Below are 60948 nucleotides of genomic sequence, written 5' to 3' on the forward strand. Positions count from 1 at the left end.
GAATGTTAAAGGGTCATATACATTTTATTTCATGCTGTGTTTGTATCAGTGTATTCAGTTAGAAAAGCTTACTGTAAAAAGTTACATTTGCACAGTTGTTTACAATGGAAGGCTACTATTTAATGCCATTTAATGTTATGTTTAATTTAATTTTATATTTAAATGATTCAGGCAAACAAAAGAGTGACCAAATACTTTTTGTATACTACAGGCACCTTTCTACAATGTTCAGGTTTTGTTTGCACTTTATTTTTATCAACCTACTTGGGAAAATCATCACAAAATAAAAGAAAAAATTGTTTTCAACAGCTTCTGTCATCTGCAAAAAATTTTGGGGGAAAAAAATCGATTTAAATCGTGAATCGGATTTTTTGTAAAAAAATCGGAGATTTTTTTTTTAGGCCATATCGCCCAGCCCTACCCTCTTGTTGCTGAACTAAAAAGTCTGAGCTGGCCTGCTTGACACTCGGTTACTTAGGAGCTGTTGTGGATCTTAAAGTGAAAAGACCGAAGAGAATACCATCTGCTAGATTTTCTCCCTAACGGAAAACTGTCAGGTTGCAGTTGATGTTGACGAGTGCTATACGCTTGTCAAATGCTGATGAAATATAACTGAATCCATGATGAATCTAAGACGGCAAGCTCTCCAGCTCCTGGTTGTTTCACACTGTTGGAAAATTATTATTATACCAGGAAAAAAGGCTTTGGGGATTTATTTCCCCTGTCGCAGTGTGCATTCTGATAAGCACGTCTTATAAATCTTTCCTTATTTGATGTATATTCTGCTAAACAATTTCCAGAATGATGCTGGTCTATTTGATCTTGCAGGCCATCCTTTAACTGTGCTATACTATTTCTATAGTTGGGGATCTACTAAATCTCATGCTATGGTGCCGTGTTGTGTGTTTTTGCACCATTTGTCGTAGTGTGTTTTCCATTTTCCTGATAAAGACGGGGTAGAAATTTTGCCTTTGAGTTTAATAAACTTGCACAAGCTAGATGTTTTTTTCTCGATTAATCAATGAACCATTAGAAAACAGTGTCCAAGAGCCCAAGGTGGTGTCATCAACAGTATTACTTTATCCATAAACATAGCAACACAAAAAAACACAGCAGCAATATCACAATTGCTGGGTGTTTTTACCATTTTTGCTTGAAAAATCACTGGAGCAGTTAATGGATTTTGAAAAATGTTGCAAATGAATTATCTGTCAATCGAATAATTGATTCACTGACAGATTGCTGCAGCTCTAGATAACATCTGCTTTCATCTGCACCTTGCTAACAAACACCATGGTGGCTGCATGTTTCACACGATTAACATGAGTAAAGTCACCGCATCATATCTCCGGTGTGGCGTGCCAGTCTGTGCTACCACTTATAGGTCACATTGACAGGCAAACCCTGACATCTCCGCTCTTTAAAGTGGTATTAATGATTATAGTCATATTACCATCCGTCACTTTATTGTCTCTCATTAACATGACATCCATCAGCTCCGAGATGTGCATTTAGAAACTGATGTGAATGAAATTAAACCTGGCACAGCGGGGGCATGTCCACCTCTTCATTCAGCCAGTGACTCATGCGGAGGTAACTTTCTCACACAGTATCAAAAGTATTACACCAACTGATCTGTTGGTTTCTTTAGATTGGGTTTGCATTGATTACTCGGCCTGCATCTGCCAGCACTGCTCCTCCGACTGATTGAGTCTGCATGTAGCGGAGGGTGTGTTTAACAGGTCTTGTTCATCAGGCTCAAGCAGGACCCACAGTATTAATCAGATGAGAGTAAGCAAGCAGTGCAGTAAGCTAAAAGGGATTGCCGAGCTTCATCAAAACCACACAAGCAACTGCGGTTTGTACAAGGAGACGGGGGAGTCGCCTTAATAGCAGACAGTCAGACTTAATAAAGAAAGATTGCCATAATAATCATAAGAGCAATAGCCCTGCTTGTGCAGCTGACATATTTATTCAGCCCCCTCTGTCAGACACACAGGGTTTTGTTACAGTCATAATTTACACTAATGCACTGACACCTCAGCCAGTAGCCAGTCATTTGGAGCCTCTGCCATCTGTCACATGGGAAATAATGTACACCTTTCTCTCCTCCCAGTGTGTTTCCTCTCTCCTCCCAGCCTAAGCTTGTTTTTCAAGGTTGCAGTCTGTTTGTGTCTCCTTACTCCTTCACCACAAGGATGACTGCTGTACTGCTGATGGTGGTCCAAGCACTCAACAGCAGCAGCACAGTCAGCCATTTCACAGGGCTACAGCTACCGTGCAACGCTCATATGGCAGATTGTGATCCCGGAGTCCTGAACATGTTGAAGTCATGTGGCTTCATGCATACAGTTAGGGTTTAATGTGCACAAGACGAGGAGCAAGACAAGCTACTCGATAATGAATAATCAATAAGGTGGGAAACTAGCATTGAATTATATAAAATATAACTTATCAGTCACAGGGGACCTTTTACTGCACAACCAGCACTCTGTGTCTCTTCCACCACTGCTTAAAAATAAATAAATCTGAAGAAGTCATGTTTTTATGATTGCAGCAACCCAAGTAGAATCAATGTTTGATTAATGGTCACATAAATCTAAGCAGAATAAACCTGTGTGCTCTATTATGACAGCTGTTTTATTCCTTCTTTTTTCAGTCCCTTTAACTGTACTATCTCCAAGACGCCCTCTCCCTGACTACTGAAAGAGATCATTCCTCCCTCTCTCTCCGTCCTCATTATGCGAAAACTGATGTACTTGGCATCAGAACTAACTGCTCGGCTTCTACTAAGAGCTACAAAGAAAAGCAGAAGTGGGTCATGTGCTGCAAGAGAGGAATCGAGGGGAAGAACACAAACGCTGGTTGTGTAGAATGAAAGTAAAGGAAGAGAGGAAGGAGGTAACGGCTCTAAACCAGGGGGAGGAACCTAACGGCACGAGCTCTAAACCAGGAGGAGGAACGTAACGGCACGAGCACTAAACCAGGAGGAACATAACGGCACGAGCTCTAAACCAGGAGGAGGAACGTAACAGCACGCGCACTAAACCAGGAGGAACGTAACAGCACGAGCACTAAACCAGGAGGAGGAACGCAACAGCACGAGCACGAAACCAGGAGGAGGAACGCAACAGCACGAGCACGAAACCAGGAGGAACATAACGGCACGAGCACGAAACCAGGAGGAACGTAACGGCACGAGCTCTAAACCAGGAGGAACGTAACGGCACGAGCTCTAAACCAGGAGGAACGTAACGGCACGAGCACTAAACCAGGAGGAACGTAACGGCACGAGCACTAAACCAGGAGGAACGTAACGGCACGAGCACTAAACCAAGAGGAGGAACGTAACAGCACGAGCACTAAACCAGGAGGAACGTAACGGCACGAGCACTAAACCAGGAGGAACGTAACGGCACGAGCACTAAACCAGGAGGAACGTAACGGCACGAGCACTAAACCAGGAGGAACGTAACGGCACGAGCACTAAACCAGGAGGAACGTAACGGCACGAGCACTAAACCAGGAGGAACGTAACAGCACGAGCACTGAACCAGGAGGAACGTAACGGCACGAGCACTAAACCAGGAGGAACGTAACGGCAGGAGCACTAAACCAGGAGGAACGTAACAGCACGAGCACTGAACCAGGAGGAACGTAACGGCAGGAGCACTAAACCAGGAGGAACGTAACGGCACGAGCACTAAACCAGGAGGAGCGTAACGGCACGAGCACTGAACCAGGAGGAACGTAACGGCACGAGCACTAAACCAGGAGGGGCGTAACGGCAGGAGCACTAAACCAGGAGGAACGTAACAGCACGAGCACTGAACCAGGAGGAACGTAACGGCAGGAGCACTAAACCAGGAGGAACGTAACGGCACGAGCACTAAACCAGGAGGAGCGTAACGGCACAAGCACTAAACCAGGAGGAGCGTAACGGCACGAGCACTAAACCAGGAGGAACGTAACGGCACGAGCACTGAACCAGGAGGAACGACGCTCGTCCAATAAAAACAAAGACAGCAAGAGTAGCGAGAACCATCGCCTGTACAAATAAAGTGATACGTTTTCATTGATAATATTAATATTAACTTCCACTGTTACTGTAAATATGTTAGAATTGTGGCCTATCTTCTATTTGCAATTAATGTGCATTCAATCCAGTAAAATTATTTAAATGATAATCTACTCTGGCTGAGGTAGTTTATCAAGAGTAAAATAATAGCTGTGATCTATACACACCTCTGCATTAGCAACCCGCTGAAATGAAGTCAACAGTGTGATGAGAGGACATGTGAGCCCTTGTTACTGTGGTTCATCTCCTTGGAGCAGAGGCTGCATTTAGCATACCCTGCCTTATCAATGTACTTAAAACACTGTGACAGTAGGAAGCTGTACTCACGTCTGTTTCGACCTCCACCTCTATCCAGGTCCAGCTCCAGCTTTATCCAGGTCCAGCTCCACTCACAGCTCAGCCCTGCATCAAGCTGCGCTACAGACAGCCTCCTCTCCCTGAAGCTCTTTGACCTCATCTCATCAGAATCTGGGCCTCATGTTTCGTGCTCATGAAAGTTATTTAGACCACGAAATCATCCTCATTCTACTTTGAGTTTAAAAAAAAACAACCTGCAACCAGATGCGCCGGTGTTCGGGTTTAACGTTAACGACTGACCGCGTGAACTGAACCGGAACACGGGGGGCTGCATGTTTCATCACGTTACGTTTTTTCCTTCTAAATCGCGATCATGACGAACGTTAACAGTCGACAAAGTTCCGCATGCAGCGGACGTTAACTTAACCCAGCAAGTCCGAACGGTAACGGAACATAACGGAACTTAAACTGTAACGGAGGGAAATGAAGACGCTGTAGACATCTGAACGCTGATTGGCCAAGACTCAACACGTCAAAGATGTTCTATTGCGAAGATCACCACATCACCTTTTCTCCTCGTCTCACTCCAATCTGAGAAACGCTGGCTGGCCAGTTTGTGGTCTCTTGAAATGTGAAGTATTAAAAAGAGTCAATGACGCAAAATACAAAAAAAAGAATTAAGTGTCTTTAATGATATAGGCTACATTTGTACATTTCTACAGCAGACTTTCAGCAAACTAACTGCCAATTAGAAAAAAGTTAAACCTGTAACAACTTAAACATTGGATAAGATGTCAAAGGCTGTGAAATTAAATACTCAATGTAAATATTCAGTTCAGTATTTTGTCCCATTAAATAAGAATAAAAAACATTTAATAGTTTGAACAATCAATGTGAAATATAAATTACATTAAAGCACCATTTCAAGGATGAGGATATTAAAATAAATAATTGGCCTTTCCTTATCAAGTCAGAACATGGTAATGAAAGGCTGTGCAGTCACACGGAACACTCCTGCCAACCGATGTCACAAGGGTCCAACATACAGTCCATCGTGACTTCCACAATCTACAGCGAATAACTCTGCTTACAATATAAACATCTATGAATGTGTAGCTCCATCAGCGACAACAAAACAGGAACCATTGCAGGTGATGCATAACTTATACTTCTGTTCTTTATGTATAATAATAACAATTAACTCCTTTGAAAAAATACCAAATAAAAAAGGACAAAAGTGGGTTACTCTGTAAGAAGATTGTCAGATTTCTTGAGTAATATCTACCGTAAATGTTTCCAACTGGGGGAACTCCCATTAAAAAGACATTGTACAATACCTCAACTGGCCTGAAAAAACACATGCTGTAGTTTCTCCCACTCACTCATCCACATACGTACTCAAAAGGAGTTCACGTCTTCACCCAGTAGAGTTGTCCCAGAATATATATCGTTTCAGGACCGGAAATCATTTCACTGTACACCGTTCATGCACGAGCCTTTCGTTTCATTGATGCACTAATGACTAATGACCTCACTAAAAATCTGGCAGAGCAACAGTCACAGTACGACAACACACTTTATTTTGATCCCTCAAGACTTTCCCGCATGCACGCACGCACACACACACACACACACACACACACACTCGCAGAGTTAGACAAACAGAGTGAGAAAAGATCTTACTGCGACTATAAAAACGGGGGTGAACTGTTTTCAACAGGTGCTTCAAAAAGTCACACGAACATATTAAAGAACGAGGCACAAAGCTGCCTTTCCAAATCCAACCAAACCAAGTACCAACATTGGATGATGGTGCTCCCGTCTCTGCTGCCATACGTAGTACAGAAAAAGTGATACAGCTATGTTACAGTACAGTAAGAGGGCTTACAGGGCCAGTGAGTTCAAACTCCTAGTCAGATATATTTAATGCTTTGTTTTCTTTATGCACTTTGTATGCATAATTTGGTATTCTCAGCAAATTGTAGTCGATATTTCTGTTAAAAAAATTATACAGTAGTTAAACCACGCTAACACGCCCGCTTCACATAAAACTCTGTACAAGCCATTCATACATTAAAACAGTCCATCAAAATAATGATTTAGAAATCAGTCAGTGGGCTTTAATAACTGGTAGACTATGAATTACAGTGTTTACGAAAACATATTGTAGCTGATAGTGTATAATCCCTCCACCCAAATGTTTTCTGGGATCCAGTGACACCAGGCGGCGTGAATCAATCAGAGTATTGGAGATCTAAGTCTACTGTGCCATCCGTCACCACCAACCTCACTCTCTTGGGTTTTGTGGCACCCATGGAGTGAGACGATGGAACGGGTCCATAATGTGATGTGCCTTGGTGTTCCCCGGGCTGGCACTGCTGCTGCATGTCCTTCCTGCACTGTTCGTCTTGACCTCTGAGCCCTGAAAATCCACCCAAGGAAAAAGACGCTGGGTTAGACGACTGGGGTCCACAGGGCTCGAGGACCAGTCGCCCCTGGGTGCCTGAAGGTTCCATCAGACAATGATAGGTGTAGTTTGTCGAGCCTAATCCCGGGTAACCCTCAACCCCATCCCTTAGACCCAGGGTCAACGAATGGTCTCCGCTGAAGTTCAGTACGTAAGGAGGACCTTGACAGCCATAAGGGAAAGATGCTGAGGAGGCTGAGGACTGAGTCTTGTTTGCTGGTGCTGGCGTACCAGAAGGTGTATTGTGGGCCACTTGGGGGTTGTTGTGCTGAGGCATGGGCGAAAGAGACGAGCCGAAGCTAAAGTCAAAAGGGTCTTGCTGAGTGTAACATGGCTGGTGCTTGTCTGAAGTCGACGGAGTGGATTTCCTGTCATGTGGTGATGAATAACCATCAGACACTTTGCTAGGGAAGAAGAAAGGTCTTGGCAGCGCTGAAAGGTTTTTGTATGTCATGTTGGATTCACCACAGTCAGATGACATCCTACTTTTAATAAAAGACTGAGGGAAAGAGGGGATGGGTTTGTTGAAATGAGGGTTAGACCTGCTGAGGTTGCTGGAGGAACCAAGATGGCTGACATCTTTTCCAAACCCATGAACAGAAACATTGTCTTTGTGGTGACAGTCTATACTGACACCTAGTTTCTGACTCTGCGGGATCCTCTCAATAGCACCTGATTTTGCACCGAGTGTTCTGGATGCGATGATCGGGCTGCCAGCAGCCATGGCATCCTTACAAGGTGCACTGTACAAGTTCTGAGTCGGGGTCCCCCCCTGATACTTAAGCACCCTGTGAATAACTGTAGAGGTTTTCTCATGGAATTTGAATGGATTGTCAGGAGGATTGGGATTTTTCACAGTGAAGAGTTGAGGAGGGAGGAATCTGTTCGACATTTGGGGTGGCGGGACGGATTTAGCCGAGCAACTCTGGGGCATTCCTCTGACAGTGTTTGGCTGAGTGCTTGAAAAACACTGGGGTTTACTCGGAATGGTACGATGGAAGGGGCCCTGGGTTCTAAGGTGCGACTGGACTTTTGATTGACTGGTGCTCGCCCTGGCGTTGATGGAGGGTTGGGTGAAAGTAACAGGAGTGTGAGATGTAACAGAGGACACCCGAGGCTTGCCGACTACAGGGTAGGACTGAGTTCTGAGGTCTTCTCTGGAAAGCCTCATTCCTGGATTTTTACTTAGAATTCGATCCTTAGCAGTGAAGTCAGCGTTGCCAAGAGCTGAAAAACTGAAAGGGTTGGATTGGATTCTGTCTTTGGAGGTATACTTCGCTTCACATTCCACAGGAACAGAGTCACTTTTGGAAGAAATTAGACCTGGAAAGAACTGCAGATCCTCACTGGTAAAGTTATTTCCTGGACTGGGAGGGCCAAGGTACGGCGTCTCAGTTGTCCACGTATCAGACGGGCTGTGAGAGAGGGGACTGCTGAAAGGATCCGTTGGTGCATCAAGTGAACACAGCTCTGATGGGGAAGACGGAAGGATGTTCTGTGGCTGATAATACCCCTCAAAGTTGAGACACTGGAAGTCCAGAATATCATCACAGCAGTTCGTGAAGTTGGGCTCGCCGGAAAGCATGTTATCTGCAGTTGTGAATGGAGGCGACTGGGACGGGGGCTGGATGACAGAATTAGAAGCACTGGAACATGCTGCTGGCTTTTCCAAAGTCTGAGATGAACACAAGCCCTCGGAGAGCCTGGAGAGACTGTTGTCAATCTGTTGGAGAGTGTGACTCAGACAGGTGGTGGGTGTTTCAACAGGACACTTCCGTGGTCGCTCCATTTTGTGCCTCTGTTTCCTTCCCCCACTGTACATCTCTGGCCTTTCAGCGATTGCACCTGCGACCGAGGATATCACTTCGGTTTTATTGTCATTGAGGGGGGAAGACAGAGACAGTGGTGAGAGAGACAAGGAAAATGGGGGCGTTTCTGTTTTCAGAGGGGCCGCGTTGCTGTTCAGTCTCTGCGACGGGAACTCTTCTTTGAGCTTGCTAATGTCAAGACATCCTTTATTCTGTTTCCCTAAATTGTGACCCTTCACCTCTTTCTTAACAGTGGGCTCTACTTTAAATTCAGTTTGTATAAGCCCCTCTTTGCTGTCCACCTCCCAAATATCCTCCGTCTTTCTGCGTAGTTTAATTACTGGTAACGGAAGACCATTTGAATCCAATTCAGGCTCCATTTTCTGCTGCGACCCAGTTCCGAACAAGCAGCAATTCTTTACGAAACGATCTTCAATTTTAGTTTCTTTCCCTACAACTGGCATATCACTGTCAGTTTTACAACTCTCACCTTTTTCTGGCAGCAGCTTGACTGCATCTAGAAGTTCCTTATCGAGCTTCTCTTTCATTTCTACTTGGTCATTGGCCGTTTCACTGGGTTCACACGCATTTTTAAGGTCTTTTTCTAATTTAACATCTGAGGATGCATTTGTGGTTTTCCTTTCACTCAGCCTCTGACCTCTCTTTTTCAAATGATGCAATCTGCTCTTTGACTTCTGACTAGCATGCACGTGTGCCTGAGCGGCCTCCATCTCCATGTTTAGAATTGATACGGAATCCATAATAGCTTTAAAAGGGTCGCACGTCACCAGCTCGTCTCCGTTTTCTGTTTTTAATGCAATATTTTCCAATCCTGCTCCTTGCATCTCCCATACTCTCCCTCTCCTCCTCTTGAACCGAATCTTGAAATCGATGCCTGGCTTTGTCTCCCCCAAACCACTTTGCTGACTTAACGTTTCCGCCTCATCTTTCTTCTGAGATCTATTCAGAGCTGGATGTTTTTCATGCAGCTTTTGGATTTGAGCAGGACCCGCAGCTTGTTTGTCCTCTGCAAGCTTATCACTCTCTGGTGCCTGATCTCTCTCGATGTCATCCTCATCTTGCCTCTCTATTTTACACTTTTGAACTTTCCTCAATAAATGGCTTCGCTGAACTACATTAGCTCGGGACCGTAGCACTCGCTTTAAGGAGTTTTGTTTTGTGATCTTCTGGGGGTTTAACCTCTGGACCTCTGTTGTCCTTTTCCTGCGTTTAATATGTCTTTTCCCTTTGAAACTCTCCCCTGAACACGTGGTAGGTCCCTGACTCAGCTCTGCGGATGAATTTAGGTCAGCGGCTTCTTTGGAAGCTTGATCCGAAGCAGAAGTCAAACCTTGTTCAGAGTCTATTGCCACAGAACTTCGAAACGTACGTTTCTTCAGAGGTATGTTGGACTGTATGTGTGCCTGTGGATTGGTATCATTAGTCATAGCTTTCATTGAAATGAGGGACCTGTGAGGTAGTGGGGTTAGGCGGCTGGCCGGTGGCTCGTCATGCCCCTGTGGTGACTGAATCTGCAAACTGTACTCACTCGACTCAGTCTTGACTGTAGCTGGCACTGCTTTGCTCAAGTGTCGCTTGGCGCCTTGCTTAGCTTTTGTTTTCGCTGCTCGAGGCCTCATCTTTCGCCGGCTCATAATCCTCCTCTGCACTGAACAATGGTACCTTCCTCCATTTAGTTCAGTCGGTTCCTCTTCCTTCTCAGCACTTTCCACTTTTTTAGAGGCCGAGGTAGAAAACACTCCTACAATATCTGCTTGTAATCCTTTATCTATTAAGGACTTATCTTTTCTTAAAATATCAGACAGCAAAACTTTAGCCTGCTTTATGACAAAATCTTCTTCATGCCTACTGACTGGCTGTTTACTCACACTCCTAGCCATTTGTTCTAATTTAACTCCCTCCTCAATGTTATTTTGAACACACTGTGGGTTATTTTGTCCTCTAGTTTTTTCACGGGGCGCTATTTGACATTCTGACTCTTTAACTTCCTCCATGGCCGGGTTACTTTTACATTCCACAATTGCAGATGCAGCATTTTTCCTTTCTTTCTGCTGTTCAACTTCGCTTTTTACAATGTCCTGCTGCTCCTTCTGCATTTCACCTTTTTCTTCTGATGCGGTTTGTATTTCGATAATCTTATCGTCCCCCCCTTTCTCTCTGTGGGATAAATCACCTACAGAGTCACTTGCCTGTAGCTGCCCTAAGTGTACTTTATCGATGGCCTTGAAAAACATTTCCCTCACCCCTCTGTTCCCATCAGCTGTGCAGACATCTGAACTTCCTCCCTGCCTCTGCTGAGATCTGGACACTCTTTTCTCTGACTTCACTATCAGCGGTGCTGGTCCGGTACACCGGCTCTGCCTGGCCCTTCCTCTTAACTGCACTCTTCCTTCCTGGTCTTCAGAGATCTTTTCTGCTTCTACACTCGACACTGATAACCTTGTTAGGCTGACTGTAAGGTATTGCTTCAGTGATGCCAGTGGATTGTCTCTGGCTTTCTTCGTTCCATCGGTGACTTCCAACATGGATGAAGCTCTGGTGATCCTGGGCTCCGTTGGCACAGGTGCTGGGTTTCGAGCCTCGTTGATGATGCAGGATTCAATGCTGCTGGACTTGTTGCTTTGACTCTCTGCGATTGCTTTTTCCATCTTGTCTTGTTTTATTGCACTGCAGTGACAAACAGCTGTAGTGTTGGCTGCGTTACTGGACCCTGTTTGATGCGTGAGCGTGGTGTCAACCATGCTTCTTGTTCTTGAAGAGTGCCTCATGGGAACTACCCGCCTATCCACCACTTTAACCGACTTCCCATTGAGGCCTGCGCTGCTGGCTGCAGGTTCACTTTTCTGGTGGACGGACATGGAGGAATTTAGGGAGAAAGGCTTCAAGTTTACCTCACTGCCGTTATTTTCTTCACCAGTCGAATTCAGTTCACTCAGCCCGTTGTCTTTTGGATTCTCTTCTTCCAGTTGTTGAAGCAAAGCCCTTTCTTTGCCTTTTGGATCCTTACACTTGAGTAAGAAATCCACCGAGTGGTGCCGTACTCTGATTCGGAGGTCCCTCAGAGTGAATTGGGACAAAAGTGTCTGATAGAGTTGGACTGTGGAGGATTTCAATGGGTTCTTTCCTGATCGCCTGTGCTGCTCTCGTCTCCACTTCTTTGTTTGACAAAATTTTCTGTTCTTTAAGGCATTTCTCCTCATCTGCTGGGTGAAGGAATTCCTTGAGGGGATGGCTATGAATGAAAGACAACAAAGAAGAAGCAGGTGAACTTAAAGCATCTCTTTTGCTAATGTGTATGTTTGTTCAACAAATGCAGTGCGTTAAAATCCTGCCTATTCAAGTGATGAAAACACTGACATTTCTAATGAATTAAGTTATCAAAAAAACTCTAACACACCAATAGCATTTGTTTACAAATAAATACCTAGCCATGGATATGACGTTTATGACAGAACCCCTGCAAAGACATGACAGTGGAGGAACATTGTGATTTAAGTGACCAATTCATTAAACTGCTGTCATTCATTTTCTATCTAGTAAGACATTTACTGCACAGCGGATGGAAAGACAGCCCGCGGTACTGACAAAGCATGAGATGCTTGGAAAGGTGTGGGAGTGTTCAGGGTGAACAAAGACCCTGACTGAATTATATTGAGCCCGTTTTAACATATTCCCTCTTTACCAGGAAGCAACCAATCATGTCTATTGGCCCAAAACACAGTGAACAGCACAGTTCTACTGTATTTTATGTAGCAGGGAAATAAGACCACAGAGACACTGAATGAGAGTTCAATAAAAAAAGAAAAGGGAACAGAAACTTTCCATTATTGATCCATATCTAAAGTGACATTACAACTCCTTGCAAACTTACAGTATGTGGAGTTTGTAGCAAAGTTTGCATGCTTGAAAAGATCCGCGAAATTGCTCCTCGATCGAGGAGCAATCTAATCAAAACTATATCACCTACAGACAAATATCTTGAATCAAAAATGAAGATAAGAAAATAAACAGACTCTATTCGAGTTTTAAACTATTTGTGCGTGGTCTAAATTGTTAGTGTTTATGATAAGTAAGGGTTAGGGTGTTTGGGAAGTAGTGAGCATACGACTGCATCAATGAAACTGGGATTATACTGCACGAGTTGTGTGAGAGTTTGTAAATAGATGTTTTGATATAGATTTGCTTTTGTTACACGCTGCCCCTTTTTACTTCAATTCATCACTTTTCTTAGTTGTTTTTCATCCTCTGTTCTTGGGCATGCGAGAGAAGCAAAGTTTTAAGAATTCAATGTAATACAGGGTGAGTATTTAACATACAAATGGTATTTTTTTGGATTAAGTATTGACACCTACTACGTAGTTCCAGTTACACGGTCTGTTTACAGTTCTAAATGAATGCGCCGGCTACATTAAATGAAAAACAAGTCATAACAAGTCAACAATGAGTGTAGTCCTTTTGGTGCCCCATCATCTCAACACCACAGGGTGGCGACTGTTACAGACTAGCTTCACGAACATTACCCCTTTGAACTTACTGATACACACAGTATAATTTACTGGAGCAGTAATCAACATTTCCATTGCATAACAATCTTATGGGATGGTAATCATTGTCCCAGGGATTAGCAAACCATCATGGGTAACAGGGAGAGGGAGTGAATGAAAAACTTCAGATTTTTAGTTGCTTTGGCAAGTTACCGTATATGAATGGGATATTGCCCTTCCAGGTGTCCATCATTCGGAATTAATGTACTACATAGAGGCAAACGGTCCAGCGCACATGACCATTGATTCCTAACAATAGACTTAAATGGTTTGTTTAGCAGCAGATAATGAAAGTTTTAAATCAGTTAAAAGGTCACTTTGATGACTTTCAACCTGAATTCTATCATGTCATGAACCCTGTGTTCTTAAATAATACTATGATCATAGTTATAGTATGTGATTAAGAAATCTGCCATATAATTTGTTTGCACACCATCAACATAGAAATCTGTCAGGTGACATTTGTGGAAAAAAAACTAAAATAAAAAGCTATTTGTTCAAATAATTTGTAAATCACAGTAAATATTCTGCAAACAGGTTTCATTAAGCAGTACTGTTGAGGCATGCGATGTGTGCAAATCTGACTTTTACACAGATATATTCAACAGATATTCTGTTGTCCTCATTTTGATGTATGGTAGAAAAACTGGAATTCCAGCCAGGTTTGTTCAAATGTTGAGCTGAGTGGACCGTAACGAATGAGCAGTGTCCTTTTAATTTGATGGTGCATTCAACAACCACACGTGATGAGCAGACTGTCGAGCTTTTAGTTTTACAAACTGTCATTCTTGACTTTACTACTGTATACTTGCATTGTACAGTTAATATTCCTGTTAGTTGGTTTTGATCCACTTCTGTTTGAATGAGCTGACTTTGGTATTTATTTCGTTACTTTCAACAGTACATTGAATTGTTGATTTGTAAGAAATTTGTAATTACTTTTTTGACAGATTTGAGAAAGCTTATTTGAGAGAAAATCCTCCAGTGGTTACCTTTAAAGATACCTGAGTGTATTCCTTGTATTATCGGCCTCTTCTCTCTGTGGTGACGAAGATATCTCTCTCTCAGGCGGTACTTCTGCCCCACAGGGTCCTTTGTTTCCTCACATTCAGGCTGCTTCCCCTTGTGCTTGAAGTGACCCTCTCCGTTCCTAAACAACAGTTAAAATTACAAAATTAAATTTCGGTTAAAATAGTCGCAAAGTCCTCAGTTTTGAGCACAACCAAGCTACAGTAAAGACAATGCCAGAACAAATGATGGACACACCTCTCACAGGTGCAGCATTCACACATTTCATTGCCTTCCCCAAAAAAGCTGGCACCATAGTAACATGTGATCTCCTCCCCAGGTGAGATTGGTCGAATCGCTTCAACACATGCAATATTCTTCTCCCCGGGGACGAACTGGGCGGGTGAAAAGGGGAGAAAAAACAAACAGTCAAAGACAAAGACAAAGGTTGGGTGGCCCATGGGATACATTAACACAGAGCCGTTAACAAACAGAAAGAGTGCAGTTCTGTGCCTAAAACACTGTTTTCAATATGATGTATGTCGCAATGATAGTTGTTACTAGATTTTGACAGTTATACAACAATCATATGCATTTGTCAAATCCCTTTGGTGCAGGTGATAAATAGATGTCGGTGATTACCTTGCAGTTTGGTTTGCAGTCTTCATCCCAGAAGAACCGACAACGAGAGAAAAACACAGAAATGAAAGATTTAAAGTTATTAAAATGTGCCCCAGCGATGAATAAAGGACTCAGTATTTTGTTGATCAGCTGGCTTGCACTGAAGTAGTTAGCAAAAGGCTCAAAGGCTAAGCTGATTAACTCTCAGACATTATTAAAAGATCTTGCCGGAAAATGGCCTCTGATTGGATGGAAGTATGAACTCACATTTCTCTGGACCGTTCGTACACATTACTATTCAGTTAGTCTACGGCCTGACACAAGGTCTGAGAGGATCAAGCTGCGTATGCCTATCTGCTGTAATGAATTCTAAGATTGATTTACTAAATGTATTGTTTATTGATTGTATTGTTTTATGCGACGTACCAATTTTAGAAGCTTGAACGAGTGAAGTTACGCTGAAACGATTAATCATCATCGTATTGTTGTTGACTAATTGATTTGATTGATTAATAAAGAATTTGTTTCAGCTCTACACTGGGCTGTTTTTGATTTGTGACCATATATTTATGATTATTTATAATTATTATTTATGATAATTAATGCACAGTCTCTCTGTGGTGCAAAATTAATTCAACAACAAAACATACTTGTTGCTACTGCTGCTGCAGGGACCGTTGTAAGAGCAAATTGGTGAACTGTACAAGTCTTGAACACAGAGAGACGTGTTAAACCAGGGGTGTCAAACATACGGCCCGCGGGCCGGACCCGGCCCACCACGTCATTTTATGTGGCCCACGAATCCGCCAGCAAAAAAAAAAAAAAAAAAAAAATTTCTTTTTTTTTTTTTACAAAAATTTAAAGTTAGATGTGAAAATAAAAATATCCCCATGGTCGAAATTATGAGATAGAAAGTCGAAGTGATGAGATGGCATGTTGTCTGTGTGCCGACATTAAAACTATCACAACAGGTGGACAGGAGATGCAACAGCCCATAAAGAGGATTTCCAACAAGTTTCTCAACATGCGTACTTCTCTGTACTGAAACGTCATCAGTCTCAGCCCAAGTACTGTTCCAATTCAAAGTTCACATCGAGCCAAGCACGGCCCTAATGCCCGGATGTGGCTCGCTCTGCCCATTTTACCCGGGATGCATCGGAGGTGACTTGTCTGTACTTGGGACAGCCAAATATCCCAGAATGCATTTTGCACCAGCAACAGGAAACAATGGCGGAGGAGAAATCACACAACTGGAAGTACGTGTTGTGGAAGTCACAGATATCCCGGGAAACTAAACTAACTATGTTAGGAGTACCGTAGTTACATTTACACCGTCTTACATTTACAACCGGCTCTTTGAGGGCGACCGTGATGCTGATGTGGCCCCAGAGTGAAAATGAGTTTGACACCCCTGTGTTAGACTAAAAAACTAAAAAGAAATTCACAAATTTGGGATTTTTGACACGTCTGAATATTTTTTGAAATACATTTTCCCTTCTGGAATTTAAAACTTCAATAAGTTACCAATTGGACATAGTTTGAGAAATACAATAAATTAGTTTTTAACAAAAACACCCTATTAACGTGCTTTATTCAAACAACATAATGGACAAATTGGTTGGTCCTGTTGAGAGCAGTGATGCTCATGAAACACACAGACATTGAGCATCGCACTCACGGAGGACAATTTGTCAAAGATGGAAGATAATTTAACAAGATGGAGTATTTCATGTTTAATCTGCAGTGTGTAGTGAGAATACATTCAATCTAGTGCTAATCCTGCTCCTAAGCACTTGTTCGAGGAACCACAAACTCATCTTGCACAGCATACATGACATGAGGTAATTTAGACGATATGAATTGCAATATTTGGATATACAACTGAAAGTAATTTACAAGAAAAATCTGCATTTTGTGAGTTTCTGAAAGAGTCGTGATAAAAACTATCGGCCTTTCAGTACAGTATGTCTGAAATCAAACATTGTTAGAAAACACTTGAATTGTTTTGTCGTGTGACTACACATAATAAAAGACCCGTCAATCAGTTTGAGGTACATTGCAGCTTTCAATCTTGTAGTTAGAATGTTGCTATTTGTTTTTTGTTGCCATTTGGATCACAGACTGTGCCTTTAAAAAAATAGAGCCAGGTGAAACTGTTGCTGATGAAACTCACAGGCAAGCACTCCAAACAACTAGACTCATTTTGAATTGGTAAATGTGTGTGTGTGTGCGTGTGTGTTGAGAAAGGATGAGTCGTGAATGATAACAAACTCACCGTGGTTAATGAAAGCTGCAGGCCCGAGCCAAAGCTGAGTGCAGCGTTTGCGTGTAGAATACATCACACTGAAGTCATTGACCCCTGCCCTTAGCACAGCGCCGTCAGCGGGGCTCAGCTCTGCTATGCAGCCCAGCAGGACCTCCACCCGCTCTCCTGCAAACCTACAGAGCAACAATTCAAGCGTCACATAGCTTCAATTTAGAAGTAGCGCACAGTCCAGGAAATGTAGCAGCTGTTGTTCAGCGACATGCAGCCGTGACAAATACAACGCAGGAGAGATTACCATTGTCTCGTGGAGGTAATCTTTGCTCCGTTGGTCTCCGAGGAGTATCTGTCACAGGACTCGATCTTGACACCGCTATCCAACAGGAAGGCACTGAGGTAGCGATACACCTGCAGACATCACAGATGGTTTAGATCGTGTTCTCACACTCAAGTGAAAAATTCAGGAATCAATGATTGTATTAGATTCATAGAAAGCTAATACAGATACGAAAAGAGGGAGACGTCCAAGCACAAATGTCATACCGTGTTTTTATGCATTTTTCTCATTTAATCTGTGATTATTTTCCATCTACACTGCTTTCTAAGCCTAAACATCAGCTTACATGTTGTCTCAGCAGCTCCTGTCGATGGCTTCCCAACGCACTAAAGTAGTCCCCAGCCGGTTCACCCACTGTCAGTGCCTCAAATGTAGCATTGAAGTCATGCATACGCTGAAAGCGCAACAGGGTCTCTTTGAGGTTACCCCAACGCCGGATCTCTGGTGGGGGACTAAAGAGGACAGAAAAGCAGAAAATGGCAAATAAGAAGAGCAGAAACGGTCACAGGCCAAAGTCTAATCACAGTCAGTGTTAGTCTAAGGCGTGTTTGTGTAAGGGGCCATTTTTAATCTCAAAGTTAAGATATAGCTTTCAAGATACTGCATCACTATGTAATGTATTTCTTGTGCTCAGATTTGTCTGTTAACATATTTTTGGTATGATCTAAGAAGACACAAGATTAAATAAATAACAAAAAATTCAAAGTTCTCTATGATTTGCATTTTTGTGAATGTTGCTAATTTAACATTTATATTACTTGATGTACTGGGAGAACACAAAAAAACACCAATATCAGGTCCAAGTTAAACGTGACTACGTTACGGGCTAAATGATAATCAGAAATATGATGTAGAGATAACGAATTCTTGTTTGTACATCTTTCTCACTACAATAGCCTAATACCGTACTATTGGAGGATTCTCATTTCTCACTGAATTTAAAAAGGTAGGGCTTGAAATCTTCTTCAAATACATTTATAATATTTGTTGAAATTATCATTAAATCCTGACAGCAATGAATTAATCAAATGCGCATTCACAGGACTCTAATAGGACTTGAAAAAGCGGTTTTCCAACAGCTGACCAACTTCTTGTCCGTAAATAACTGCTTTGATGTTTTCCAGTCAGGCTTTTGACAGCACCACAGCACTGAAACTGCTCTTGTTAAGGTTTTCAACGACATCCACTTAAACATAGACAATGGCAGAAGTTCAGTCTTAGTGTTACTAGATCTCAGTGCTGCATTCGACACGGTCGACCATGCCATACTCCAAGAAATAATAATCCCATACAAGGGCTGGGTAACTGCATTGAACAAATCAACAACTGGATGTGCCAGAATTTTCTTCAATTAAACAAAGATAAAACAGAAGTAATTGTTTTTGGTACCAAGGACGAACAATTGAAAATCACTGCTCAGCTTCAGTCACTGATGTTAAAACCCACAAACCAAGCCAGAAATCTAGGTGTAGTTATGGATTCAGACCTCAACCTGAACAGCCATATCAAGACAATTACAAAATCAGCCTACTATCACCTGAAGAATATATCAAGGATTAGAGGACTTATGTCTCAACAGGATTTGGAAAAACTTGTCCACGCATTTATCTTCAGCAGACTGGACTACTGTAACGGTGCGTTTACAGGTCTCTGTAAAAAGTACGTCAGAAAGCTGCAGCTGATTCAGAACGCTGCAGCTCGAGTCCTCACTAAGACCAGGAGGGTGGATCACATCACCCCAGTTCTGATGTCTTTGCACTGGCTTCCTGTCCAACAAAGAATTGACTTTAAAATCCTGCTGTTGGTTTACAAAGCACTGAATGGTTTAGGGCCAAAATACATCTCCGATCTGCTGCTACCTTATGAACCATCCCGACCCCTCAGGTCGTCTGGGACCGGTCTACTTTCTGTTCCAATAGTCAGAACTAAACATGGAGAAGCAGCGTTCAGTTTTTCTGCTCCACATATCTGGAACAAAGTCCCAGAAAGACCCTCAGCTCATTTAAATCAAGATTGAAGACTTTTCTGTTTGATGCTGCCTTTAATTGAACCACATTCAATTAATATATTCATCAATTTCCTGCATTTTACAACTGAATTTTATTTCTTACACTGTTTCTTTAAATCTCCTTTTCTTTTGCCTTATGTTTTGATGCTTTTAATGGTTTTATGTGAAGCACTTTGAATTACCTTGTTGTTGAAATGTGCTATACAAATAAACTTGCCTTGCCTTTAATAAGCTACCTGTCTGTGCGTATTCAGCGCATATTCTGCTTATTGCTTCAAATACACACAGCTTTTTTTTTTTTAATTACCAATAATCTATTATCATCACCAAATTTACCCTAATGGTAAAGTTGCAAAGGCTATTACAGTATGTATACTTAAGAGCTGAAACACTAAATATGTTTGGCACATTTGGACTAACAAAATAACCGACGACGTCACGTTTGGCTCTGTGAAGTTGTGACGGCTGTTGTATCGGCAGATTAATCGATTAGGAAAAGTCCTAGTGTACTCAAACTGTTGTGTTGAGCTAAGTATTCGTTTCCAATACACCTACATTAAATGTGAATGGAGTGGACAGTGTGCAGGAACTGTATTGAGCTGCAGATCTGACATTTCAACAGACGCAGGGCAGTAAACCACTGCTAGTTGATTTCACACACTATCACATCCAAATACAGAACATTTTAACGTATGAATCTGTATATAGACCCCTTAAGGATGGGTCTGGTTGTCATGACATGCTCATACATGGCCCACTAAACTATAAATAGAATAAGAAAAGCTGCAATTTAAAAAAAATGTAAAAACCCAGCAGAAATCAATAAACAATTGTTGAAATACTGAAGTGATCGCCTGTTAAATCTGATGTTGTTTGAAGCGACATGTCTTGAGTGACAGATTACCTGATGTTCATTTTGTGGGTGCTGAAGCCCAGCAGAGGGTCCAGCACCAAGCCGGTGGCCAGGTCATCGGTCTCACACAGCTCCTTCACACTCATTCTAGTGCATCCGTCCATTGCCTCCCACCATCAGCATGCTACAATCACAGGTCAAAGTAACGCTATCACAACAACAACAAACCTCAATCATCTTTGAGTTGTGCATCTTAGCAGATCCAGTCTGCAACCGACACAACAACATTAGCGTTAGTTAGTTGCTCACTTAAAGTAGGCTTTCAAATCCCATCATGCAATAGGGTTTAATTGGTATTCGACATGCTGTTTACAATAACCAGTTAATGATAGCGCTGAGTTAAAGTTAGTAATGTGACCGAGCACACATTAGCTTCCATAGCACATTAGCTTAGCATGTCGGCTTGTTGGAAAGATATGCAGGGTTATCAGCTCAGGGAAGAAGCTAACAGTATGGGAGCACTAGCAGCTAACGTAACATGACCTGCATCAGATAGTTGCCGAACTGTGAAGCAATGTGTATTCACAGTGATGCACGCTGGCAATTTGGTTTTCAAAAACATACCTGGGAGTCTTTTGTAATCAGCGAAATTGTCGTCAGGTAGACAATTTATCGAAAGATGCCCGCTTGCGCTGGTACGGAAAGTTAGCCTAGCAACACAACCACCTAGCTTTCCGCCGTCTTGCAGGCTAAGTCCGAGCTGCCGCGTACGAAAATGGAGTCCCCTCTGGAATTTGTTGGTTTGTTGACAACTGCGAATCCCGAGCTGAATTACAAAAGACGGAAACGCACCTCACACAACGACAAACTAGCTTTAAAATTGATATGTTGTGTAGCTAGCTAACTAGCTTTGCACAACGCTCTTCTGGTAGCAAAAGTTGATGGGCAATGTCCGGTGCAACCGAACTAGGATAGACCACGCCCACGTACTACGCTATTGGCTGAGGTCAAGGTCAATTTTACAAATCAAGTGTTTTAGGCTCCATGATTGGTCAGGTTCTTTATGGGCGGGGCCATGTATTCAAGTTTACTAAGTTGGGACAGAGCAGAGGTGAGTATTTACTCCAGTGATACGTATCTTTCTCAAACCCAGCTGAAGGATGATGAGCAATGTGTGAAACTACTTTATAATACGACAAACATAAATGCTATTGAGACACATCTGCATGTTGTAAAATATGTTTTGCCGAGTGTGATATACCACTGGCTCTTTTGTTATTGTTCTATGTGTATGCTCTCACATGTGCATTGAATCTGTATTGTTTTCTTTTGTTTAATTCACAAAGATTATTATAAGACTATTTATAATAAACCAGTTGAGGAATGTACATGCATAGCTGAAATCACCAAGTTAAAGGTCCAACACCTTTGTTTTTTGCTCATAAATAATTTAAGTTGTCATTTTATGCATTGCTCAACTTCCTCGGAGTTTATTGCAAACATGTGGTTGCAAGATCATGCAAGTCATAAGCATTAGTGAGATATTGTGTTGTCTAGTGTATATTTATTATATGGCCTGTCAAACAAATTGAATGTGAAAAAACTTCTGATCTGAGGTATGGGTTTTGTTTACATTTGGATCAAGCTGCCAAGTAAGGAGAAGAAGAAAAATCAGTGTTCAAATGTGTTGGAAATTAAGAAGCCCAAATAGAAAACCATCCAGAGTTGTTCTACTGCATATTTCAAAAGGTGTTTAAGCTTCCACAGACAACAATATCCAAGGACTTGAAGTGAAAGACAAACCTCACTTTGTCGTCACAAAGGCTCAGCCATGGAGTTAGTATGGAGTGATGTATTTTTATCTGTTCATACACTTATATAGTCTGTTCTCACCCGCCACACTGTATGTTCAGCTTTTTTTCTCTTGTGAGAACGCTGCACACACTAGATTTGAAGTTGCTGTCTGGTAAAGACAAGTCTGGTTCATAAATCAACAGGAAGATTGACGAGCTGACATGTGGCGACTTTGCTGTAGAGAATGTCGGGTTGCACTTACAGGTTGCACCGTCATAAATCTGCAGAACCATCACAGAGAAGATGGCAATGTAGCAGGTACAGCAAGTTTCCCTCCAGCTGGTGTTCCATCAGAAACGACTGCTGCTTGATGTTGTCTGTATTTGGTGCTACAAGACGTCTGTAGCTTTTTATCAACATGCATACTTACTCACAAATATCTCTTGCTTTCTATTTCATGCTTACAGTATATTGTATACTAAGTATTTTATTACATGCTTCCCACATATTGAGATATGAGCAATGTAATACATTTCAAGAACAATTTGGGGTTCGCTATTTTTCAGTTTAAAGCATAAGACTGATCCGATTTAGAGTATTTTACATGTTTTAATGCAATTGTTTTGGCTCATTGCCTCTGAAACTGTCTCACTGTACTCACAGCATGCTTCACACTTTTTAGCCCAGCGAGGAGTCACAGAAAATCATAGAAGTTATCAAGTTGGAAAAAGATAAAGACTCCAGAGACAGAGACGGAAGCACGCCATGCTGCCAAACCACAAACGGCATAGGAAGGAAGAGGCAGGCCACACGGGTGGAGAAAGACTGTGTCGTCAGTTTAGTTTTTTCATAAAGCAGTTCACACTAAATATGGTCAACTGACTGTTACTGTCTCTTTCTGATTTGGTCAAGTGTGTGTGTGTGCTGCCTGAGCCAGGTGGCATCTAATAAATAAATAAGTAAATGCACACACAGGGATAAAGAGGCCACCCATCCTGCTGACTCATGCAGAACGCTTTGACAGACAGTAGAGGCAGCCTCCGTAAAGAAAATGAGAGGGAGAAAAAGAAAATGACTACACTCCCAATCTGAGTCTGTCTAACAGCTACTAAATGTTAGGATGTAATATGTCTCACGTTGCAGTCAGAAACATTTGAAAAGAAAACCAGACACAAATATACAAATTCTATGTTTTATTTCTATCTTATAACAGAGACAAATTGTGATCGATTTGAAAACAAAAAAAATACAAATAAAAAATACTGTTTCTTTTCCTTAACCGTAATAATCTAATCGTTTCATATCTACCCAGCAACAGTGCATGGTGCAAAACATCCCTGATTGATTAACAAATCCTAATAAGCTTGCAGTATCTAGCGTTACTTTTGTCAGTAAAAACAATGTGAACCAAACAGTAATTAAAGACCAGATTCTTAGAGGTAATAACAGTATATATTAAATGTTATAAGCAGAGATGTATACAGCTGTGAAGATGAGAATGAAATTGGCCTTTATTGGACCGTTTATTCAGAAGACAGAGATCTACAAGTTCCATAATGTTTCAACACTATACATTATCTCTGACAGGAGCCACTTCCTTGTTTTGCATTGTTGAAAATCTCATAGCACTCAAGCTCTAGCTTTCTATTTCCTCTGAAAAAAAACACATACATTTTCAGATCTCTTTAGACACAATATCAAGTTTATCCACAAACGGTGGACCTGCATCATTTACAAATCAAATCAAAATGATCTTTGAAGCAGCAGATCCCTCGTTGGGCTCAACTCATTGCAATGCAACGACCTTAAAACGTGGACAGAAACTGCAAGTCATCTGACTTGTGAATATCCTGTTATAATTAAGTTTATTGGTGTATTATATACTATATGAATATAAATATGTCCTCATACTATTTATTTTAATTTAAATTTCACTTCCTGAGTTGATCTTACCTTTTTTTTCACATGCCCTCTTCTACAGTACACACTATTCGATGCAGTTAGTTGCACTGTACGCAAATTGTTAGAAAGCCACACAGGAATCTGAATAAAGCTTCCTTACATTGATTTGATTTTTAAAAAACATTTATTTTCTGAGGTACTGAGTTGAAAACCTCTTGTTGGGAGGGGGAAAGGTGGGACAGGATGACAGCCGAATTCCAGCCCCCCCCCCCCTGCTTAAGTATGCGCGTATGCACTGCACTCAACCTGACCTGCCTTTGCAATCTGGAGCGCTGCGGTGGCTTGTGCTCATACTTGCACAGAGGGCTTTAGAATGAGGACAGACAGCAGCAAATAAAACAAGACACACCAATTATGTAACGAGGGTAAAGTGTGATTGCGGGTTATTAGAAATGGGCAGTGAGATATCCTGCAACACTGTAGAAGGAAATATTTTTTCACCAGTTGCAACAGCCTGTGCTGAACTATGGACTGCTGTCACTGGGGACACCCTGTATGCCAACTTAATGTACAGTGGAAGGAATGCAAAACGGCCCATTTATGACATGTGGAAACAGAGATGGTTCATTTTATATAAACAAGCAGTGTCTTTTGAATCTGAAGTCTATCAGGGTGACTGTCTTGTTTGGGGGTTCACAGTTGTCACAGGATCCACTGATCATTATTTAGAAAATAGTTTGATTCTCTCGTCTACGGCTCTTTATGCTTATTTCAATGGCAAGCAGTTAAAAAAAAAAGCAAGCAAGCACTTCCACATTCTTGGCAATATAATTTACACAGCACAATTTAAAAAGCGTACAAAATGTACCAATTGCTATAAAGTGGTAGCTGTTCACCTGGGAATTACTTGATTTTGCAAACAACTCTATGCTAAATTCACTGGGAATATACAGTTACTTCATGTCTACAATAAAATAATGTTTTTGTGCGAAGATTCCCAATTGGGTAAAATTTGGTCTATTACTTACATTCTTACAAACACCGCTCATGTTCCTAGTTGTAGCTTGCATGCAACCCGCATTTGATGTGGGTTTAGATTTAAATACGCCCACTCTTTGTTTTTAAGACTGACTCAACTGGTCTAGAGCCCTTCAAACTGGAAAGGTCAGAGCAATTATTCATCATCTCATCTGACAACAGAAAAAAAAAATGGAAAACCTTCGAGCCATTTTCTCCTCCGTAGGCGTCTGGTCTTGACTATGCTTGTTAAAGCTTAATACAAATGAAATGCCAGATAAATAGTGGTATCTACATGTGGAACATAAATGGCACATGGTGATTTCGTATTGTGTGAGGCATTGAGCAACAGAGCCATTCACTTCCTGTTCCTCCTAGTCGTCCTGCTTAAGTTAAACTTCATGATCATCAAACAATCATTAGAAAAAAAAGACATTTTGCATCGAAGACCTTCCAAACCAAATATCCATTTCTTTTTTTTTTAAATACAAAACCGGTAACATCTGGTTGAGAGCAGCGTTGGCCGTCCTCTCCTACAGTCACCGAACATCATCTTTGGCTAAATCACACTGACGCAACATGTGAAATGCCCCTTTGTTTGGATGAAGTATAAACTGGGCCAAAATTATATTTTCCAGCTTCTAAGTTGAGTGAGTCTCATTCACAAGACTCCTCCAGCTGCTGTCATTCAAGCTACCACTCTAACAGACAAGCACAGCCAGCATTCATGGTAGACAGTTGACAAACGTGACAAAGCAATGGCAAACACAAAGTGATCAGCATGACGGCATGAGTCAAATAAATGATTCTTTTTATTCATCTTCAACTTGCAGTGAACTAAAAACAAGAAATCAAACCATGTCGGTTTCATGTATCTACAAAAGAAAAGAAAAGAAGCAAAACCATTTCACATCCATGACTGCGTTCTCAAATCATTGGTTTACGAAAGGGAAAAGAAAAAAATGTTTTCTCATCGTGAATCCATTTCAATGAATGATTCAGCTGCACATGTATGCACCTGTGTGCCCAGTGTGTGTGGTATGTGCAGTTACCGTTTGACCGTGCAACTTGATCCCAACCCCGCCCCACCCCCTCCATCACAGACATACACAGACCTCTGAAACAGGATGTACAAAAGCTTGTGTTTAGCATTAAACAGTGCAGAGCCTCAACATAAACAGCTAAGGCTCCTCTTCCTCTCACCCGCTCCTCCTCTGCACCCAGGATTGAAATTATATCACAGATGGGCAAGAACCCATCTCTACAAAATGACAGTAAAACAGAACAGAGGGTACAGGAGGAAGGAAAAAAAAAAACCATACATACAGAATACAGCAATGCCCTCTGAATCATTCCCACTTGTTTACACTCACACAAAAAAGTACACGCAAACAGCCAAACAAACAATTAAAAATAGTTTTAGAGTGAGAAAAAGCATGATTGAACCCTGGACACTTGTCTGCTTTGTTGCAAACGGAGAAACAAGTTTGGGAGGTATAGGGAAAAAAATAAAAATGTGTGATGCAGACAGAGAGGGGGGGCGGGTTGTGGGAGGGGAATCCAGCGGCTGTTATTTCTTGGCCTTGGCGGCCTTGGCCGAATTTCGTGGTGGGGTGACCGGTCTCCCAGACCCCATCCCTCCCCCTCCGCCATAAGGATACAATTTCTTATCTGCTGGCTTCAGAATCTGTGAGAGAAACGGAGAAAATTGTCATTGAAGACAACAAATGAGTTAAGAACATTAAAAAAGAAAATAAATATGCCATTCACTAGATTCTGTTACTGGTAAACAAAAAAAGTGTAAGTACAATCACAGGCTGTTTTACACACCTGGAAGGAGCACATGAGTGTCTCATCCACACTCATCATGGCACCGGCGTTGTCGAACTCTCCACAGTAGTTGGGAGCAGAGAATAAGGTGACGAGTTGCCTCTTAGCGAAGAACTCATAACCGTCTTCTACCACCTGAGGACAGAAATGAGACCGTCACACAGCTGGCCGCTTGTCTGTACCGCTTTAGTCCAGTTGGTTTTAAATATTCTAAATGAAGAAATAACCTACATAAAATAACACCACACAACCAAAACAATAAATAAATGGACTCTCAGGCTCAATTAACAAAAATGTGCAAAGTCTTATAATTGTCGGAAACTCTGAACAAACATGCCCGTAAACATCGAGGTCAGCAAATATGTCCATATATCGTAGAATAACGTAAGACTTATCCAGGAGAGCAACTCATGTTGACAAATATTGATTGAATATTCCTGGGCTATGGAAATAATATACTGTTATTATTCACTTGGGTGGTGTTGCCACTCTTCCTTTTAGTTTACTTAAGAGAACATACGATGGCCCCACAGCTTCACTTTGCAAGGGCACGAGGCCTCCTGGCTAAACATTACCTGATGTGCCCTGCATATTAGGTCCATGTCGTGTTTGTGCAAGAATTTGGCCACCACATCTGCCCCGAATGTGAAGGAGACGCCGCGGTCGTTTTCACCCCAGCCAAGCACATCTTTGTCTGGATCAGCCCACAGCAGGTCACACAACAGACCCTGGTCAGGCACGTCTGTGGGTCGCATAACTCTGCGGATCTGCTCCATAGACTGAAGATCAGGAGAGAGGCCTAGAGAGAGAACATACACCCATCTTAGTCTGGTTCTTATCATCTAAAGGGGTATCGCCTAATCCTCGTAACATCTTATATCAACAAAGCCCTACCTCCATGACAGCAGAAGATTTTCTCGTCTACTATGGCAGCCACGGGTAAACAGTTGAAGCAGTCGGTGAAGGTCTTCCACAGCTTTATGTTATACCTTCGCTTACCTGCCAACAAAAGAGGACCGTTGAGAACTTCGTAGAACAGTTAAAGAACAAATTTGACTCGTTTCCTGTTTACAAAAACACTACTTACACTCGTCATAAAAGCCGTAGATTCGATTAATGGAGGCGCATTCATGGTTTCCACGCAGCAGGAAAAAATTCTCTGGATATTTGATTTTGTAGGCTAGAAGCAGGCAGATGGTCTCCAGTGACTGCTTCCCTCGGTCTACGTAGTCACCCAGGAACAGGTAGTTGCTTTCTGGGGGGAAGCTTCCATATTCAAACAGCCGAAGCAGATCGTAGTACTGACCATGGACATCACCTGCAGAGGGCAGCAGAGGAGCGCAATCTAAACACCACACTGTTACTGCTCCAGGGTGGAGCTGCTTATCAACTGCTACAACTGGCAATCACAAATGAGCAAACTGTAGTGAATCATGAACAAAAGCTCAGGTGATCGTCTGCAGCGTAACCTCTTTATGGCATTTCACACTAGGGTCTTGGTGGGTTTTTGAAACTCATTGACCACTACATTAAAACTCACCACAGATTTTGAGGGGAGCCTCTAGTTCAAGCAGGATTGGCTGGCTCAGGAAGATTTCACGGGACTTTAGGCAAAGGCCACGGATCTCCCCCTCTGTCAGCTGGACATTCTTCCCTGGTCGAGAGCCCTTGACTGAAAAAAGGGAGATACGGGACTTTTAAGAGAGAACCAATAAGTCCACAAAGACACACCTATGAGCAGAGCTATAAGAAAGTGTAAACGATGAAGGACATGAGGAGCAGCAGAGAAACGTAGGCCTCAGATTTTACACCAGACTGGGAAGTAAACACCTCCGACCAGCAAAACACTGGCTAAGCGTTAGTCTAGTCATGTAATCACAATATTATACACTGAACAACAAGTTTGGAAATAAGTTACTTAAACAAAATACACTTATCAAACTACAACAAGATGAGTGTGTTAAGTATTCACAGAGATGCAGCGTCTGAGAAAAGCTGATCAGTGGAAACTACCCTGACGTCCTCGGCCTCTTTTTGCTTAGCGCAGCGTTCAAACCCGAGATAGAAGACATGAAACCCACTTCCCCCTTCTAGCAAACGTAGCTGCTGCAAAGACATTGCAAACCTGGAACTGGAACTCACTTCATATGGACTGTTTAGAAACAAAGAATAGTCCCGTTTAAAATAAAAAGGCCACAAAAAAACAGGTTGAAACATAAAATGAAATCAAATATAAACTGCAGATTACATTCTGTTTCCTGCCAGCCGGCTTCTTACACTGATGCTGTCTGAAAAAGTCAGGTTTGTCAAGTCCATCATTGTCACGTTTGGTCACACTTACCACACACTCTGAATGGAGCCGAACCCAAATCATGATAAACACTTGAACGCAGTGTTCATTTTCCTGACAAATCATTAAAATCACACGTGTCGTTACAGCTCAAGTGTTAGAAAAGGTAGGAGTGTGATGCAAATGACTTAAACAGGAAAAAATAAAGAGTTTTAGTCTCACATGCATTCACAAATGATTTAACATCAACGTATTACTACTGCTCACAATACAGATCAAAATACTTGCACATTGACATGCAAACCATAGAGCGCATATACGTAAGGCCACAACACTACATCTCAGCGTCTGTGTGTCGACTGCAGACTTTGGAATCTGGTTTGTTTGTATCACTGACAAAGTAAATCATACTCTCATTCCCACACATGTAGATTTCTACTAATCACCAGTCTCATTCCCACCCAACAAATTATATCACAGCCTACAGAACGGGTTAATGTCCGTATAGTGACAACAGACCGTTTCAGTGACTAATATTTTTACGCTGGGTGTCAACAGAGCTCTCTAATACGTTTGTGGGGATCGAGTAAACAGTTGTTGGGTGTTCACCAGTTAACAGACATGCTCTCACCTTCTCACCTTTACATGCCAAACAATCAAAGTGACACAGATACTACAGCTCTATTCAAACTACATGCATTTCACAACTCTAGGTATGTAGTTGAGCTTCCTGCTGCTGGCAAGAATACAAGCAAATTCAGAGGCAAAGCTAGAGATGTATGAAATAATACTCAATAACTTCGATTACGATTGATATACAATTAATGACACCACCTCATCTAAAGAGAGGACATCATTACATTTGGGAATCAAAATCTCCCAACTTAACAGGTTAACTCAATAAACTTTGATAAACTTGTCACCTATTGGATCACAGACATACGTGATAATTGCCAAACTATTTGCTTGTATCGATATGGAAATAGAGGTACAGATCTTTTTTTTGTCCAATTGACGAAGCATAATCACAGATGCCATCATTCGTTACAAGCAGAGGACCTGACCCTCAATTAAAGATCATCCCTCAGTAAACAGATCCAGGTGTAATAGCGCTTGCAAAGCACTTGGAGAGTGAGAGTAGAAATCAACAAATGGATGCAAAATGTTGGCACTATCCTGAAGTAGAAACTAAAAGCAAGGCCCTAAAGAGTGAAAAGTAGATATAAATACTGCAGTGCCGCTTGTCACTTTAAACCTGGATTACAGAAGGCTAAGCCTCGACAGAGCTTACTCCAAAGTTGACCACATAGCCAGTGGGCAACTGTGAGCTTATCATGAGGGGTACAGACAATAGGCTTTCCACTACGCTGATCAGGGGGCAGAAAACAAAGAGCTGGACCAACACAACAGAAAAGCCATCTGGGTGCCGTCAGAGCTGGAATCAACAGTTGGTTTGGTCCGGCACTCCTGACTCAGTGCTGCTGGGTGTTCTGGCTGAGCTCATGTGATGTCATGCTGTTAGCAACACACACTACCAGAGTTCACTTAGCTCTAGATCTACGCAAGTAATCCAATTGAAACTGCTCATTATCCAAACACATTTAATTGGCTTGGTCTCGAAACACAGTCAGCAAGCACGAGGGTTACCTTGTTGTCTCCATAGGAGACTGAGCTGTTGTGGGATGTAAGTTATCAATCTCTTGATGCAGCACCTGCAGCGAGGCAAGTGTTCTTCACTAGTCTTGAAGAGAGTAGACCAACACAACAATAATATTAACTGCAAAGTGGTTATTCTCAGCAACATAACTACAGATGGCGACAAAAAAAGAAAAAAAAAAGGTCAAGTGAGTTACATAAGAGGATATAAATACTGCCACTATCGGGCTTGTTTGTCTTCCCCTGTGTTTGGCAGACAACCTTATCGTGGCCCAAGCGTAACCATCTATATACAAAACACAGCACCGCCAGCAGGGTCCACAGTCAAAGTCAAACTCCCTATGACTGCACATAAATACTTGTGAATAATCCTAAATCACCTCCACCAGCTCAGTTTAGGTTGACCATGAAGGGCCTATATTTAACACGGTAAATAAACGCTACGGGCTACGGTCACATTCATTACGAGTGTTCGGCCTAAAACGCTGTCTAATGGCACAATTCTTATAACATTTTATTTTGGCCGCAAGACACCAACATACTTGATGTTGCTCCCGTGAAAAAGTCACACAAAGAAGTCTGTATACCAACAGCTCCATAGGGGAAACACATGCGTGTACACTTGAAGCAGGCAGAATTTCAGCACCCAGTGCACTTTCAGCACAAGGACAACTACAGAGGTCACAACCCTGTTTGTTGTGATCTTTAGATAAACTGTACAGTCGGGTCTGAAGATTTAAATGCTTCAGTTTAAAGTCTTCAGGGCTGCTCTTACACAATCATCATGTGGATGCAAAGATGAAACAGTCCTGTTTTCCCTCACACACAAGCAACCTAAACAAAGCTTTCTCCACACGTATACAGTAGAGCAATGGTTCATGTACGATTTGTAGAGCCAGTATATGTCTAACAAAGGTCTCCCGTCTTCAGCATCTTTCTTGCAAAACCATTTGAGGGCATTTTTCACAACTTGAATCACTCATAGGCACAGTAATTAAAATTACTTAGTGCTATCCTAACACAGGCGCTAACGCAAATGTTTTTTTCAAGGTGAGCACTCAAGATGAAAGAAAATGATGCAAGCAGTCTGTACATTGCTTTAAAAACAGCAGTGGAAGAGAAGGCAGCAGTTTCACCCAGTAAGCATGGATCAATCAAAGAGTTGTTTGTACACCTCATTAACTGGTCCCTAATGAAAGGTTGTGGCTAGAAACTGTTATCAGATCCTTAACTGCAAAACAGAACGCACAACATCAGTGAGAGCACTCATGTGACTGAGACGCTCTGGTGGAAAAGGGGACACAGAGGATAGAAAAACTATGATTACAAGAGTGTTCTTACAGTAAGCCCGTGTCAAGGAATGTTTACGTCTACAAATGAAAGTAATCCTTTGCTGCCATATTGCAAATATACACTTTTTAAGCTCCTCCAACAAATAACAGTAGTTATTCAGACAGGACTTTTCTTTTATTCTGGGCTGAAATACAAGTGAGAAATCATCATGCATTATTTAGAGGTAAGCTAGCAGTGTATGAGAAAGTGTAATTTTGCGTAAAATGTGAGCGATGTTCATACTTCACTACTCTGTAACGCCATCCATTCCCCCTTGATTTGCAATCCGGTAACATGTATGCATTTCTAATAAAAACAGAAACAGGTGGCTGCGATAAAAAAAAAATATGACTTCTCCAATCAAATAACATGAGCTGAACTATCAGTTAAGAGCAGGCTTGATGTGGCTACAGCCTTTCATCCAAATCCAACCACAGAGCCTGAGAGCACAGCAATCTTAAGTAGGCTACTACAATACACCGTATCCACCTTTAACCCGGCCGACTTACCTGGAACATAAAACACACATTCCTCTACCATCAATCATATAATCTAAATACATTGCAACACAGTGGGTTTAGTCTTCCTCACCTTCCAACAGACGCTGAATTATAGAGTCGACGTTTAATTTGTCTGGCTCCGCCATTTTCTTTATTTTCTGAGGTTCTCGGGCAATCAAGACCATGGGTTTCCGTGGTGCACCTTAGATTTCAAGAACAGAAAGAACGACACACATACTGACAAATCGTCGTAAAATACGTCTCAAGTCACATCGGTTATCTAACAAGGGACTCACGCTAGCTAATCGGGCAATGTTAGCAGACTAAAACAATGAATGAGCTTAAGCGACCTAGAGCTAACCAAGCTAGCTAGGTAGCCACTAGCCAAGTAACGAAAGCTAACACTACACATATAAACCGAACGGCTAGTTAGCTTACGTTAGCGATGGAAAACTTGCAAACAGATGAAATGTCCCCAAACCTTGTCTTCGGTTTGCCGACAGTCTTTCTGGGGTGAATAATGTGTAGATGTTTATTCTCAGAGCTCAATCTTGGCCCCTTTCCTTCGATTTGTCCGAGTTCCTTCGCTCGTCCCTCAGGAACTTTAAAAGAGGGCCGTGGCTACCGATTAGTCTACGGTTACGTGGGCGGCTGTGTCAAAACGAGTCCTTCACACGTTCCTATCAGAACCGTATAAAGAGAGAGTCGCGTCAACGGAAGTTCAAAATGCGTCATCGTCACGTGATTCGCGTTACTTCAGAAAGTTCCAGGAAGTACTTTGGCGGGCAATTTAAAAGCGTACAAACAGAGAGACAGAACTGAGATTTTTGCTCATTAGCAATCAATAAATTAATTGATTTACAATATTCACATAGAGCAATGACATGTGTGTTACATATATTTTTTAAGTAAAAATGTCAAATATTTAACAGCCTGCAGTCTACTAACAGTTACCCACCTCATTGACAAATTTGATTTAGATTTCGGAACAGTGTGTGAGATTTATGGGCACAGTAGTGAGATTGCATATGCAAGCAACAACATACCCCTCAATTCATCCCTCAGGTATAAACTATCTTTAGGATTATGTTAGAAGCTACTCTTATCAATACTCTGATTTATAATTTGAATATAACTAAATATTGTTTCTAGACCAGCAACAGTAATGTTTACAACAGCAAAGTGACTATACAAAGGCATTATATTCACTGAAAACAAGTCTAAAATGTCAATAAAATAAATAACATTCCTGGTTTATAAGGTATATAAAGGCTAATAATCAATGACGAAGAACACAGAGCTCACATATGGGGTACATCCCAAGTCTCTTCATTCTCAGCTCCTCGATCCTAACTTGAACCGGAAGTTGTTCTGCGCCGCAATCTGTCCCCGGCTGTCCCAAAGCTCTTATTTAGCTCTGAGGAGCGAGGAGAGAGAAGGGTGGAGGGACCTCGGAGGAGCCGTGAGCGAGGAACCACGAGAACAGACTTCCAAGAAGTCTTTTAACGGCCGACACGCCCCCTCATTGTCGCCGATCGGACTGACTGACTGGAGTTTAACACCAGAGTGAAGACAGATCACAGAATAAACTCGAGCTTTATATTTGATTAGGTTTCTGATTCACCATCTGGTTTAAATAAACGTGCATTGTAGTCTGAACAACAAAACGACCACAAACAACTTTCTACATTTATTAGAAAGATTTGTGTTTTCATGATCTGATATTTCCCTCAATAACGTCTATTATGAATACAATTAAAGTCAGAGAGAGCTGGAGAGACAAAACCCTTTTTACATAATTCCTGAGTGTTTGATGAGTTTTATCATTTCAGAGAAACAATAATCATATTCTGGGTTATTTAATAATGACGTCACAGTCACAATTTCAAAACGTACAGATGCAAATAATTCATAAATAAGATGATCGCATTCCGCCGGTTGAAATGGATCCTGAGCTTATAAACAGAACACAGGACACAGTTAACAGACTACAGAGAGAAACACCTCTACAGTGGTGATTACTGTGTGTCTTTATTAGTTATTAGTATTATTAGTTACTGTTATTAAGTGCAGTGATCATGTGAACAGACACTAACTTATCAAAAGTCTCTCCAGCTGTTAAAGCCGACTGACAGCTGATCCAGGTGTGAACAGCTGATCCTCCATCATCAGAAACAGACGTCACTTCACATGACGCTTCAGAGGAAAGGACTTCTCATGTCTCTTAAAACTCATTTCCTCGTTCCTCTCTCCTTGCATGGTTTCCTCCATGCGTCCCTGGTGGGAGGGACTAAGACGCAAGGAAAGGACGCAAGTGAGGGAAACGGGGATGCAATTAAGAGACTTGGGTTGTACCCATCATGTCATTTCTCCTGTCCTCTGTCCTCTTGGCGGCTTTGTTTCAGCCAGCAGAGACGTTTACAGGAACAAACTAAGATAAACAGACAACAGACAGACAGCTTTTGTTTTAGCTTGTTGGTAAAAAAAAAGAAAAAATGTTTTTGGCCGAGCTTTCATGCTGTGAAATAAAGTAGTGGTGGATGAGAGACTGGGGACAAAGGGGGCTGAATAAGGTTTTGCTTTTCTTTACATTTTCATGCTTGTTGAACAGATGTATTGATAAAGAATTGGATTTGTACTCACAAATGTTTTATTGCACTAACAGTAACAAGCAAAGTTTAACCAGGTGAATGCTCTTCACTTCACCTGGTTCACTTCAGTGTCTCCACCTTAGCCTCTCTGCCAAAAGGCATAACGATTCTTATAGTTGCAGGTGATCATACATCAACTGTAATGTGTTCTACAAGGGACTTTATGAGAATAATCCCATATTCTGAGCAACAGCGAGATAGTTTTTGCAGTGGCAGGCCGTGCATTTTATACCTGGGCCTTCACTGCTGTCCTGCAGCTGAAATACCACCTTATAACCACATGATGGCACCACAGCTATTATTCATTTTTAAGGCTGTAACTATGTACATCTTCATATTGAACCGTTCAGTAGAGCTCAAGCATTTAGAAAATGCAAAAGCCTTCAGGAAAATATAATGTTCTCAGCTGGTCGGGCTGTGGGATCCACTGTCATTCCTTAATGACAAGCCACAACCCAACGCGATTATCATAGGATTTTACTTTCATAACTTTAAAGTTGAAGGTACTGCTCTGCAGTGTCTTTCCTCCTCTCAGCACCCTCTGTCATGGTGCAACTCACTCGGTCAGAATGCTCATATTTGATTGGCTGAGCTGCATCACGTGATGTGATTCACTACCCATCAGCCTCTGCTGGCTGTTAAGTTTCGTTCCACGATAGTCACATGCTCGCCCACTGACCAATCACAACACACTCTGCAACTCGCGGGAACGCTACACGTGGGCACTGAGCAGCACGTAATGCTGACGTCATTATAGGCGGGTGCGCAGGCTCTGATAGTCAAAGAATACGCCCAACATGTCAAACTAAAGATCTGATTGGTTGAACACTATGACAATCAACAATATCGTCCCCATTCACTTTAATCTGCAGTGGCTGCAGGTGAGAGTCTGCAGGCCTCTGGCTCTGTTCTTACCTAGAGACACAGAGGTGAGATCTGATTGGATAAAAGCTCTACTTAAACAAGCTGCACTGGAAGCAGAGCAACTGATGAAGACAGTAGCTGTGCAATGAGAAAATAAGACAATAGGAAAAATATTTTTATAAATTACAATACATGTAGTGTATTTAAGAAAAATTATTAAATTATAAAATAGATATAACTTTGTGATTCTGTTTAGGCCAGCAGAGAATGCCTTGCAGGCCCTGACGGCCCGCCACTGAGTTTTTGTATAGATTATATATATATATATATACATATATACAAAATGCTCTCTTATATATGCTAGAAGTAGCTGCTAAGAATATGGGATTATTCTCATAAAGTCCATTGTACAACACATTACAGTTGATGTACAGCATCTGCTAAAATGCAGTTAATATCCATGCAAAGTTTCAAGTATATGTGTGAGTTGCCTGTGTGCCTCTCCATCACTGAACCCTCTTCCAAACTAAATTCTAAATTGGTCCTACAAACCAAAACTATGCGTGTGTCATTCTGTCTGCGTGTTTCTGAATGTGTTAATAAAGATTACACATATTTGGTTTCACAACATTTCTTTTTTATTTCCTAATTTTCTTTCCTTCCCATGATCCATGAAACCCCATATGATCTTGCGCAAAACTGCTAAACCCATGTCTCGGTTTCCTAAATTAGTCTCCTTAAATTAGTCATCACAGTTTTGACAGAGGGTTAGGTGGGTTAATCTTGTGCAGGTATGTAAACCTGGGTGGTATCCATTTGTTTGAACTGGGAGGAGAGAAAGAAACATCTGCAGTCTAGATGATTACATTTTCATCCATGTCTTTCAGAATAATCCCAACAACCTCTCTTTATCAGTTTTCAACAAACGTTTTGTTGTTCCTGGAAACTCTAAGGTTTAGTCACGGTGGTGTGCTGAGTTCCACAGCAGGTCTAAGGTGGAAAAAGAGAGGGAAACAGCGTACAGGACAAGTCCAGTCTGGTCTATATGTCCTTCCCTCCTGTCGGAGAACAACCCCACCCTACACCTCACATTCCTCTTCTACAAATACCCCATCTTATCACACCATCTCTGTACATCACAAAACAGCACCTTCAAAACAACGCTTGTTCAGGAAGAAAGGATAACTTCACCAAATTTTTCAATTTTCCTATCAAGTTTAGAGGACACAGAATAAAGGTAGGCATCTTTTTTTATTCACATCGATAGTCTGAGCTTTGAAAAGAGATATGATTCTGCAAAAGACAGAGTATGAAAGGATTGGTTGAGGATTAGTTGAATGCATTTTATTGGGCACAAGCAAAAATCATGGACAGTGCAATTAAACAGCTGTTAGAGCGGAAAAAAATAAATAAAAGGTATTAATGGCTCAGCAGCATTTTTGTGATTTTTGTCTGTGATCCCGGTTTTCAGGAACATTTAAAAAAATGTATTCAATGGGGAAAATGATCTTTAGGAATATGAACAAACATTTGATTTTAAATCCACGGAACCTCATTGGATTAGTTTCAGTGTTCAATCTGCTCTGAAAGTTTGTGATCTGGGTTGGGTCACATACGCTGAAAAGTAAGATGTGTTTGTCGTGGTCTAAAACCTCTCCTTTGTTATTTCACAAAATGTATGGGGAAGGAAGATGTTATGGTCATCCGGGTTATAATCTTTTATTGAAATAAACAAAAGAAATGCAACAAAATGGGCTCTAGTTGATAGATGGTAAAGGATAGTTTGAATTGTTGGTATGGATGGAGAACAAAGGGCAGAGCTTCATCACATGAAAAGAATACACACATATCTAGAGGAAATATAATATATAGTTCAGTTTAGCACCTCCCTTTATGTCAAATGTTCTTTTAATATGTTTTTTGTTTAAATGTTAAATATCAAAACATAAAATTCATTGTAATAAAGAAATAGCAATCAAACTGTTTAACATTTTTGATCTATAATTAATTAAATGTCCTCTGACTCGTGATCAAAATTATTTCCTTCATCTGCATCACTTTTCATGCAAAGAATTAGACACGTGTGAGTCCATTTTCCTTCCACTTTAGCTATACCTTTCATCTTTATTTAGTTGAATCATAAAATGACTGAGATAAATAAGTGAGGTAGATTTTCCAAAATAGAAGATTTGAGGGAGTGGCTCAGCCAATCCTGGGTGGAGACCCGGGAGGCCGGAGCCTGTCGGGACATGGATTTGTGTTGAAATGTAGCCCAAAGCAACATAATCCGGCGAAGGCCTGCCAGAGTGAACAAGAGTTTGTCTGAGTGTGTTCATTCTTTCATCTGGGATCACTGCGAAAGATTCAACAACTCCTACATTCTACCCAAAGAAGGAAAACAAGAAGAGTTTAACTTAAACAGCATTTAAATAACAGTACTAGGAATTCGAAGTGGGATTTAAAGTTAATAAAAACAAAAATAAACAATGTAGAAACCTTAGATCCTGGGAGAGCAATTTAAAAAAAGCAACCCACCCCCTCAGATGGCTGGGGATAGAAAGTTGTTAAGAGAAAAAGACAATTACAAAAGAGAAAATGAAACGTTGAGATTAAACAGAGGGCAAAAGAAAATGTAAAGGCTGCACAGTACTGAAACGTAGCGCTAACAGCTGTAATTTACCCTCCTGCCTCTGATTCGTCTACTAATTCTGGTCCTATTCCAGAATGGGAACTGCTGGAGTTCAGATTGTAAGTGTGTCCCTCGGGGTCCTCGGCCTGATTGGGGTCATCGTTTGCTGCGCTATCCCACGCTGGAAAGTGTCCTCCTTCACGGGAACCAACATCGTGACTGCAGTGGTAATGAAAAGCTTCAGCCTCTTGTTATGAAATGTCATGAGGATTAACTATAATATAGTGCATCATATGTTTTGTGTGAAAAATTTGAATCTGTAAGAGTAAGTAAAAGTTAATATTTCAGAGTTACATTTCACCAGTGGACATGCATGACATGACTGATCTTTCTTCTTCTGTGTGTGTTGAGTAGAGCAATGAGGAGGGTCTGTGGATGACCTGTGTGGTACAGAGTACCGGCCAGCAGCAGTGCAAGAAATACGACTCCCTGCTGGTGTTGGCCTCTGACCTGCAGGCCGCCCGCGCCATGACCATCATCAGCAGCATGTTATGCACCCTCAGCATCCTCATGCTGTTCTGCGGGGCCGACTTCACCACCTGCATAGAGAACGAAGACGCCAAGCCCAAGATCAGCCTGGTGGCCGGGGTGGGCCTGCTGCTGGCCGGCCTCTTGGTGATCATCCCCGTCAGCTGGTCCGCCCACAATGTTGTGCAAAACTTCAACAACCCCCTGGTGCATTCTAACTCGAAGATGGAGCTGGGAGCGTGCATCTTTGTGGGTTGGGGGGCCGGTGTGCTGCTCCTTCTGGCTGGAGGTCTGCTCTGCTGCTTCAGCAGGCCCAAATCTGGCAGCTCCGGTGGAACCGCCAAATACTACAGCAACAGCGCCGCCTCCGCCCCCAATAAAAACTACGTGTAGTGGCTTTATGAAGGGGACTGGTGTTTGACATAATTGAAGGGAGCGGGTTTTAGTTGGTGAAAGACTGTGAGGCAAGAAAGTAGATGACACCAGGGGTTGTTTTTGGGGAAAACAGAAAAAGTGTCTGTAAATATTGACCTGCCCTGCCTTTTTAGACCCCTTTTAGCCTCATATTTTACAAATCGTTAAGATCAATTCTGTCCATATTTCACGTCTGTTAAGATTCAATCTTTGCTGTTTTCTAATATTTGCAGTCAGAAAAAGCTGCTCAAGATAGTTTTTACCAAAGGCACCTTAGTGTGCCTCAGGGAGCATCTGTGTGCACTTCTTTCTCTAAAAGTCCATGTGACATTTTAAACAGTTTATAAAACATTTGTTATTGCTAATTTTGTTTTGTTTCTCATATTGTGAGATGATAAGTATAAATGATTAAAATTGTGTGTAATTCAAACGCGTGTTTCATGTGTATTTCATTTCACAAAAAAGTCAAAAACAGTATTTTGAAAATACAGAGGATTTTATTCCAAACTAAATGCATATATTAAAATAGGATTTTTTAAAAATTTATCAGACAAACCAAATAAACAAATTCAAGCCCAAGAAAAAAACACAACTGTAGATTTCTCACTACAATCCGATTTACAACAGCACTCTCTTCTCTTAATGTCTTTCTTTGCTCCATTGTTTCTCTCTTAACTTCTACTTTTGATTTATTTATCTTGTTTATCAAACCTCTCTAGTTTAATCCTTGCTCTCCAGCTCCTTCACGCGCTTGGTCAGCTCCTCTACCGCTGCCTTGAGGTCTTTCACCTCCTTTCTCAAGGACTGAACCTCCTGAGAAACAGACAGACACAGATATAGTTACAATGTGATGGAGGATGTTTGATTACACAAATATTGTAGAATCGGTCATCCTAAGGATCTGAGGGACTCCACCTCTGTGGACACTTTTAAAAGAAACCTTAAGACAAAACTTTTTATCCTGGCTTTTACTTGAGGTGCCTCGTCATTTGTTGGCCTAGTTTTTAAGTCTTAAAGGGACAGTTCACCCTAAATTCTGTAGTTACCTGTAGTGCTATCAATCTAGACAGTGTTGTTGCGAGTTGCCTAGTTTTGGAGATATCTCTACGGCCCATATCTCCAACACTAGACAACTCACACCAAAACAATCCAGATTTATAAATAGCACTGGAGGGAAGAGGAAAAATATGTAATGATGTCCTTTAATGATCACACTATTTTGATCTCTTGAGTCGGTTTAATCTCGTGACTTTTATTCATTTGAACATTTTATTGTTTAAACTTGTTTTTGTTTTGTTTCTTGTCTTGGCTCTGTGAGGCACTCTGCATGATATGAAAGGTGCTATACAAATAAATAGATTTGTTGTTAAATTCAGCCGTGGGACTCATTTTCAATCCAATGATTGTAGAAGGATTTTCCAGAGTAATAAAAGTGCTTACATATTGTATTCAGTGTTCATATCCTTCACTGTATAAATACTTGGGTGCAAGTAAAAGTCCTGCAACCAAAACTGTACAGAAGACTTGTCAAGTACAGAAGCATTATCAGTAAAATGTACTAAAGTAAAATACCATTATGCATGTAAGTGTATTAAATCTTTTGTTAGTTAAACATTTTCACTGACTGTGGAGTTTTAACAACTTTATATGCAGTACTACTGCAACATTTTTATATTTAAGTTGGAATTAATTTGATCTCAGCATGTAAAACAGTGTTAAACGAAATATCTTGTGACTAAAGCTGTGAAATAAATTGTATTTCCCTGTGAAATGTAGTAGAGTAGAAGTATGAAGGAGCAGAAATGGCGTCAAGTCAAATTCAAATGAATTACATTACTTGAGTAAATGTACTGTCATGGGAAAATATGTCATGGTATCATGTGAAGTTTTAAAGAATGTAAGTACTAAAAGTCCCGACAGAAAACAGTAGTTTCAGTAGAAGATTTGAATTAGTTTTATATCCAGGTGTCTTGTTATATATATATATATATAACATATATATAATATATTGTTTTATATATATATATGTCTTGTTATCTGTTATCTTGTACACTGTTTCTTTCTTGGTAAGACGGCGACACAGAGAGGCCTTGACTAACAGACATCCTTTGTCTGAAATACTTTTACTTCCTTTGTGATGCATTATCTGAAGTTGTAAAGGCGTGAACCTTTGCATGCATAAATTATGTTGAATATTGCATTTTGTAGAAGAAGGTGTCACGCAGTCTACGTCGTTGCTGTGCTTTCTTCCCTCTTGCAAGAGAATAAACGGAAAAAGACAACTTTGAATCTCCTGATGACTTCATTATTAATTTGAGAACACAAACTCTCTCCTCCCGATTAACCTACAAATTTTACACTACAGTACTTAGTTACATTCCTCCACTGCAACCTTTGAAACAGTTTGAACCCTCAATATGACGTGATTTTTAGCTTTAAATGTCTCACCCCGCTGTTGTCCTGTTGATTCCCAGCAGAAGCAGTCGTGGTCTTCAGGAGAGTCTTGTGAACTTTGAACTCCTTGGCTTTGGTGGTTGCTACAAACCCGTCCTTGAGAGAGATCCGAATAGGCTGGCCATCTTTTCCTTGAAACCAGTCATCAGCTTCGACTGAAGGCTCGGGACCGATGGTGTCTGGGTACAGATCCTCCTGGAACAGATCAGACTGCACAGGCAGAGAAGGAAAGAGGGAGTTAAGGTCAGAAATGCACAAATGAATCTACATGCAAACCCATGAGTGATAAAAGCACATGTCGTGTATATTGTACCTTGCGTGGCACCGTCATGACTACAGGCTCACACTTCCTCTCATGGAGTTTGTAGAACCTGAAGGAAGAAATATTTGTTCATATTTTAGGTTTTTGTAGCACAACGATAGAGAGGCTAAAAAAACGGAGCTACGATTGATTTTATAAAGACATAACCAGAGGAGGATCTAACTAAGTACATTTACCTGCTGATTTCACACTTGTTGACCTCCAGGCCCCTCTTGGGCATGTAGCCCATCCCCTTCTGGCTCTCCTTGCTGCTGTACATGGACAGGTAGTGGACATAAGGGGCTTCATCGGTCACCTCAAAGTAACGAATACTGCTGTCCCCCTGTGAACAAGATGTGAGCGTCAGCTGCATGTGTCCGTGTGTGGGTGAGACAGAAACAGAAAGACGGTTATTTCGACATCTGAATCGAACCTTGCCACAGAGGTAGACGATGCCAGTGTCTGGGTCGAAGAATGGCAGAAGAACGCCACTACTGGTGTCCAGTTCCTCCAGGGTCAGGGGCTCCCCGAAGTTATTCTGTGAGAAAAGATTCAGATACAAAGAGTTCGATGTTTGATTGGATCCTATATACAAGATCCTGTATGAAAAAGGCTGCTCGAGCAGACTGCAGGTTAGCCGAGGACTTATTTAATTGAGCATGATGTGGGACATTGCAGAGCAGCACCGCCCTTTGAGCTGTAAGCTGGCAGTTGTGAAACAGAAGTGTTGTAAATACAGTAACAGTTTGGTAACGTTTTGAAAAGTACAACACATCTTTCTTATTGTTTTCAGCTGGATTTTTCAGTTTCACTGTGCAGAATGAATTATGAGCAGAGTTTAACACTAGTAGGCTGTTGTGTAGGCTTGTATATGCTGAGATTATGTCATTTTGGAAAATTCTTAACGAGGTGACATTTTGTAGAAAATCCATCAATACAAATTGTTATTCCAAGCACAGTATTTTTATGTCATAAAACAGTGGTTATCAGCACAAAAGCCTTTTCGTATAAAAGAGACGATATAAAGAGGAAGGCTACAATACAGCGCTGCGCCATCAGTGTCTGATTTACTAAACCACAACCTAACTGAAAAACAAATGTTTTCATCCATCCCTGAATTCATGGCAAACCAATGTTTCAATCCATTTACCTTATATTGACTCGTCATTCAATATCCAAGCTGGCCTCCCTTTCACACTGAACAAATGTAATCATGAACGTGATTGTGTATGCAACATGTGGTTATTGAACTCACATTTGCATTTGTTATTGAACTTATTATTGTGTAAATATTTGAGGAATTATGCATGACTGCTATTTTTTTAAATTACCTCAAAAGAAAATCTTGCATACCCCCATGCAGTACTCCAAAGTACCCCTAGGGGTACTCATACCCCAATTTGAGAAACACATCTGGAGGGGAACTTTAAGCCCCGACAACCTATTTTCTTACTAAAGTAAAAACATAATCCTGCCAAAGGTGGAACTGGTATTTCTGATTGTAATGTCTTCTTAATACTTGTACTTAAAATATTTCAACTGTATGTGTCAGTCTGAAAACTCCAATAAAAAGAGTTACAATAGAAGAATAAGAATGATGAATAATAGTAAATTGAGGACCGTTTTCATCTAGAGACTTGGACATGGAGGTATTGACACTCACTGGGTCCCACAGCGCCACCTGTCTCTCACTCATGCGACTGAAGCCGGTGCTGAGGATCTTCCCGTCGGACACGAACACAGCCCGTATAGGCCTGGAGCCCTCATGAGGCTTCTCCTTCTCCTGTAGGCGTGAGAGGCGGAGCAGAGATGGAGGCGTTACAGACAGAACTATTCAACGATACTCTGTATTTCAGTAATAAGTGTTCTGGATGGAAATAGAATTACTCCTTATGAGTAGAACAATATTATTTTAGATGTTGAATAATACAACTAATTAATATCATGAATATCAAAAACAATTATTCTTCTATTATTATTATTATTATTATTATTATTAGCATGTGCTAGAGCAAAAAGATGATAATCGGATGAAGGAAGTAAACTGCTGTTTAAAAATGTTCCATTTCAGATTCATAACAAATAAATGATGTCAAATTCCTATAGTTCAGCACTGAAATCCATCAAATTGCTGAAGGAAATACTTAGATGTCACTCACAAATTTAAGAAACAATTAGTCAATTATCAATTAGTCCATTGACCAAAAATGGCCATAATTTGAAGCCTCCCAAAAGGCCGTAAATGTAAGACATTTTCGAAGATTAATGTCTTTAGAAGTTTGTTAGACGGAAAAAAGCAATTGGAAGACGGCCGTTTGGGTTCTGGGGAATCGTGATGGTTATTTGTTTATATTTTCTGACCTGTTGTGGACAAAATTATTAACTCATTAATATAGAAGATAAATCAAAGATGAATCAATAATGAACAAAAATCCGTAGATGCAGCCCTAATGATTACGGTCTGTGAGTTAAATGTCACTCCAGATGTTTGCTGACGAATATAATTTAAGACTTGTTTGAAGGGAAGGAAAGAAGGAAGGATAGATGGAAGGAAGGAGAGATGGAAGGAAGGGGAGGAAGCCTACAAAGAGGACGGTGCCCTTGCGTGGGTCCAGCACTCGCAGGGTCTTGTCCTTGCAGGAGGTGAGAATCTGGGAGCCGTCCGGGTTCCAGCAGGCGCTGTAGATGAGGTCGGTGTGAACGCTGTCGATTCTCACCACTGCCTCCCCACGAGCCACGTTCCACAGGATCACCACGTTGTCACAGCCTGAATGGACACAACAGCCACAAAGAGGATTCACAGCGGGTCATAATGAAGCCATTGATCTACTGTATCAATCTAATTAATTGCAGGTAAGTATCACGGTAATATTATGCCGAACTTTCTCATTAAAAACAGAGATGTTTTGCAAGTCTTTATCACCAACTGGCATAAAAGATTCAGCCTCAGGTGAAAGTTTCCACACTGACTTCCCAAAACCAATCAGAGTTGCTGTGCTTTAGCTGCCATAGCTACACACTAAAGGGAGGAGCAACACATACAGAATCTGAACTTCATCAATTTATTTATTCATTTAATCAAATGCAAAAGACAGTTTGACCCACCTACCATAGATATTTACCACCTCTATCATGCTTAAAAGCTGGAACATCCATAATCAAAGGTTTGAACTGTATATCAGCAGTTACAGCTGGTCAATAATGGTTTATCTATTATGAATATCATGATATTATCAATTTCATCCACATTGTCCTGTCCTAGTGCGTGTCAGCCGTTGGTATTTAGCAAGAGTTTGCTGTCTAACACAGTAGTTTAAGCTGGTAATGCTGTGAGCCTCAGTAAGAGTGCTGATCCGTGTTCAGAGTGAACAAAGTGGGTGGAGGCTGTGAGAACTTCCTGTTCAACGAAGGTGTGAGTCTCATTCAACAAAACATCTGTGACGTTACAGCCCCCTGGTTCCTCTATACAAGGCAGGAGCTCTCTGTCAGATCATTAAAGGCAGCTCCGGGTGCAGCAGGGTTATGAGGCGTAATAGTACCTGCACTCAGCAGCACATTGTGGGCGGTGGGGTGCCAGCTCAGGATGCCGACACGCTTGGAGTGGCCTTCCAGCTTGACCACAGGTTCTGTGAGTTGCGTTGTCAGCCCGCCTTCCGGGATCTCCCAAATCTATTTAGCAAGGAAACAAATTAGATTCTGAATTTACAGCATTACAACAAAACGTCATGTCATACTTTGGTGAAAACGGAATGATTCTGTCACGTTATGGTGATGCCTACCATGACACTGCAGTCCTCAGAGCCACTGGCAATGATGTTGTCGTTGTGAGGACAAAACTCGATGTCCAGGACCGGTCCCGTGTGGCCGCACACAGTGGGGTAGGACATGTCGACACGTCCTGTCTGCAGAGACAGAACCACAGAGGACGGTGAATTCAACTCAAGTGTTCAAGGGACTGAAAGGTTACACACAAATATGATGGAGTAAAAAGGCCTTGATGATTTAGTCAAGGTGGGAGGAGGAAGTTGATAATGAGCTCATACAAATTCAACAGCTGCCTCCAATTACACCTAATGTCTAGTAACTGGGTTAGAGAGGAGATCAGGCCCCAGGAGGTGAAATCCCATGGTTCTTCTGGTTCTCCTTCCTTGTCCCAATCTGGGCTGCCCTCCCTCCAAATATCATGCCTGACTCACGGCATCATGACCATTAATGCTGTGTTTCATCTGTTTGACTGAAAAAGTATGAAGAGACATTTTTTGACCATTTTTTTAGCATACTGTATAAATCACATCCGTCTCCACTGACTTCTGTGGTTATTTTTTAACTTACTGGTTTATAAGTAAAAAAAAACAGAACATGTTATTGTCCTTAAAGCAAGATGAGAGGAACATGACGGAACTATTATTCATCTCAAAACAGGATGAGTATCTCCACGTCTGCGCTACATTTCTCTCTAATTTCATGCTCACTGGTCCCTTGACTCATTTTTTCCCCTGAGAACTGAATACACGAGAGATACGACCATGAATAATGCGTATTCCTCAGGGTTCACCATGTTGAATCTAAGACTTTTCACATTTCACAGTGAAAAAGATATTAATTTGCATTCTGTCGTATGAAAGTATGAACAAAGCCTAGAGGGGATTATTTTCATATCACATTTTGTAAATTATTTTAAAGATGAATAAAATTAAAACATGAAGCCGAAGACCAAAATAAACTGTTAATCTGAAACTGTACCCCTCTGATTGTATGCCCTATGTATATGAGAATTAGAGAACTTGCATGTTCCTAGAGGAACATGCAAGCGATCCAAAGCATGTAGTTCATGTAGTTCACATTAACAAATTCAGATGCTCAGATGACCAGAAACAATGTCTGCAGGTTTCCACTTTTTCAGGAAACACAATAAAGGGTTTCAAGTCACCGAACGTACTATATAGGTGTCTGCAGAATAACTGGGTTGAAGCCACATCCTGCCCGCTCTGAGCTGACAACGAACTCCTAATATGGTGAAAACCTCTCAACAGCAGAGCGAGTGACGTGTAGAAAGACTCAAAGTCAGCATCAAACTTCCTTATTTAGCTGAATGTGTGATGGTGACTGGCAGTATTCAAAATGTTAAAAGGCATGTTGTTGAAATAAACTAAAATTGTATCAATCTAATTCTAAAATGATCAACACATACAAAAATGGTATTATAGAAAGTAGGAGGACACAGAGAGCCAGGCTGCAGACATATTCCTCTTCTTTGTGTCGATACAACCAGGGTGTTTCCTGTGACCCACCTTGCTCAGGGGCAGCACCATGAAGGCTCCTCCACCACTGGCATCCACAATCATGGCCACAAACTTGGGGTTAACGGAGCAGAAGTTGCTGTCCCACGTCATCTGGGAGATTCGGATGTCATCGTAGCATTGGTCAGCTTTCACAGCCTGGCCAAAGACGTGACGGAACTTACTGGACCTCACAACCTTCCTGGACATGGTGAACTGGAAACAAACCAAGGGTTAAAAAGGGGGACAGGTTCAGAATGAAAAAGGCAGAATTTTATGTGCAGGAAGCCCGTGGTAAAAAGAAATTCTCTAATGGCAAAAACAGATCTATTACTGTGCATTTCAAACGCACACCAAATGTTGTCATTTGAATGCATATGCTGTTACCTGTAGAAAGCATGGAAGTGCATGCTTGTAGATTTAATGTGGAAATAAAGTAACACAAAACTGACGACACAGATGAGGGACACGACAGAGGAAAGCTTAAATAAATTAAATAAGAGGAAGTAAACGCTTTCACAACTGCTTCCTCTAGTCTGTCTGTGACTGTTGTACCCTCATCTTTCTTTAAATTGGAATTGATTACATCTTGATTGAATAATTGTGCATGCTGAAGATAGTTCTACAATACAGCGGTATGAAGACATAATGCTATTTACCATCAATTGAGCTGCTGTTTGGCTAAGACGGCACATGAGTTACCCAAAGCGGCAGTTACACCACATCCTTCAGAGTGAGCAACAAAACCACCAACCTTTCTTTTTTGCCAAATTTGGTGTACACACGATCCGTCATTGATTTTCCCCACATAGAGTACATACTTACAAATACATAACTTATCAAGTCACGAGTTAAATAACATGCAATAAATGCATCCTTCACCAAAGCAGATTTGTGTCAAAATCATACAGAAGTCCAGTCAATACCAGCTGCAAAAAACACTGCACTATTTAGCAAGACTACCTCTTGTACAATACCCTGCATATGTTTTACTTTACCTCCATTTGTAGATTTTACTTCCTGAAATCTGCAGCCGCGCCTAAGCTCAGACTCAGAAGAGTACAATAGCTTTGCTGCATGTGCATCACAAGACCTCTCCGGCTGCTCTACACCTAATTTAATAATCCTTTATAGAGTGAGCCGTAATTTTATCAGGAACCTAAACTCATGTCAATAATTTCTCTCTGTCGCAGTCTCTCTCTGTTGTGATGGAAAACATTGCCTGGTACAAAGGAAACAATTCACTAACTGAAAACAGGAGAACTGAAGCCATGAGCATCAAAAGACACGAGATCCAAATCAGTTATGTTCCGTTATCTTTACCTGCTATTTACCTATAATATAATAAATGTACCCATCATAAAATGATATCTTCACAGATGTTTTCCAGGTGTAAACGAACTGCAGACAGATGTTGCAGGCCTACCTGGGAGTCGTGCAGGGGCGATTCAACTCAAGGAGTGTCGGAGAAGCAACAAACACCCTGCCACCAGAATGAGGACTGAGAGGAGCCGGTAGGTTCAAGTACATTACAAAACGACATGGAGGAAGTGAGAGCTTCAGATGAAGGTGGAAGTGGGAGGTGTCTCGTTTGACAGTTCAGGGTTGAAAAACCGAAGAAGGCCGCATGAAGGGGAAGGCGGTGGGAGTTTCATGAGGTCTTGTGTAGGAGTATATCAAGATTCAAATGTCAGGAAAGTGCACGCTGTGTGACTGTCTGTAGATTGTTTGTAATCCCTAGATTTCTGAAAATTGCATTACCAGGTCACGGAAGCTCCAGACCGAAGTGATGCACTGCTGAGAAGTACAGTTGAGAGCTGAAGGTGCAGTCTACCCTGAAATGTGAGAGGAACAGTTTTGATGAGACGCCTGTGAAACTGTCAAGAATCAATGATCCTGAAGCACTTTTACTCCTGATTATCTGTATTCACCCAAAGAGTTTGTTTGTATCAATTTAAATGATATACTGGTAGTCTACTGTGGAAAAAGGAGATACTTTATTTGACCCTTCTTGATTTATCTCATTTTGAGCAGTATTTGTGAGGAGTTTATATCTAAAAATCCCACAATTTAACCAATATTACACTTGTTCTAATACTTAAGCCAGTTTTAATGTAAAGACACACTACATCAATTTCCCTCATGGCGATTAGTTAACTAGTGTTACTGTACCGTACCGTACTCTGGCTGAGGAATCAGCTTTGGAAAGCCTGAAGTCAGTCAGGAAAGAGCACTATTGAGTTGCATGATGGGAAATACAGGATCCAGTGTATTTGGAGTCTTAACAGGCAGCAACCTCTGGTTCTGAAAAGTGAAATTGATGTCCGTCTCTTGCAAGACACTAAACTTTAAGGACACATAATGCTTAGTTGCTGAAACACCTGTTTCAACCCCTCACCCTGAGCTGTAACCTATAAAAGCGTGAACCGTCCTGTGTAACAAGCTCTGATCTCATCTCCTCCTTGAATAGATGAGGTCAAGTCATTTCTTTCTATTGTAGTGAGGTCATTCAACACTTATTACACATGCACACACACACACAATGCATTTCCTACCCCCCCCCCCAACCCCTACCCTCACCCATCAAAACTACAAGACCATCCACAGCCTTTGGCCTAACATTAACCTAAACCTGTTTTTGTCACAGCTCTGCCACGTCTATCTAGTTTTTTCCCACCTTTCGCTCACCTAATCAGTTCATTCAGTGCACCTGCCAGTCACACTCAGCTCATTGCTCTCACCTGCTCACGCTGCCTCCTTCACTATGTAAACCCCTGCCTCACACACACACTGCCAGATCATTGTTTGTGTTCCTACCTATACCGCCCGTTTTGCTGGTCCTGTTTCCCAGTCTGCCTCTTCCTGCCGGATTCCCCCCCTTGTCCTTGGATTCCCTGTTTGTGTTTGGTTATTCATTAAAACCCTTTTTTCACTCCACCTGACTGTCTGCGCTTGAGTCCTCATCATGCCTCGGGACAGTTTTACAGTATTTGACCCCCTGTAGAGAGTCGAGATTTATGAACACGTCTGTTTATAATCTATCCCACGAACAAGGTCTTGTCCTGGTTTACTACTCAAAGAGCTGAAGTCAGTTATCTTTGCTTTTTCAGACGTTCCTTCTATCATTGGGACATTCGATCCTGACTGACATAATGCATTACCTCGCCCAGTGTTGTCAGGTTTGACTCCAATCAGAGCCTCAAACACGCCCAGTCATCAAAAAGCATCCAGGTTCCAGTAACATTAATGAAATGACCTTTCGACAACGTTACATTTAAAGTGAAACGTATTCTATTATATGAACAGATAAGTTTTTACAAAGCTTTTGTCACAGAGCTGACCGAATAAAACCGTTTTAGTCGAGCTGTAATAAACCTGAATGTAATTTGGCACCATTCATCACAATGATATCTCTAAATCTATATCTATTTTTGGAAATCTGGCAGGTCACAAGATGGGAGTTGATTTCATGATTCATCACGTGACTGGGACGGGAAAAAGAGTCCGTGGGAGCGAGTGGGACCAGAATTATAATAAAAAAAAGTCAGTTTAAGTATATAAATATGCAGTTCTAATATGAATAAACACAGGAATGGACAGAGATTGGGGTCGGACAACAACTTATTTTCTCTGTCATTGGGTTTGGGACGGGCCAGGAGCTCTTTTGTGAGATTGGGATGGAAGTAAAAATCCATCCAGTCTAGCCATAATCTCCTCACTTTATACTCCTAAAACTTAAACTGTTCCTCACAAACACAGAAATACAAAAGCAAACAAACACACACACACACACACACACACACCTAAACAACAGTAACATGGATGAAAGAGATGGTCTATAGGCAGTTTTAAAAATATAGACTTGAGTTTATTGCACAATCGTTGCTGGAGACAGAGGAGTGTGAGAGCCTGTCTGTTACACAGGACACTGATGTTGGACAGATGCGTGAACTACAGCACAGAACAAACTGTGTCTGCGTTCGTGCACATTCATTTGCAAGCACAGACTGGATAATGAGGCACTCTCTGGGGACGCAGTCGGCTCCCCATCAGTGCAAAGGGAGAAAGCAAATCTGACAACATACAGATTTCATGCTTGCATGGGTTCTGCTGGAGAGCTTGTACACACACGTGAACATACATGGTCTGGAAATATAAATAAACAACCCAGGAGAATGACTGCAAACCAGCGCAGACAGTATAAACTGTCAGTTGTTTTCCTTTGCCTGCAGTGTAGCTACAGTAATGCCTGCATCAGTGCATACGCACCTCCACTAGATGGAGCCACACTTACTCCGTTGTCAGTTTTAAAAAGCCACGAAGTTGCAGATGTGAAGAGATGATAACAGACAGACCCTCCAGAAAGCTCCCTTCATCCTAAAGGGAAGGGCTTGTCTCGTTATCTGTACACAGACCAGTGTCATGGTTAGGATCCACAGAATAACAGTAATCAGAATAATCAGTATATAACAATACAGGTAGTCCATTATAAACAGGTCATAAACAGGCTATCCGGCACCTGTGTTGTATTAAAAAATTAATTTTGTTTCGTTAGTGATGTGTTCATACATCATCTCGTTGTTTTTTTTTCATTTTACATACAGACAAAAGGACGAGGCCCAATATTTCTGGCCAGGTTCCACTCATGTAACATGGTTTTGGGAGAAATACTCCCTTTCCACCTTTTGCCTCCCTTCTGTCCAGTCTGTGACCCAGTTCACAGCATGAACAGAGTGGACAAAGAGGGCCGGTGGAGGCGGATGAAAGTCTCGCAGCCATGTTTCAGACTGCAGAGGTCAGGCCTTGGATGTTACAGCTACTTTTATGGCACCCTGAGAAGTGGGAGACCCAGGATGTTGGAGCGAAGCCCTCCGTGACAGCGGAGCAGAGGGCTGATTCAACGAACACATATCGACTTCACTGTTGCATATCCTTCGGCTGATAATGCATAGAGAGACCAGTGGTACAGTCACGAGGTATTCACATGCCCGCCAAGATTCAAATCCGTCTTTCCCACGCATCTAGAAAAAGTGGTTACATTTAAATGATCAAAAACATTCTTAGTTAGGGTCACAAAAGGTCAAACAACTCTACATTAGCACTGAAACCAATTCCAGTATTTATTTCCCTCCGTGTTGTTCACGTACATACGGACGCAGCTAAACGCACGTCTTCGATATTAATCTGAAGCACCGCTCCGAGCCGCGGCCCTCTCAGCAGCTTCTATGTGGCAAACCATGAATCCCATTCCTTCTGATGCTATATTTTATTCCCACAACATATTGTGTAGCTATCAAAAATGAATCTGTATATCGTTTGCACTGCATGGATATATGATCTACATACATGTATTTACACTATTTATATGGACTTTAAAATACGTTTCAGAATTGTAATTTACTTTAATCCAAAGCCCTTTTGAGAACGATGAGCAGTGCAGTTTCTTTGATAGTGACGTCTCTATGATCTGATCCGTTCAACCCCCCCCCCTCCCACACACACACACACACACACACTACTCACACGGTCATTTTTAGGAGTGAGTGACGTGGTCTGTGGATGGCTACGTTGAACAAACGATTAGCTAACACGAGGAGACATCAGTGCCTGTTTTATACCTGCTTTCATGCATTGTCATCAGTTTCATTCAATGTCCAATAATACATTAGTGTCAGCTTTTACATTGTACCAAAGTCATCTTCGTTAATAACCGCTGTGTCAGCGTGAGGCTGGCAGACATAAGTATCTGACTCTGTGTGGAGGAAAAGAGAGGGGTGGTGGGGGGGGACGCAGTCTGAGGCTAGTGTACGTGATTACTACTGTGGGAAATCCTTCATCACCGATGAGTCAGTGTTAGCACAGGAAGCAGACGACGTGCTACACCTCAGGCATGTGAAGAGGGTCTGACGGGATTGGCAACTATAGTCAATGGGCGGCTGCGACTGTTGGCATGTCAAGTGCAATGTTATTCAGAAAGTAAGGAGTGCCTAGTGTTGAGCATGAAGGAACAGACTGAAATACCACAGAAGAACAGTGTGCAATACAATCAAGGACATTCACACAGGACCGGTGAGGCCGATGCACGACACGAGGGCACAGGGGTTCATTCCTGTTTGGCGAGGCCGGCTTAATAAAGTGCAACTGTAAAAAGACACAAAGTGTCGAACCTTTAAAAAGAAAGCATAAATAATGGCAATAACGTGCACCATTCTGTGGCAGTAATGACTGACGTTTATAAATCATCAACATCTAGAGTTAATGTACAAATAGACATCCAAATACAGCAAAACCATGTTCATTAAAAACAGAGAATATTTGACATAAATAGCATCTTTAGAAGGGTGCTGCACGGGTTTCTAATCTCACACAATGTTGTTTTTCTTATTGATTATTAATGTTATGTGAAGGGCAAAGCCTACAGACTTTTTATACATTATTAGTGAGTGAGCGAGAAGTCAAAAATCGCGGGAGAAAGAAGAGTGTGGGCAGAATATGAGGAGCTAATCCTTGGGATTTTCTCTGGCCTCTAACTTGATCTGTCAGCCTGTGATCCTGCACAGCAACAACGTAAACAGTTTAGGCAGCTGACGGAAACATAATGTTACCTGTATCCGCAAATAAATACAACTCAATGAATATTATATACATGTGTTTCATTACAGTGTTTTGTGCATATTGTGCCAATAAGCAGGTCTTTTTGATCTGTAGTTTGTCTGAAGGTCCAATTGTTTAGGAACTCATAATTACATTTAAGATATCTTAATCATTCATTTTAAAATGGCCTTTCTGCAGAACAAAATGTTAAACTCAGCAATTCATTTATAAGTTAAAAATTAAACAACCTCATCTTCCATAAAATAAAATAGTGACGACGTTCTCCCTTACAATGGGAGGCAAAAAAAAAAAAGCCTCAATTTCAGTGGCACTGAGCTCAGGTGAAACGGAAACATGATCGCAATGTGTGGTACGAGCCACATGAAGCACGTAAACTCAAGTGTGCTAGCACGCTCAGGAATGAACCCCTCACCCGCCTTCATCTCCTCGTCATCTTGTGACAGTGAAGACGAATCAGTTTGACACACACATAAAGAAAGAGGCAGCGGCAAAACACAGGGAAGCGGGGACAGAACCAGTCCAGTGAAACTCAGTGAAGACTCTATAAGTGCTTTGTGCCGCACTGACAGTATGTACATGTAGTATAAAAATATAGGTGCGAGGGTGTCTGAGTGTGTGTGCGCGATGAGTTGAGATGTGGATGTGCTGCATAGGTAGCAACAGTGACATCTGAGGACTTCAGCATGTGATATCTTCTCGCCACAAACTGTCTTAACCAACCACATGGACTAATGCTCAGGTAAAACTTCTGTTGTTAAGTAAAGGCATGAAACTTACGGTACCTTTTACTTGAGCCTTTTGTTAAGACTTTTTTTAGTGTTCAAAACGTTTTCATTTTGCTGTGTATGTGTGAGTGTGTGTCCGCATACACCTGTGCGTCCATGTTTACGGAGACCGACAGAGTCAAAATGCTTGTGCGTGTTACTTGACATACTTTTGCCTGCATTCGCACAAAGTACCAAGATGGACGTAGATATGGACATTCTGAGTTTGAGCACACGAGGTGAACACATGCACGGACAACATATTGTCTCACCTCACCGCATCGGTTCTCCGATTTCCCCTCCCTCCCCCTTCCCTCTGCAGACACCCCCCTCCCCTCAGAGGTCCTTTAACCTCGCAGCAAAGTGCTCCTTGTGAGGCATCGGGGGTCAGTCTGAGGAACAGTTGTAGCTGTTGATCCACAGCAGGTCGTCCAGCACGCCCCAGTGCAGGTACAGGATGGAGCCTACCACCAGCACATGCATGATCTGGTGGCTGTTGCACCAGTAGTCAAAGAGGCCCGGGCGGAAGCGCTCCGGGATGCGCGTGATGTTGATGACCCCGCCCAGCACGGCCAGCGCATCCATCGTGAGGAAGTGGCGTAACGAGGTGGGGCTGCCGCCGCCCACGCCCGCCCAGCGCAGCAGGAAGAAGGAGAAGCGGAACACCACCTGCCAGGCGAAGGATCGCAGCCGGCGAACGCTGCTCCGAGCCGTGACGGCGCAGTAGATGGCGTGGCTGGACAGCAGGATGTAGACCAGCAGGGCCACGGTGCGGATGAACGGGTAGCACAGCAGCGTGCTGTAGACGATGGGCAGCGCCCCTGAGACAAGAAAACACACAGAGGAGCGTCAGCAGAGAGGTGGAACGCTGATGATGCCCAACTCAGCAGCAATGTAACACCTGGAGCAAGTCACAGCGCACAACGTCAAAGTGTTTGAGCGGAGTGTGACACAGCTCTATGGGGGGGGGGGGGGGGGGGTGTTTCAGTTGCTGCCTGACTATGTTGACTCGTGTGAAGGTGATGTGGAAGCTCTTTATGAAACAAAGCTTTCCAGATGTGGTAACTTTGGTGAAACGTTTCAGCAGCGGGAACATTTACTGAAATGAGGAAAAAAACACATCAAGTCCATATAGAGAGCTCTTTGTGTTCAGCAGAGGAGCCCCGACTACGTAGACTGAAAACAGTTCTGTTTTAATGGACTCATCTAGAACTCAATTATTCTATTAGCCGATCAACAGACAATTAATCAGTCATCTGCAATATTCCATCATCTGAAATGAGGATTTGCTGGTTTTCTCCGATCTACATCATAGAGAATGAATATCTTTGGGTTTTGGACTGTTTTTCAAACAAAGTGAATCATTTGAAGAAGTCACCTTGAGCTCTAGGGAATAGTGTTGGTCCTTTTTATACGATATTTAACATAAACAAGGCTAATAGTGAATCGTTAGTTGCAGCCCGAGACTCGTCCTGCCAAAATATTCTTTATGATGAGTTACTTTGTGATTTCATGAATAGGTTGTCGCTATAAGTCTTCAGTGGAGTCAGACAACACTGACAAGAAGATTATTAAAAAATAATGGACTCTGCATCAAGTATTAAACAAGTGACAGCAGTAGAGTGCTGCAGGATTTTGTCCTGACACTCAGAAATGAGTCACCAGAATGAAATGAGTTTGACAACATAGAATCACTAGATAACCCTCTCGTGGCTTTTGAAGCTTTTACGTGCATCTCTAAGCAAACCACTGCCCTGTAAATCACTGACAGTCAATGAAGAAAAGTTCCCCCATTCAAAGTAAACAGAGCATCAATTACAGAAGGCGGGCTGACAAACAATCCCAAATGATGAACGGTGAAGAAACCTGGTGAGCTTCCGGAAGACTTACCCAACGTGTTGATCATGCAGATTCCACACACGTCGAGTTTGAGGAGGGTGTGGTAGACGGGCTCGCCTCCCTCGTGGTTCATGAAGAGGTGGTAGAGCACAGAGCCCAGCTGGGGCGACAGGCAAGCCAGGAAGTGCACCACGCCCAACCACGTGACGCTGATCTGAGACCAGGGGATGTTGAGAGGCAGCAGCACCAGAAAGCAGACCAAAGGGATGCCTGCAGAGGGAAGGGCAGAGAGACAGAGACGGAACAGGTTGTTAGAGTCGCTTTTACCGGTGATGTAATTAAGCTTAGAGCTTTTGTGTCGCTCCTGGGAAGGCTCAACAACCTGCGACACTTTGAAAATGTGTTGTACACAATGTACACATTTAGAATCATTATAATATGTCTTCTATATGTCGTTACATATTTGAACGGTAACATTTTTAAAGCATGAGCCATTATTTTGAAGGATTATTTACTGTAGGCGATTGAAAGTAAACAATGCCTGAGCTAAGTGCACGCCTGTATAAAAACCACAGAAACTTTGACAAAGCCAAATGAAGGTGCCATGTTTATTGTGATGGATTATCTGGCGAAGGACTTTCACAAACACGTGGGCGTTATTCTTCAAACTGTACAAAGGCGAGATGCTGTGAATGGCTTCCAACTGTGCAGAGTGTCCGCAGACACCAGCAAGAATAATGTGGAGCAGAGCGGAAACCTACATGATTGGCACAAACACATCAGTACAGTAAATTCTTATAACGACGCAACAAAAGGTTGCATATGTAGGTAATGTAGCTCCAATGTAAGTTCCTCTATTGGGCAAGGGAGAGACCTTGAAATGTGATCCTCACACAGGTGTTGCGATCATTTATTGCTCTACCACACACATATTGCTCTGTCTTGCCCTTCTTGTTTTTTGCTCACTCTGCCATTCCCAATGTCGAGGCATTTGTCCTGGCCAGGTGATACTGGCCATGCCTTCTACTGTAACATCTATTTTAAATGTGCTATCTCTGCTCCCCCCCCCCACTCGCCCTCAGCTGACCGGCCATTCTCAGCCCCACTCGGCGTTGAATACAGAAGAGAGGACTTCTTTCTCTGAAGGCGTGAACGGCTGCCGAGCTGCAGGCAGGATGTTTTCAGTTTATATGCAAAACAAACCAGCTCGTGAAACTTTACCTGAAATGTTACAACAGGAAACAACAATATTCCACCTTCGTCACAAGCACAGCTCTGCCTCACTGCTTCTACATTTGGAAAAAATGAAACGTTGCTGCTTTATATAGGCGCTGATGTATGTGAGGTCACACGCTCAGCTGACGTCACTGGAGTCGTGTAATACAGACTTCCAGGGACACTTCCCTGGTGAGCACTGCTGCAGTTCATTATGTGACTGCCGGCTGCTGGAAGTGAAGTGCTGACCTACAGAATGAGGAATTGTCAGATTCTCCAAAGTCTGTGAACACACAGATGATGTCCTGCACTCTGTTACGACTGTAGGATGTATTCTGATGGACTCTGATGTAGGATGTACTCTGATGTACAGATGTGCTCTGATGTACAGATGTATTCTGATGTACAGATGTGCTCTGATGTACAGATGTATTCTGATGTACAGATGTACTCTGATGTACAGATGTATTCTGATGTACAGATGTATTCTGATGTACAGATGTATTCTGATGGCAGTTTATTCGTACCGGACCGACAGAGCTGTTCAATTTGGCTTAAAGACCATTTTATAGTTAAAGGAACAGTGTGTAACATGTAGGGGGATTAATTGGCAGAAATGGAATATAATATTCTAATCTCCTGAAACTAAGAACCGTGTTTTCGTTAGGTTAGAACATAGACGTGGTCATCGTGATGTCACCATTGGTGTGTGGATGGCTGTTTTGAAGCCTTGAGTTTGGTGATTTGGCCGTCGCCATCTTGGAATACAGCCGTCGCCACCTTGGTTTTTTTTTGCAACCGATGAACGGATGTTACCATATTTGGAATATAGAGGAGTCACGTAGAGACGCCGTGTATGGCTCTAGTAGAGACCTGTCAATCACAGTAAGCCCGCCCTAAAGCACACTCTGCTTTATGGTCTGTGTCACTCTAAATGGAACATAGTTTAATAAATGAACATCATGCTGTATTGAAGAAGACTTTAAACTAGAGACTGAGAGCATCAATTCATGTTTACAATGTTTACTGAGGGAATAAATCAAGTGAGAAGTAGAAGTAGTCATTTTCTCATAGACTTCTATACAATCTGACTTGTTTTTGCAACCAGAGGAGTCGCCCCCTGCTGGTCAGTAGAGAGAATGTTCATTGGTAAACACTTCCGCATTGGCTTCACACGAGGTTAGAAAAAGTAACTTCTACCTACATCTAAATTTTAACGAAATTATAGGGCTCTATTAATCGATTAGTGGAAACACTGCAACTATTGTGATTAATCGTTTCAGTCATTTTTCAATCAAAACACTCTAGTTCCTGTTTTCCAGCTCTTTGTTGGTCATGTACTGAAATCTGAAGATCGTTGGGTTTTGGACTGTTTTATACAAAACAACAAAACTAAACAAGGTATTTGAAGACATCTACTTGTTCTCTGGGAACTTGTGATTGGCATCAGTTTCATCGAGTAAACAGTATCAATGACTCAATTACATTCATTTTGTGGATGAATACATTAGTGTTTCCCTCTAAAATGTAGTGGAGTGAGTTATGTACAATTACTTCATAATGTAAATGTCACCAAAACCAACTTGCTATCACTTGACAGTTAAATACATGGGAAAACACTACACAACCATAAATACAAGTTGCTGGTGTTTTCTGATTTGCTTCAATATATTTATAAACTAAAACAGGCTTATATATTTTAATATTCCCAGTTGACAAAAAAAAGAAATTCACCTTTTCACCATTAAGACAAATTATTCAAATATGAATTTAGCTGAAACATATCACAATTAAGAGGTTTGAGTCATGTATGGACACCTGGATGCGTATCGTCCGGGCTTCAGTGCATCCTGCTGCAGGTACAGTATCTGCACAGTCTGTTCACTGTCTGTGGGCTACAGTCACACCTGCTGACTAAGCAATCCGCGCTTCTCTACTCACCGTGAGTGTATATGTTTCCGAGTTCATTGTGCAGGTAAAACAGGCTCCTGATGCAGTCGTGCACAGAGGAGATCGGCCGGTACCCCGTTAGGACGTATTTGTTAAATTGAAGATGTGGAGGTGAACTCGTCCAGTCCAGGAGCCTGGGTCCATTTAAATATGCCATAGCAAACAAGAACGTTAAAAGGACGCCGCCGAAAAAGTAAAAAATAGACTGTACAGCTATATATACATACAATAAGATTATTGCCACGAAAACCTTGTGGGACACCATTGGTGTTTCTTTTTAGGGTTACTATATTGTGCTGTTAGCCTCGTAGATTTGGCGCTAGCGAGCCCACGTCCAAGTCTCTCAGCACTATACCCGGCGATGGTGTGATCAGCGCCTCCGCTGTTTGCTCTCGACCGCCGGTACCTGTGCGAGTGTCATCCGCGAGGCTGGAGACAGACACGGCCAGCCACGTACATGGCGCGAGCCCGGGACGGTCATTACATGTGGCATCGGATAAATGTCTGTGTGGCACCGGACAGCCGTGAGCGGTTGAGATGCAAAACGTTCCTCGTCATGTTAAAGCCACTTCCTCGTTAGTTAGCATTCCGGTGCAGCAGCAGCGGAAAGCACGGGCTTGAACGAGTCACCGGCGAGGATGCTGTGCGTGCGCCGCGCGTCCATCCGACTCCAGAGGATGCTAGCGTGGACCTAGCGGTCAGATTTGAGGACTAGCGGGTCATGCATTTACTTTAATGAAAGAAAACGGGCGTCATATGCTCGAGTCAGCTCCGTTTGATGCTTCATGGCTTTCGTGACGCTATTTAAAAAAACTAAAA

At 41.9% G+C, this 60948-nt stretch overlaps 5 protein-coding genes across 5 annotated transcripts; 1 reads left to right on the top strand and 4 right to left on the bottom strand.

Moving 5' to 3' along the window:
* Nucleotides 1–5073: 5073 nt before the first annotated feature.
* kmt5c (lysine methyltransferase 5C) lies at nucleotides 5074–21063 on the bottom strand. Its single transcript, XM_079281118.1, has 9 exons — nucleotides 20930–21063; nucleotides 20357–20489; nucleotides 17731–17896; nucleotides 17406–17515; nucleotides 17120–17283; nucleotides 14866–14885; nucleotides 14482–14618; nucleotides 14208–14365; nucleotides 5074–11903 (listed from the first exon to the last, which is right to left on the bottom strand). Exons 2-9 carry the CDS (start codon nucleotides 20467–20469, stop codon nucleotides 6610–6612), a joined length of 6162 nt encoding a protein of 2053 aa, XP_079137244.1. The 5' UTR covers nucleotides 20470–20489; nucleotides 20930–21063; the 3' UTR covers nucleotides 5074–6609.
* Nucleotides 21064–25812: 4749 nt separating this feature from the next.
* On the bottom strand, nucleotides 25813–33250 carry ppp1caa (protein phosphatase 1, catalytic subunit, alpha isozyme a). The gene is made up of 8 exons (XM_079281881.1): nucleotides 33108–33250; nucleotides 32718–32828; nucleotides 28389–28520; nucleotides 27936–28166; nucleotides 27743–27847; nucleotides 27424–27647; nucleotides 26849–26983; nucleotides 25813–26705 (listed from the first exon to the last, which is right to left on the bottom strand). The coding sequence occupies exons 2-8, from the start codon at nucleotides 32809–32811 to the stop codon at nucleotides 26589–26591; spliced, it is 1038 nt and encodes a 345-aa protein (XP_079138007.1). The 5' UTR covers nucleotides 32812–32828; nucleotides 33108–33250; the 3' UTR covers nucleotides 25813–26588.
* A 4007-nt stretch (nucleotides 33251–37257) lies between these two features.
* cldni (claudin i) lies at nucleotides 37258–40136 on the top strand. Its single transcript, XM_079281475.1, has 3 exons — nucleotides 37258–37378; nucleotides 38865–38997; nucleotides 39185–40136. The coding sequence occupies exons 2-3, from the start codon at nucleotides 38866–38868 to the stop codon at nucleotides 39689–39691; spliced, it is 639 nt and encodes a 212-aa protein (XP_079137601.1). The 5' UTR covers nucleotides 37258–37378; nucleotide 38865; the 3' UTR covers nucleotides 39692–40136.
* A 59-nt stretch (nucleotides 40137–40195) lies between these two features.
* On the bottom strand, nucleotides 40196–49275 carry coro1a (coronin, actin binding protein, 1A). The gene is made up of 11 exons (XM_079282539.1): nucleotides 49173–49275; nucleotides 47759–47962; nucleotides 46247–46369; nucleotides 46007–46136; nucleotides 45053–45234; nucleotides 44131–44250; nucleotides 42901–43005; nucleotides 42665–42810; nucleotides 42480–42537; nucleotides 42161–42376; nucleotides 40196–40525 (listed from the first exon to the last, which is right to left on the bottom strand). Exons 2-11 carry the CDS (start codon nucleotides 47954–47956, stop codon nucleotides 40433–40435), a joined length of 1371 nt encoding a protein of 456 aa, XP_079138665.1. The 5' UTR covers nucleotides 47957–47962; nucleotides 49173–49275; the 3' UTR covers nucleotides 40196–40432.
* Nucleotides 49276–55512: 6237 nt separating this feature from the next.
* Nucleotides 55513–60301, bottom strand: paqr4a (progestin and adipoQ receptor family member IVa; the record flags this gene model as incomplete). Its single annotated transcript, XM_079282716.1, has 3 exons — nucleotides 60121–60301; nucleotides 57016–57234; nucleotides 55513–55946 (listed from the first exon to the last, which is right to left on the bottom strand). The coding sequence occupies exons 1-3, from the start codon at nucleotides 60284–60286 to the stop codon at nucleotides 55513–55515; spliced, it is 819 nt and encodes a 272-aa protein (XP_079138842.1). The 5' UTR covers nucleotides 60287–60301.
* Between the last annotated feature and the right edge of the window lie 647 nt (nucleotides 60302–60948).

The sequence above is a fragment of the Melanostigma gelatinosum genome (genome assembly GCF_949748355.1).
Source record: "Melanostigma gelatinosum genome assembly, chromosome: 13".
Classification (NCBI taxonomy): Eukaryota; Metazoa; Chordata; class Actinopteri; order Perciformes; family Zoarcidae; genus Melanostigma; species Melanostigma gelatinosum.

What these genes read in the sequence shown, in the direction of transcription:
- kmt5c (XM_079281118.1), bottom strand. Translation starts at nt 20,469, where the DNA reads ATGGACGGATGCACTAGAATGAGTGTGAAGGAGCTGTGTGAGACCGAT. An exon ending in AGGAGCTGCTGAGACAACAT is followed by an intron (nt 17,516 to 17,730) that starts GTAAGCTGATGT and finishes TGATGTCTGCAG; the next exon opens with GTGTATCGCTACCTCAGTGC. An exon ending in TGCAGCTTTCATTAACCACG is followed by an intron (nt 14,886 to 17,119) that starts GTGAGTTTGTTA and finishes TCTGGGATGAAG; the next exon opens with ACTGCAAACCAAACTGCAAG.
- ppp1caa (XM_079281881.1), bottom strand. Translation starts at nt 32,811, where the DNA reads ATGGTCTTGATTGCCCGAGAACCTCAGAAAATAAAGAAAATGGCGGAG. An exon ending in CTACGGCTTTTATGACGAGT is followed by an intron (nt 27,848 to 27,935) that starts GTAAGTAGTGTT and finishes TTTTGTTGGCAG; the next exon opens with GTAAGCGAAGGTATAACATA. An exon ending in TAATATGCAGGGCACATCAG is followed by an intron (nt 26,984 to 27,423) that starts GTAATGTTTAGC and finishes TTCTGTCCTCAG; the next exon opens with GTGGTAGAAGACGGTTATGA.
- cldni (XM_079281475.1), top strand. Translation starts at nt 38,866, where the DNA reads ATGGGAACTGCTGGAGTTCAGATTGTAAGTGTGTCCCTCGGGGTCCTC. An exon ending in CCAACATCGTGACTGCAGTG is followed by an intron (nt 38,998 to 39,184) that starts GTAATGAAAAGC and finishes TGTGTTGAGTAG; the next exon opens with AGCAATGAGGAGGGTCTGTG.
- coro1a (XM_079282539.1), bottom strand. Translation starts at nt 47,956, where the DNA reads ATGTCCAGGAAGGTTGTGAGGTCCAGTAAGTTCCGTCACGTCTTTGGC. An exon ending in GCAAGGGCACCGTCCTCTTT is followed by an intron (nt 44,251 to 45,052) that starts GTAGGCTTCCTC and finishes TCACGCCTACAG; the next exon opens with GAGAAGGAGAAGCCTCATGA. An exon ending in AGGTGGCGCTGTGGGACCCA is followed by an intron (nt 43,006 to 44,130) that starts GTGAGTGTCAAT and finishes CTTTTCTCACAG; the next exon opens with AATAACTTCGGGGAGCCCCT.